The sequence below is a fragment of the Delphinapterus leucas genome, chromosome 5 (assembly GCF_059928025.1).
Source record: "Delphinapterus leucas isolate spDelLeu-1000000601 "Yukka" chromosome 5, BTC_Dleu_Yukka2, whole genome shotgun sequence".
NCBI lineage: Eukaryota > Metazoa > Chordata > Mammalia > Artiodactyla > Monodontidae > Delphinapterus > Delphinapterus leucas.
In genome coordinates this window covers 102,840,024-102,912,112 of record NC_143133.1, presented here as the reverse complement: position 1 = coordinate 102,912,112, position 72,089 = coordinate 102,840,024, and the positions used below count along the sequence as shown (strand labels likewise).

At 37.9% G+C, this 72,089-nt stretch overlaps 1 protein-coding gene across 1 annotated transcript; it reads right to left on the bottom strand.

Moving 5' to 3' along the window:
- Nucleotides 1-17,934: 17,934 nt before the first annotated feature.
- Nucleotides 17,935-54,910, bottom strand: MAP9 (microtubule associated protein 9). Its single transcript, XM_089912295.1, is given in 15 exon segments — nt 17,935-23,654; nt 30,069-30,201; nt 30,379-30,524; nt 30,646-30,807; nt 32,516-32,605; nt 33,461-33,629; nt 34,871-34,941; nt 36,714-36,949; nt 38,675-38,768; nt 45,932-46,161; nt 46,266-46,344; nt 51,123-51,124; nt 52,204-52,512; nt 53,602-53,686; nt 54,426-54,910. Coding segments are annotated over 15 exon segments (2,004 nt in total). The 5' UTR covers nt 54,501-54,910; the 3' UTR covers nt 17,935-23,531.
- Between the last annotated feature and the right edge of the window lie 17,179 nt (nt 54,911-72,089).

Here is a 72,089-nt window from a genome sequence, read left to right as displayed (position 1 = left end):
TTTTATCTTTTTTTTCCCTTCCTTCCCTCCTTCTTTCCTTTCTTCCTTCCTCCCTCCCTCCCTACCTCCCTTCCTCCCTCCCTCCTTTTTTCCTTTCTTTCTACTTCTACTAATTCTTTCTTTCTACTTTTTCTCCCTTTTATTCTGAGTTGTTTGGATGAAAGGCTCTTAGTGCTCCACCCAGGCATCAGGGCTGTGCCTCTGAGGTGAGAGAGCCAACTTCAGGACACTGGTCCACAAGAGACCTCCCAGCTCCACATAATATCAAATGGCAAAAATCTCCCAGAGATCTCCATCTCAACACCAGCACCCAGCTTCATTCAACGACCAGCAAACTACAGTGCTGGACACCCTATGACAAACAACTAGCAGGACAGGAACACAGCCCCACCCATTAGCAGAGAGGCTGCCTAAAATCATAATCAGTCCACAGACACCCCAAAACCCACCACCAGACGTGGACCTGCCCACCAGAAAGACAAGATCCAGCCTCAACCACCAGAACACAGGCACTAGTCCCCTCCACCAGGAAGCCTACACAACCCACTGAACTAACCTTAGCCACTGGGGACAGACACCAAAAACAATGGGAACTACGAACCTGCAGCCTGCAAAAAGGAGACCCCAAACACAGTAAGATAAGCAAAATGAGAAGACAGAAAAACACACAGCAGATGAAGGAGCAAGATAAAAACCCACCAGACCTAACAAATGAAGAGGAAATAGGCAGTCTACATGAAAAAGAATTCAGAATAATGATAGTAAGGATGATCCGAAATCTTGGAAGTAGAATGGACAAAATGCAAGAAACAGTTAACAAGGACCTAGAAGAACTAAAGATGAAACAAACAATGATCAACAACACAATAAATGAAATGAAAAATACTCTAGAAGGGATCAATAGCAGAATAACTGAGGCAGAAGAACGGATAAGTGACCTGCAAGATAAAATAGTGGAAATAACTACTGCAGAGCAGAATAAAGAAAAAAGAATGAAAAGAACTGAGGACAGTCTCAGAGACTTCTGGGACAACATTAAACGCACCAACATTCGAATTATAGGGGCTCCAGAAGAAGAAGAGAAAAAGAAAGGAACTGAGAAAATATTTGAAGAGATTATAGTTGAAAACTTCCCTAATATGGGAAAGGAAAGAGTAAATCAAGTCCAGGAAGCACAGAGAGTCCCATACAGGATAAATCCAAGGAGAAATACGCCAAGACACATATTAATCAAACGGTCAAAAATTAAACACAAAGAAAACAGTAACAGCAGCAAGGGAAAAACAACAAATAACAAACAAGGGAATCCCCATAAGGTTAACAGCTGATGTTTCAGCAGAAACTCTGCAAGCCAGAAGGGGCTGGCAGGACATATTTAAAGTGATGAAGGAGAAAAATCTGCAACCAAGATTACTCTACCTAGCAAGGATCTCATTCATATTTGATGGAGAAATTAAAACCTTTACAGACAAGCAAAAGCTGAGAGAGTTCAGCACCACCAAACCAGCTCTACAACAACTGCTAAAGGAACTTCTCTAGGCAAGAAACACAGGAGAAGAAAAAGACCTACAATAACGAACCCAAAACAATTAAGAAAATGGGAATAGGAACATACATATCGATAATTACCTTAAATGTAAATGGACTAAATGCTCCCACCAAGAGACACACACTGGCTGAATGGATACAAAAACAAGACCCATATATATGCTGTCTACAAGAGACCCACTTCAGACCTAGAGACACATACAGACTGAAAGTAAGGGGATGGAAAAAGATATTTCATGCAAATGGAAACCAAAAGAAAGCTGGAGTAGCAATTCTCATATCACACTAAATAGACTTTAAGATAAAGACTATTAGAAGAGACAAAGAAGGACACTAAATAATGATCAAGGGATCAATCCAAGTAGAAGATATAACAATTGTAAATATTTATGCACCCAACATAGGAAAACCTCAATACATAAGGCAAATACTAAGAGCCATAAAAGGGGAAATCGACACTAACACATTCATAGTAGAGGACTTTAACCCCGCACTTTCACCAATGGACAGATCATCCAAAATGAAAATAAATAAGGAAACACAAGCTTTAAATGATACATTAAACAAGATGGACTTAATTGATATTTATAGGACATTCCATCCAAAAACAACAGAATACACATTTATCTCAAGTGCTCATGGAACATTCTCCAGGATAGATCATATCTTGGGTCACAAATCAAGCCTTGGTAAATTTAAGAAACTTGAAATTGTATCAAGTAACTTTTCCAACCACAACACTATGAGACTAGATGTCAATTACAGGAAAAGATCTGTAAAAAATACAAACACATGGAGGCTAAACAATACACTACTTAATAACGAAGTGATCACTGAAGAAATCAAAGAGGAAATTAAAAAATAAGTAGAAACAAATGACAATGGAGACACGATGACCCAAAATCTATGGGATGCAGCAAAAGCAGTTCTAAGAGGGAAGTTTACAGCAATACAATCCTACCTTAAGAAACAGGAAACATCTCGAATAAACAACCTAACCTTCCACCTAAAGCAATTAGAGAAAGAAGAACAAAAAAACCCCAAAGTTAGCAGAAGGAAAGAAATCATAAAAATCAGATCAGAAATAAATGAAAAAGAAATGAAGGAAATGATAGCAAAGATCAATAAAACTAAAAGCTGGTTCTTTGAGAAGATAAACAAAATTGATAAACCATTAGCCAGGCTCATCAAGAAAAAAAGGGAGAAGATTCAAATCAATAGAATTAAAAATGAAAAAGGAGAAGTAACAACTGACTCTGCAGAAATACAAAAGATCATGAGAGATTACTACAAGCAACTCTATGCCAATAAAATGGACAACATGGAGGAAACGGACAAATTCTTAGAAATGCACAACCTGCCAAGAATGAATCAGGAAGAAATAGAAAATTTGAACAGACCGATCACAAGCACTGAAATTGAAACTGTGACTAAAACTCTTTCAACAAACAAAAGCCCAGGACCAGATGGCTTCACAATCGAATTCTATCAAACGTTTAGAGAAGAGCTAACACCTATCCTTCTCAAACTCTTCCAAAATATAGCAGAGGGAGGAACACTCCCAAACTCATTCTACGAGGCCACCATCACCCTGATACCAAAACCAGACAAGGATGTCACAAAGAAAGAAAACTACAGGCCAATATCACTGATGAATATAGATGCAAAAATCCTCAACAAAATACTAGCAAACAGAATCCAACAGCACATTAAAAGGATCATACACCATGATCAAGTGGGGTTTATTCCAGGAATGCAAGGATTCTTCAATACACACAAATCAATCAATGTGATACACCATATTAACAAACTGAAGGAGAAAAACCATATGATCATCTCAATAGATGCAGAGAAAGCTTTTGACAAAATTCAACACCCATTTATGATAAAAACCCTGCAGAAAGTAGGCACAGAAAGTAGGCATAGAGGGAACTTTCCTCAACATAATAAAGGCCATATATGACAAACCCACAGCCAACATCATCCTCAATGGTGAAAAACTGAAAGCATTTCCACTAAGATCAGGAACAAGGCAAAGTTGCCCACTCTTATTCAACATAGTTTTGAAAGTTTTAGCAACAGCAATCAGAGAAGAAAATGAAATAAAAGGAATCCAAATCAGAAAGAAGAAGTAAAGCTCTCACTGTTTGCAGATGACATGACACTATACATAGAGAATCCTAAAGATGCTACCAGAAAACTACTAGAGCTAATCAATGAATTTGGTAAAGTAGCAGGATACAAAATTAATGCACAGAAATCTCTGGCATTCCTATATACTAATGATGAAAAATCTGAAAGTGAAATCAAGAAAACACTCCCATTTACCACTGCAACAAAAAGAATAAAATATCTAGGAATAAACCTACCTAAGGAGACAAAAGACCTGTATGCAGAAAATTATGACACTGATGAAAGAAATTAAAGATGATACAAATAGATGGAGAGATATACCATGTTCTTGGATGGGAAGAATCAACACTGTGAAAATGACTCTACTACCCAAAGCAATCTACAGATTCAATGCAATCCCTATCAAACTACCACTGGCATTTTTCACAGAACTAGAACAAAAAATTTCACAATTTGTATGGAAACACAAAAGACCCCGAATAACCAAAGCAATCTTGAGAACGAAAAATGGAGCTGGAGGAATCAGGCTCCCTGACTTCAGACTATACTACAAATCTACAGTAATCAAGACAGTATGGTACTGGCACAAAAACAGAAATATAGATCAATGTAACAGGATAGAAAGCCCAGTGATAAACCCACGCACATATGGTCACCTTATCTTTGATATAGGAGGCAGGAATGTACAGTGGAGAAAGGACAGCCTCTTCAATAATTGGTTCTGGGAAAACTGGACAGGTACATGTAAAAGTATGAGAATAGATCACTCCCTAACACCATACACAAAAATAAGCTCAAAATGGATTAAAGACCTAAATGTAAGGACAGAAACTATCAAACTCTTAGAGGAAATCATAGGCAGGACACTCTATGACATAAATCACAGCAAGAGCCTTTTTGACTCACCTCCTAGAGAAATGAAAATAAAAACAAAAATAAACAAATGGGACCTAATGAAACTTCAAAGCTTTTGCACAGCAAAGGAAACCATAAACAAGACCAAAAGACAATCCTCAGAATGGGAGAAAATATTTGCAAATGGAGCAACTGACAAAGGATTAATCTCCAAAATTTATAAGCAGCTCATGCAGCTTAATAACAAAAAAAACAAACAACCCAATCCAAAAATGGGCAGAAGACCTAAATAGACATTTCTCCAAAGAAGGTATACAGACTGCCAACAAACACATGAAAGAATGCTCAACATCACTAATCATTAGAGAAATGCAAATCAAAACTACAATGGGATATCATCTCACACCAGTCAGAATGGCCATCATCAAAAAGTCTAGAAACAATAAATGCTGGAGAGGGTGTGGAGAAAAGGGAACCCTCTTGCACTGTTGGTGGGAATGTAAATTGATACAGCCACTGTGGAGAACAGTATGGAGGTTCCTTAAAAAACTACAAATAGAACTACCATATGACCCAGCAATCCCACTACTGGGCATATACCCTGAGAAAACCATAATTCAAAAAGAGGCATGTACCAAAATATTCATTGCAGCTCTATTTACATTAGCCAGGAGATGGAAACAACCTAAGTGTCCAGTGACAGATGAATGGATAAAGAAGATGTGGCACATATATACAATGGAATATTAGTCAGCCATAAAAAGAAACGAAGTTGAGCTATTTGTAATGAGGTGGATAGACCTAGAGTCTGTCATACAGAGTGAACTAAGTCAGAAAGAGAGAGACAAATACCGTATGCTAACACATATATATGGAATTTAAGAAAAAAAAATGTCATGAAGAACCTAGGTGTAAGACAGGAATAAAGACACAGACTTGCTAGAGAATGGACTTTAGGATATGGGGAGGGGGAAGGGTAAGCTGTGACAAAGCGAGGGAGAGGCATGGACATATATACACTACCAAACGTAAGGTAGATAGCTAGTGGGAAGCAGCCGCATAGCACAGGGAGATCAGCTCGGTGCTTTGTGATCGCCTGGAGGGGTGGGATAGGGAGAGTGGGAGGGAGGGAGACGCAAGAGGGAAGAGATATGGGAACATATGTATATATATAACTGATTCATTTTGTTGTAAAGCAGAAACTAACACACCATTGTAAAGCAATTATACTCCAATAAAGATGTTTAAAAAAAAAAAACCACACCTGGAATTTGATGATGTGGCAGCTCTTTCAACCACTATCATCTTTCTCCTAAAAAGTTGCAATAGCTTCCGAATTCTTCACTCTTGCCTCCTACAGTCTATTGTTCCCCCAACTGTCTAAGGAAATTTTCTGTATCATAAGATCTTGTGAGGTTATGGCAATTAATTCTCCAATTTTATACTATAATACTTAGTATAAAACCAGTCTGTTTTACACTTAGTGATGTCTTGTAAGTCCAAATGCTGTTCCTCCAGGTACTCACATGGTTTCTTATTCACTCCCTTTAGCTTTTTGTTCAGACCTCTTCTCATCAAACAGACCTCTGATAATTGTACATACAGCCTTTATTATTCCTCTTCTCATCAGACAGACCTCTGATAATTGTACATACAGCCTTTATTATTCTATCTCTTTACGCTGCTTGGAGGTTATTGTACTTCAAACTGATGAACATTACATCATATACATACTTGTTCATTTAGTGTTTCTCTTCCCTACTGGAATATACACTACATGAGGGCAGAAATTTTGCTTTATCTGTTCAGGCTTACTGAGTACCTAGACCAGCACTTGGCACATCCAGTCCATTTACTAGGCTTCCACATTATATAGGTTCATTAATAGTGCCAAAATCATTCCTGTAACCCACAGAATTATTTTTCTATTATTTTTCTCTCTGCAATTTTTTATTATGTTTGTCTACTACCCAGGATGATTCATCATCTCCATTTTCTTTCAACAAAAGAAGGCATCATTGAAATTTTTGCCATTCATCTCTATAACTAGCATGGAGAAAATGAGTCAATCTGAACAGATATTCTTTGTTCTGGAAGAGTCACAACTTTGATTATGTATTTCTGAAACAAGAGATATCCAAGAATGAAGAAAGGGTAAAGCTGTGCTTTGAAGATGCTTCAATGGCTTCAGAGAAAACAATGTTATTACTGACTGCATCAGGCTTAGTTAACAAATTTAATAGTATTTTCCTTATATGAAAGTAAAAAAAAAACCCATAAATTGTTAGAAAATAAATTAAATAATAAACTTGTATAAAATTGTCAAAATAAAATATTTTAAAAAACAAATTGAATTTGCTTTTTGTATGTGACTTCTTCAAATTGGGTTTTATATTTGAGATTTCCATATGTAATCTTGATCAGGCCATTTAAAGACAATCTCATCCAACTCTTAATCATCCCTGTAGACAGAACATACTACTAACATAATAGTTAATAAAGCTTTGAAAAGATATTTTGTAACTTACATATTGGTAATTGCTTTTAACAATTTGATTGGTATAAATCAAAACCATACAATTGGAATTATATCTAAAGAACCAAATAGACTTCTTGTTTTTCATGAATAATTATAATGTTAAAATTTCTTGTGACAAAGCAAATGGACTTCAAATCATACTGACTATTTTCATGTCAAATATAGTATACCAAAATAATCATGGAACTCTGTTTTGCAGAATAGCACCTGCATGATGAGAATGGTCAGAGCTGTCACCCTGCAGTTAGCTTGAATGCTACTGAAAACTCACACAAACTATAAAATGCAGCATATACTTGAAGGCAGAACTGTGCCCTCTGGGAGACTCCACCTGGCCTCCAGGCACATCACATTTCCATTGGTCCTACCATAGTTGTGCTTCTTGGACACCCAAGAAAGAAACTCCTCTAGCAGCTCATAGACTTCTGTCCATAAGAAACAGCTGACTAGAGATTGGTTTGAGATGGCAGAGTAGAAGGACGTGTGATCACTCCCTCTTGCGAGAGCACTGGAACTAACTGCTGAATAATCATTGACAGGAAGACACTGGAACTCACCAGAAAAGATATCCCACATCCAAAGACAAAGGAACAGGCACAATGAGATGGTAGGATGGGTGCAGTCACAATAAAATCAAATCCCGTAACTGCTGGGTGGCTGACTCACAAACTGGAGAACAACTATACCACAAAAGTCCACCTACTGCAATGAAGCTTCTAAGCCCCAAGTCAGGCTTCCCAACCTGGGGGTCTGGCAATGAGAGGAGGAATTCCCACAGAATCAGACTTTGAAGACTAGCAGGATTTGATTGCAGGACTTCAACAGGACTGGGGGAAACGGAGACTCCACTCTGGGAGGACACATACAAAGTAGTGTGAGCATCAGAACCCGGGGGAAGGAGAAGTGACCCCATAGGAGACTGAAACTGACCTACCTGCTAGTGTTGGAGGGTCTCCTTCAGAGGCAGTGTTGGCTGTGGGGACAAGGACACTGACAGCAGAAGTTCTGGGAAGTACTCCTTGGCATGAGCCCTCCCAGAGTCTGCCATTAGCTCCACCAAAGAGCCCGTAGCCTCCAGTGATGGGTTGCCTCAGACCAAACAACCAACAGGGAGGGAACTCAGCCCCACCTATTAGCAGACAAGGGGATTAAAGTTTGAGCTCTGCTCACCAGAGCAACACCCAGCTCTACCTACAAGTCCCTCCCATCAGGAAGCTTGCACAAGCCTTTCTGATAGCCTCATCCACCAGAGAGCAGACAGCAGAAGCAAGAAGAACTACAAACTTGCAGCCTGTGGAACGAAAGCCACATTCACAGAACGATAGACAAAATGAAAAGGCAGAGGACTATGTACTAGATGAAGGAACAAGATAAAACCCCAGAAAAACAACTAAACAAAGTGGAGATAGGCAACCTTCCAGAAAAAGAATTCAGAATAATGATAGTGAAGATGATCCAGGACCTTGGAAAAAGAATGGAGGCAAAGATCAAGAAGATGCAAGAAATGGTTAACAAAGACCTAGAAGAATTAAAGAACAAACAACTGGAAGACTTAAAGAACAAACAAACAGAGATGAACAATACAATAACTGAAATGAAAATATACTAGAAGAAATCAATAGCAGAATAACTGAGGCAGAAGAACGGATAAGTGACCTGGAAGACAGAATGGTGGAATTCACGGCTGTGGGACAGAATAAAGTAAAAAGAATGAAAAGAAATGAAGGACAGCCTAAGAGACCACTGGGACAACATTAAACTCACCAACATTCACATTATAGGGGTCCCAGAAGGAGAAGAGAGAGAGAAAGGACCCAAGAAAATATTTGAAGAGATTATAGTCAAAAACTTCCCTAACATGGGAAAGGAAACAGCCACCCAAGTTCAGGAGGCACAGAGAGTCCCAGGAAAAATAAACCCAAGAAGAAACATGCCAAGACACATAGTAATCAAATTGACAAAAAATAAAGACAAAAAAAAAGTATTAAAAGCAACAAGGGGAAAATAACAAGCAACATACAAGGGAACTCCCATAAGGTGAACAGCTGATTTCTCAGCAGAAACTACAAACCAGAAGGGAGTGGCATGATATATTTAAAGTGATGAAATGCAAGAACCTACAATCAAGATGACTCTACCTGGCAAGGATCTCATTCAGATTGGACAGAGAAATCAAAAGCTTTACAGATAAGCAAAAGCTGAGAGAATTCAGCACCACCAAACCAGCTAAAGGAACAAATGCTAAAGGAACTTCTCTAAGTGGGAAACACAATAGAAGAAAAGGACGTGCAAAAAGAAACTCAAAACAATTAAGAAAATGATAATAGGAACATACATATTGATAATTACCTTAAATATGAATGGATTAAATGCTCCAACCAAAAGACACAGGCTTGCTGAATGGATACAAAAACAAAACCCATATATATGCTGTCTACAAGAGACCCACTTCAGACCTAGGGACAGACACATACAGACTGAAAGTGAGGGGATGGAAAAAGATATTCCATGCAAATGGAAATCAAGAAAGCTGGAGTAGCAGTACTCATATCAGATAAAATAGACTTTAAAATAATGTTACAAGAGACAAGGAAGGACACTACATAATGATCAAGGGATCAATCCAAGAAGAAGATATGACAATTATAAATATATATGCACCCAATATTGGGACACCTCAATACACAAGGCAAATGCTAACAGCTATAAAAGAGAAAATCGACAGTAACACAGTAATAGTGGGGGACTTTAACACCTCACTTACACCAATGGACAGATCATCAAATTAATAAGGAAACAGAAGCTTTAAATGACACAATAGAGCAGATAGATTTCATTGATATTTATATGACATTCCATCCAAAAACAGAAGATTACATTTTCTTCTCAAATGCACACAGAACATTACCCAGGATAGATCACATCTTGGGTCACAAATCAAGCCTCAGAAAATTTAAGAAAATCGAAATCATATCAAGCATCTTTTCTGACAGCAACATTATGAGATTGGAAATCAATTACAGGAAAAAAAAAACAGTAAAAAACACAAATACATGGAGACTAAACACTGTACTACTAAATAACCAAGAGATCACTGGAGAAATCAAAGAAGAAATAAAAAAATACCTAGAGACAAATAACAACGAAAATGGACAACCCAAAACCTATGGGATGCAGCAAAAGCAGTTCTAAGAAGGAAGTTTACACCAATTCAATCACACCTGAAGAAACAAGAAAAATCTCAAATAAACAATCTAACCCTACACTTAAAACAGCTAGAGAAAGAAGAACAAAGAAAACCCAAAGTCATTAGAAGGAAAGAAATCATAAAGATAAGAGCAGAAGTAAATGAAATAGAAATGAAGAAAACAATACCAAAGATCAATAAAACTAAAAGCTGGCTCTTTGAGAAGATAAACAAAATTGATAAACCCTTAGACAGACTCATCAAGAAAAAAAGTGAGAGGATGCAAATCAATAAAATTAGAAAAGAAAAAGGAGAAGTTACAACTGACACGGCAGGAATACAAAGGATTATAAGAGACTACTACAAACAACCATATGCCAATAAAATAGACAACCACGAAGAAATGGACAAATTCTTGGAAAGGTACAATTTTCCAAGACTGAACCAGGAAGAATTAGAAAATCTAAACAAACCTAATACAAGTAATGAAATAGAAATGGTAATTTAATATCTTCCAACAAAGAAAAGTCAAGGACCAGATGGCTTCACAGGCGAATTCTATCAAACATTTAGAGAAGAGCTAACACTGATCCTTCTCAAACTCTTCCAAAAAATTGCAAAGAGAGAAACGCTCCCTAATTCATTCTGTGAAGCCACCATCACCCTAATACCAAAACCAGAAAAAGATATCACACACACAAAAAATTACAGGCTAATATCACTGATGAACATAGATACAAAAATCCTGAACAAAATACTAGCAAACAGAATCCAACAGCACATTAAAAGGATCACACAACAGGATCAAGTGGGATTTATCCCAGTGATGCAAGGATTCTTCAATATACACAAAACAAATCAATCAATGTGATACACCACATTAACAAATTAAGGAATAAAAACTATATGATCATCTCGATAGATGCAGAAATGGATTTTGACAGAATTCAACACCAATTTATGATAAAAAGTCTCCAGAAAATAGGCATAGAGGGAACTTACCTCAATATAATAAAGGCCATATATGACAAACCGACAGCAAGCATCATACTCAATGGTGAAAAACCGAAAGCATTTCCAATAAGATCAGGAAAAAGAGAAGGATGTTGACTCTCACCACTCTTATTCAACATAGTTTTGGAAGTCCTAGCCACAGCAATCAGAGAAGAAAAAAAATTAAAGGAATAGAAATTGGAAAAGAAGTAGTAAAACTGTCACTGTTTGCCAATGACATGATGCTATACATAGAAAATTCTAAAGATGCCACCAGAAAACTACTAGAACTAATCAATGAATTTAGTAAGGCTGCAGGATACAAAATTAATGCACAGAAATCTCTGGCATTCCTATATACCAACAATGAAAAATCAGAAAGAGAAATTAAGGAAACACTCACATTTACCATTGCAACAAAAAGAATAAAATACCTAGGAATAAACCTGCCTAAGGAGGTGAAAGACTTGTACTCAGAAAACTATAAAACACTTATGAAAGAAATCAAAGATGACATAAACAGATGGAGAAATATACCATGGTCTTGGATTGGAAGAATCAATATTGTGAAAATGACTATACTACCCAAAGCAATCTACAGGTTCAATGCAATCCCTATCAAATTACCAATAGCATTCTTCACAGAATTAGAACAAAAAATCTTACAATTCGTATGGAGACACAAAAGACCCTGAATAGCCAAAGCAATCTTGAGAAAGAAAAACTGAGTTGGAGGAATCAGGCTCCCTGACTTCAAACTATAGCAGAAAGCTACAGTAATCAAGACAGTATGGTACTGGCACAAAAACAGAAATATAGATGAGTGGCACAGGGTAGAATGCCCCGAGATAACCCCATGCACATATAGGCATCTAATTTATGACAAAGGAGGCAAGAACATACAATGGAGAAAAGAGCCTCTTCAATAAGTGGTGCTGGGAAAACTGGATAGCTACATGTAAAAGAATGAAATTAGAACACTACCCAACACCATATACAAAAATAAACTCCAAATGGATTAAAGACTTAAATGTAAGACCATACATTATAAAACTGTTAGAGGAAAACTTAGGAAAAACACTCTTTGACATAAACCACAGCAAGATCTTGTTTGACCCACCTCCTTGAGTAACAGAAATAAAAACAAAAATAAACAAATGGGACTTAGGTAAACTTAAAAGCTTTTGCACAGCAAAGGAAACCATAAAGAAGACAAAAGACAACCCTCCGGGGCTTCCCTGGTGGCACAGTGGTTGAGAGTCTGCCTGCCGATGCAGGGGACACGGGTTTGTGCCCCAGTCCGGGAAGATCCCACATGCTGCAGAGCAGCTGGGCCTGTGAGCCATGGCCGCTGAGCCTGCGCGTCCGGAGCCTGTGCTCTACAACGGGAGAGGCCACAACAGTGAGAGGCCCGCGTACCAAAAAAAAGAAGAAAAAAAAAAAGAAAACCCTCCGAATGGGAGAAAATATTTGCAAATCAAACAATAGACAAAGGATTAATCTCCAAAATATACAAACAGCTCATGCAGCTAAATCTAAAAAAAAAAAACAAACGATCCAGTTAAAAAATGGGTGGAAAACCTAAACAGACATTTCACCAAGGAAGACATACAGATGGCCAAGAGGCACATGAAAAGACGCTCAACATCACTAATTATTAGAGAAATGCAAATCAAAACTATAATGAGATATCACCTCACCCTGGTCAGAATGGTCATTATGAAAAAAGCTGGAAACAATAAATGCTGGAAAGGGTGTGGTGAAAAGGGAACCCTCCTACACTGTCAGTGGGAATGTAAATTGATACAACCACTATGGAAAATAGTATGGAGCTTCCTTAAAAAACTAAAAGTAGAACTACCATGACCCAGCAATCCCACTACTGGTCATATACCCTGAGAAAACCATAATTCAGAAAGAGACATGCACCACAATGTTCCTTGCAGCACTATTTACAACAGCCAGGACATGGAACCAACCTAAATGTCCACTGACAGATGAATGGATAAAAAAGATGTGGCACATATATACAATGAAATATTACTCAGCCATAAAACGAAATGAAATTGAGTTATTTGTAGTGAGGTGGATGGACCTAGAGTCTGTCATACAGAGTGAAGTCAAGAGAAAAATAAATACCTTATGCAAACGCATATATATGGAATGTAAAAAAAAAAAATGGTACGATGCACCTAGTTTCAGGGCAGGAATAAAGACGTAGACATAGAGAATGGACTTGATGACATGGGGTGGGAGGGTGACGCTGAGGTGAAGTGAGAGTAGCATCGACATATATACACTACTGAATGTAAAACAGTTGGCTGGTGGGAAGCGGCAGCATGGCGCAAGGAGATTGGCTCAGTGCTTTGTGATGACATATGGGGTGGGATAGGGAGGATGGGAGGGAAGCTCAAGAGGGAGAGGATATGGGGATATGTGTATGCATATTGCTGATTTGCTTTGTTGTGCAACAGAAACTAACACGGTATTGTGAAGCAATTATAACTCCAATAAATATCTATTTACAAAATACAAAAAGAAATGGCTCCATGTTTTAAGAAAAATAAGAGCAATTAAGTTTCTTGGTAAAATTTGAAATATTCTTGTGTTCTAAATCAAGTCAGTGTGTATTGAAATACTAGAAATTAAATGTGAGTTGGAGGTAAAGAGGAAAAAGTTGACAGTATATTGTGTAGACCAGTATGGTAACATCTCTCATAGTTAAAATGCACATATGTTTCAATCCAGCAATCCAATTGTCAGCGTTGATGCTACCATTATACTTTTCCACATGTAAAATCACATGTACAGAATTCTTCCCTGCAGTATTTTTGTGAGGAAATCCAATGAGGGAAATGGTGCAGTCCTGGCTTGAATAAGGTAAACTGCTAACCAGAGACACAGAAAATGATTTTCCTGGGACAGCCTTTCAGATATACTTTATTGATTCCAATCTCAAGGTTTTTCAAAGACTCTGTAACCAACTGAAATTGTTTTCTCTAATGATCTATCCAGATGGTCCGAGGCAGAATACCCCAACTGGCCTCTGAGCACTGCCAGGTAGGTAGTCAGCAGCTTACCCAAGGATAGAAAAATACAGGTCACATATACACATTGTCAGCACGTTTTTCTTCTTCCTTTTGCCTTTTTTCTTTCCTCTTATATAATTCCTGTTGGCTTTTTTTTTCTTTCATTTTTAGATGAAATCAATCTATTGCTTGGTTTCCCCTGTATATGAGTAAAATAGCATGTTAATGTTAAAATTACTGTATAGCTGATCTATTACTTGACACTGTAATACCAAAGGATTGGAAAGAAATTGTCTTTCAAAAGGGAACTGTTTGAATACACTATCAAATATCCATGTAATGTAATAGCATGTAGCTACAAATAAGAACAAGGTAATTCTATATGCATTAATCTGGGAAGTTTTCCAAGATATAAGCAATGTGCAGAATAGTACATGTAGTATACTATCATTTGAAGGGGTTAAGAGAACAAATAATTATATACTTTTAACATATGCGACATCTTTGGAAGGACAAACAAAAAACTAGTAATGACAGTTGCTTTCTGGAAAGGGATACCAGGGGCTGAGAACAGTAGAGAGACTTATTTTTTACTGTATACTCTTTTGTAACTGGTTAAGTGGGTTCTGCACTCAGATTCCGATGTGTGGAGGTTTTCCCACACCACCAACAAGCAATTCTGTGACACAAGTTGGGTGTTTACAATTCAACTCCATTCTGACAATATAAGGGCTCAGTTCCTCAAGACTGTGTTGTGTTCACACCCCAGTCCCCCACCCCAGTTCAGATGCTAATCACAAGCCCAGGTTATCACCTGTGCTTCTGACCAATGGGCTGCAGACTGGAGGTTCCCACGACCCCCTTCTTGGGTTGGTTTAATTTGCTAGAGTTTTCACAGAACTCGGATAAACATTTTACTCACTAGATTACTGGTTTATTATAAAAATATATAATTAAGGAACTGCTAGATGCAAGAGATACATAGGGAAAGATATGGGTAAGGGCACAGAGCTTCCATGCCCTCTCCAGGCATGCTACTCTCTCCAAATTTCCATGTGTTCACCAACCCTGAAGCACTCTGAACCCGTCCTTTTGAGGTTTTATGGAGGTTTCATTACATAAACATGATTGATTAAATTATTAGACATAGTCAATTGATTCAACCTCCAACCCCTTTCCCTTCCCCAGAGGTTAGGGGGTAGGACTGAAAGTTCCAATTCTCCAATCACATAGTTGGGTCTCCTGGAAACCAGCCTCCATCCTTAAGTTACCTAAGGGCTTTCCAAAAGTGACCTCATTAACATAACACAAGACATCTATGTTGCTGTCATCACTTATTAGAAAATTCCAAGGGTTTTAGGAGCTCTGTGCCAGAAATGGGGATGAAGACCTATATATACATATATATATATATATAAATGTATATATTATATATATAAATATATACTTACATATGTATGTATTTTTCTTATTATAAATCACAATAAAACACTTGTGAATTCAGTATTTTGTGAATCTATCAGCTGTTAGCTCTGGAGTAGAATATTAAGTTTGTGTTTGTGTTTTGCTTGACAAACATTGATCTTCCCATATATTTATTGATATGCAAAATTAGAAAGTTGCTGGAAAAAGAGTGAAAAAAAAAAGTCACATGGGGCAAGCAACTTCCTGGAAGTAAAAACACAGAGAAATCTCTTTTGTTACCATTACCCCTGGACATGATACACTGAAGTAGCCCCTACTAAATATGGTGGGAGAAGGCAGAAAAGACTCACCAAACAGCAAGGGAAGTGGTCATTGGACTTGTGTGTGATTGGGCTTAATACCAGGCATAGGTTGTCATAAGACATGACTGCATCCTGGTAAAGATCATGGCCCAGGCTTGAAGTGCCCCTTGAATGAAACTGTGTCATGGGGTTTTGTAGGTATACATTAATTAAGGAGCAAGCAGGGTCAGACATATACTCAGGTCAATCAGCATCTCTTTCCCCTAATCTCTTCACTAGGCTCTGAAATGTCTAGGACCAATTCCCTCAAATCTATCACCACCGCTCACACCCCAAAATCTTTCACCTTCATGCTTATCTGAATAAAAGTCATCACCACCCATCCATTGGCTCAGGCTATGATGAAACCCTGAAGTCGTTGGTGACTTTTCTCTATCCTTCATATCTCCTACTCAGTCCATTAGAAAAGTCTATTTTTCTACCACCCAACTGTATCTTAAATCCAACCACTTCTCATTACCTCCACTGCTACAACCCCAGACCAAGTCTCCATCAATCTCTACCAGGACAGGAAAGAAATCTTCCAACAAGCTATCCCCCACACAGGAGCCTGAGGGAACTTTTAAAAGTACATGTCAGATCATTTAGGTCCCAAACTAAAACCTTCCCATTGCACTTGGAATTAAATTCAGACTCCTTAAAATGGCTTCTAATTCTTTGCATACACTAGAGCCTACGTACCTTTCTGGCTTCATTTTCTTACTCTCTGCTCCTTGTTCATCACCAAGCAATGTTGGCTTTTTTCCTCCTCAAAGCCTTCGCACTCAGTGTGCCTTCTGCTTGGACCATTCTTCCAACAGTCATCCTGAGGTTGTCTTCTCATCATTTCAGGTCACAACTCAAATATTGTTTCTTCAGAGATGCCTCCTCTATTCTTATTGCTAAAAAAAATTGCTAAAAATCTTCTAGATCCCAGTCATGCTTTATCACATTAAATTATTTTAACTTCTTCACAGAATTTATCAGAGACTAAAATTATTTTGTTTTTTATTCAGTGATTTCTGTTTGTCTCCTCCCAACTTGCATATAAGTTCCTGTGTCTGTCTATTACTGCCATATCCCAAAAGCTTCATAAAAGAGTCTGGCATATGGCAGCTTGTTCACCACTTGATGAACTAACAGTTTTGATATAGAACAATCAACATCTGGTAGCATTTGTGGAGATCACAATCACAAGGCTTAAAAGTGTAACTCTGAGCTCTAGATCTACTGAGAAACAAGTAGCTACAGAGTGACCACTCCCTCCACTCATCAGGGTCGAGGCACAGCTGCAGGGTCTGGATTCAGCATCCACACTTGGGCATATCTGAATTTCAGCCCTAGTTAAAAAAATAATTCTACTCAGGATTCATTCTTTAAACCAGAGGTCCCCAACTCCTGGGCTGCAGACTGGTATTTGTCAGTGGCCTGTTAGGAACTGGGCCGTACAGCAGGAGGTGACCAGTGAGCGAGCAAAGCTTCATCTGCTGCTCCCCATCGCTCGCATTACCACCTGAACCATCCCCATCTCCGCCCCCAGTCCGTGGAAAAATTGTCTTCCCCAAAACCAGTCCCTGGTGCCAAAAAGGTTGGGGACCACTGCTTTAGACTGAATGAGCCAGTGAGCCCTAGTCTGGCTCCCCTCTTTCCTTTTCTTTCTTCCTCTCTCTCTCTCTTTCCTTTCTTTTTCTTTCCTTTCTTCCCCTTCCTTCCTCTCTTTCTTTCTTTTTTTCTTTTTCATTGTTGTTGCCTAAAAACACCAAGGGCTTCCCTGTGGCGCAGTGGTTGAGAGTCCGCCTGCTGATCCAGGGTACGCGGGTTTGTGCCCCGTTCCGGGAGGATCCCACGTGCCGCGGAGCAGCTGGGCCCGTGGGCCATGGCCGCTGAGCCTGCGTGCCCGGAGCCTGTGCTCCGCAGCGGGAGGGGCCGCAGCGGTGAGCGGCCCACGTAACGAAAAAAAAAAAAAAAGTAAAAAAATAAGAAGTACACCAAGAAAAAAGAAGAGTTTTCTTGATAGGGCTCAATCTATTTAACTGTAAATATTAGAATATACATAAGCTTTCCCAACATAATGCAATCACTTTTTAAGTGTACAGTTACATAATTTTGAGGATATTCACCTGGTTGTGCAAACAATCTCCAGAACTCTTTGTATCTTGCAAAACTGAAATTCTGTACCCATTAAACTCCCATCCATGTCTTATAGTCCTGGCAGTATGAATCTGTTCCTAGCTTTACTTATGAAATTTATTTATCTGTAGCACTGATGTGATCTTACAAAGCAATCCATGACACTTTTCTTAACTTGTACATGCACTGCAGCAAGAAGGCTAATCCTCAGAGTGTGAAACCTCCTGAGTGACTGTCTCAAAGCCTAAGTTCCATAACCCACTGGATGTTTTGACTTTTTTTTTTTTTTTTTTTGCGGTACGCGGGCTTCTCACTGCTGTGGCCTCTCCCGTTGCGGAGCACAGGCTCAGGACGCGCAGGCTCAGCGGCCACAGCTCACGGGCCCAGTCGCTCCGCGGCATGTGGGATCTTCCCAGACCGGGGCATGAACCCGTGTCCCCTGCATCGACAGGCGGACTCTCAACCACTGCGCCACCAGGGAAGCCCTGTTTTGACATTTTAATACTAGATACAGGCGTTTGACTAACTCCTTAAATATTCTGAATTATTTTTTCATTTCACAAATTTAATGAGGTCTACCATCACTAATAACAAGGCTATTGACTACAAGAATGTTGACTGTATTATTACTTATTATAGTCAACATTCTTAAGGAAACAAATTGCTCAAAAATAGGTTAAATAAATTGTAGTTGTATCAAAGATTATTTGAAAGGTGTATAACATGGAAATATGTTCATTATATACTGTTGAGTGGAAAAAATCTGGTTACCAAATATGTAGTTTGATCTCATTTTTAAAGAATAAAAATATGTATGTTTGAATATAGGCATGTATGTGCATGTGTTGTATTTTATATAATACACACACATACCTTTACACACATATGTATACAGACATATAGCAGCATGGTAGAGCAATAGAGACACAGAGAAAATTAGAGGAGAAAAGAGAAGTGAGTGTACCTCTACATTATTGACTCTCAGCTTAATTTCATGTATGGAGGAAAATGAACTAGAAAATAAAAACTGGAAGAAAACAAAATAATTATGATTGTCTTTGGGAAAAGACAATGTGGGTAATTTTTGCTATTTGCATTTTCTAGTTATTAATAATTATATACTTACATTACCTTTGTAATTTGTGTAGTGTTTTAAGTAAAAAAGTTTTATATCCAAATTTTCAGTGATTTTTAATAAGATATATCAACAAAATATGATTATTTCACCTTTAGCCCACAAATATAACTCATGCCATATTTTCTATCATTATGAAATACATTTGGGCACAGTCAATAAATAATATCACCCAATAAAATAAATCTTGTATGGTTCACTTTAATTAAACATTACATAAAAATATGCTACTAAAAAGCAGACATTAAACACATCTCCTAAAATAATTCTTAAAACATCCTAAATCCAATACCAAGGATTTAGTTGACCCAAGTTAACATTATACAACTATATGTAACACATGTTTCAAAATAACCAAATCACAGGAAATTTTAAAGTAAAAAGAATTCAGAGAAGTCTTCAGTTAAATGTTACATAGTATTCATTATTTCTGTCAGCCAATGTACCTAGGAAGCAGGATAATTGATAGTACCTTTGCTTTGTGTAGAATGGAGGCATATGGCTTTAAATACTTTTTAATAGAGCACTATTGAAAGCAGAGTCAAAATTAAATCAGGAAAATGTGTTTTCTGTATTAGTTTATTCTTGGGAGCTATTTTGACAAACATCAATTTCTCCTATTTTGTAAAATTCTTTTTCTCTACTGTATCTTAGCCCATGACTCAGGATTTTAAAAATGTCAGTATTTCCCCACATTTTCAGTGACAGTGTAGGTGCACAAACAGCTCTGATCTGGTGGACAGTTATGGAGAAGGCCGTGAAAGAGCAAGGGCACATCTGAGAGGATAAAAATCAATGACATTAATAATAACCACAGTTACAAGAGTTAGTGCAAAACTTTTATCAGATTATCAAAATTGTGGAATGGTGGACAGTCTACAGCTGGGAAACCTGATACCTGAGTTGTCACTCTAGATTTCTTATAGTCATTTGTGTGAGCCTGAGCAAGTCAGAGGCTTTGGAAATCAGTTTCTTCAATTTAGAAATAAGTCTGGGCCAGGCTTATTAAAATTCCTTTCAGATTCACAGTTATATCACTCTAAGGTACATATACCTTTGGACACCTAACTACTATCAGGTACTGCTTTGGCAACATGAAAAATATCAGTTTCAATACTATATAAAACAATAAATGAACTACTAACATTTTCAAAATGTGGTACAATACAAACCACTGGAATATTGTTATCCCTGAACAGTTCTTATTTTCCTACATTAAGAAAATTTTAACCTCCTACTGATCTAAAATGCCATATTGTTTCTTTTTATTTATGTCACTAATTTTCTTGGTTATTATGAAAGTTCATTTCTGAATAAATATTTTTTAGTATTATTAAGTTTCTAGGGAAATTATTCTCAGTAACGTTTTAAAATATTCATTAAATTCCTTTTACTTTAAATGTCAGCATTCTTTAAGTACTCAATACAGTTTACACAACTAGAAGTTTAATCTGAAAATCTATAGGCTTTTAGTGTCTTTCATTTGAATTAACATTCCCTCATAATAAAAACTTAATGAAAGTTAATGATATTGATATCTGATAATTTCTAAAGAAATATGGGGAAAGCATACACTTTAAATAGACAAATATATTCAGGAGAATATTACCTGGTTTGATTCTCCCCTTTGGATCTCAAAGTAAATAGCACTGTATTTTCATCCAGCTCTGAGAACTCAGCTTTATTTCTGCTATAGGCAAAGAGGTGATTTCATTCAACTAGACAATTCAATCAGCACAGCTTGCTGTAAACAGGAAATAATATATTATTTAGCGTAGCAAGATGAAAATCCCATTTGAGGGAAATGACTTGTTGGGTCTTTGCAAACACCTCAATTTCCCTTTTCACTGACCTCACAAGTAATGCTAAGGAATTAATATTTAGATTTCTTTTTAGAAGGTCCCAAACGCAGGTCACCTCTATATTCTCTTTTGAGTGCTACAACCTAGACAGGTGAGGAAAGCAGAGATTTCTTCTTATATGCCAACCAAGTGAAATGTTAACTCATCATTACCAGCCTCACCCATGTTAACCTCACAAACATGAGGTGGGGAAACAAACGGCTCAAGGTAGGAAGTAAGTGAAAACAATGAACATTTATTAAGCCTTTTCTTATGTGCCATATTCTTTATATTAATTAACTTCAATTCTCACAACTCAGAGGTGATAACAGTTAATCCACTATGCATGATAAATTAGAAGAAAATGTTCAGAATGCTTAAGTCAATATTTAATGTGAAATCTATGACACACACACTTAAGATCTCACATTCATAAAAGTAGCTGTACATTTTTCTATTTTTCCTTTTACTTCCCTGGAATTTGCAAATATCTTTTAAGCCCTGAATAGAATTCAATACAATAAATACTTAATCTTTTCTGTTTGGTACTGTGGGGGACACACAAATGAACTAAGGGAGGCCCTAAATCCCATACTGATACTGCTGGTAATTAGTTCAATTTCATGACAGATTCTCCTAGTTCCAGTAGTATAAAAAGGCTTCCAGTTTTATTTATGAAATTTTTAAATTTATCTGTAGCACTGATGTGATCTTACAAAGTGATCCACGACACCTTTCTTACCTTGCACATCCACTGCAGCAAGAAGGCTAATCCTCAGAGTGTGAAACCTCCCGAGTAACTATCTGAAAGCCTAAGTTCCATAACCCGCTGGGTGCTCTGACATTCTAATACTAGACACGGGCATTTGATTAACTCCATAAATACTATGAATTATTTTTTTCATTTTGAAGATCTAATGATGTTAACTGTTTCTAATAACAAACAGCTATTTCTTAAAGGAAAGATAATCTCTGGGAAACAATACATGATTTTAGGATCTGAGAAGTAAAATGTGTTTTTAAGGTTGATATAATACAGAGGTCTTGACAGAATTTACAGTTCTCTGAGGTCACATGAGAGCATGAACATGAGCATCTGAATTCTAGAGGTAGAGAGACTTCATTAGCTCTAATCCCAGCTCAGTCACATGCTAAATGAGTGGCAAGTTCTTTGATTTCTCTGAGTCTCAGTATTTTTATCTGCAAAATGAAGCTAATAACACGTACTCTGAATAGTTGTTGTAAAGATCAAAAATAATACTGTAAAGATCTAGTAGAGAGGATACAACAGGTACTTCATATATAGTAACTTTTTTCTCATCTACCATTGCATTGCATCATTGGCTGCAGCAGCATTTCAACTCTGAGAGCATATATTTGGTTTGTGATAAACTAGTTGACCAGTTCAAGTATGAGTCCGATTAATGAGGATATGCAGAGATCAAATAAATAGATTCTTTGGACATTTTCTACAAATTACCTTCCCATACAGCTGTCTTCTAAATATAAGGTAGATGACTCTGGATTAGCTAAGAGGACAAAAATTGCCATTATCATCTTTATGGCTTTAGTTTGGAAAATAAAAATAGTGATAATGACCTTGGACTCTTGTGGAATTTCCATAAGTAATGTATATAATTACCATGAAATGGACATCTTTTGATATCAATGAAATAGTAAAGTGAGATAGAATTTAGGAAGACACATTTCAGAGGTCTGCTCATTGTAAAGCGCCTATGACTGTCACTTAAGCAAAAACAGATAAAGTATACTCATATTAAAACATATGGCAACATTCTTAAATAAAATGCCTCAGTGATTGCATGATTCTACTGAACTACTGCCTCAGTTGACCAAAAGTCTAACTTGCACAGTGCAAATGCAACTACTTTGAGCTAAAGATTAGTTTTAGAAGAAATAATATCTGCATACTCCCCAGTGACCATTCATTTTAAAACCCGAATCTAGAGGTGCAATCATTCGCAAACTCAATTATTTCTATGATTATGGTACCTAGATGGTTTTCTTTTTATATTGGAGGATTAACATACTAATAACATGCACAGGTTAGGGAAAGTGATCATGGATCATCAGACTATACAAATGATCAGGACATGATAAAGGGTTATGTATTTCAATGGTAAAAGCAATATGATTATTAGCTCTTCATTTGAAGCACTTTATCTACAGTTCAAACATGCTTTCAATGCTTTCACTGATTAAACTGTAAAGCATCTTTTTCATTGTCAGCAGAAGTGAACGGCATTTAATTAAAATAGACTCTTCTAACTATAAATTGAATTAATAGTTTTAAATTTAGTTTGGCTAAAATTGGTGAATTGATAAATAACTAAATAATGCAAGAATAAGAATTATCAAAACACTTTTGAGAACACAGTTCTGCTTGGAGGGCTCCATGGAGGAAGTGCCTCATTTTCAAGAAAGGGATGATGTTTCTTTTGTTTCTGTTCAATTCTTTCCTTCCTTTCTTTTTTTTCCTAAAGAGAAAATATAAAACTATTTATATATAAATTTATATACAAATATGACCATTATTTTCAAATCAAGTTTCTTGCTGAAGAACAAAATCATCATTATAAGGTATTTAAATGTCATTTGCTAGCTTAATTGGTTATAAAGTAATAACAGCTAGGGAATATTGCTAATTTATGAGCATACTATCAATAGGCGTTAACGCACCACTTAATTTTTTAAATATTAAAAGTGATAATATTTAAAAAGAATTATGTAAAATAGGAAAAAAAGACCTGTAATCCCATAATTCAAAGAGAATAATTATTAGAAGTTAGTGATGACTTTCTGAGAACAGAGTCTCAGAAATAAATTTACTGGGTGCAAAGGTTGAATATGTGATGGCAGCAGAGGATACTTCACAGTGTTTAAAAATATTTGAATATTGAGGTTCATGTTTCTTTGCTTGTTATTGAGCTTGAGTACGTTTTCATTTCTTCAGTGCTTTTGTGAAGTTTTTGCTCTGTTATTTGGCTCTTCTAACTGTATGGTTATTGGTGCTTGTAATTTTTAGCAATTTACATTTTCATATAATAAATATCCTTGCAGCATTTTATCTACGTTATTTTTAGTCATAATTTTTTACCAAAAAATTAATAGTTCAACCATAGACAACTAAACTGTTTAAAGAGTAATATAGTCAAAATTTGTGTACCTACTACCTGCCTTTTGAAATAAAACATGACCAATACTTGTGCAGCCCTTGTACCCACTCCCTCACCACACCTGCTTTCTCTCCACCATCCAGAGATAACCATTACTGAATTTAGTGCTTATAGTTGCAGTGCATCCCTTAATACCTTTATCACACACACGTAGTCATCCCCAAACAACAAATAATTTTGTTTTGCAGGTTTTTTGAGTTTTACAGGTTTTTTGAGTTTATGCTAAAAGGTACCATGCTATATATTCTTTTGCATCTGTCTTTTATTTATGACCATATTTCTAAGATCCATCTATATGGAACTGTAGCTCTAGTTCACTGATGCACAGAATTCCAGTATATCAACATATCACAGTTTACTAATCAATTTTGGTGTTGAAGACATGATGTTCTAATGTTTTTTCCACACAAAAACAATGCTGCTGTAAATATATCCCTGTTTGATTCCTTGTGCTTATAAGCCAAGATTTTCTCTCCAAGTATATGCCTAGGAGTGAAATTGCCAGTTTGTAGGGTATGAATATGTTCGACTTTGCTGGACAATAATGATTTATTCTCCAAAGTTGTAGGAAATTACCCTCCAGCCAGCAAATATACTGATTTTTTATTATTAATATGCTGTACTCTATTGTTTGGCATTTTATATTTAATGTTTAAATTTTCTGAAGTTTGTATTGTAGTAAAGTAATTGTTTGAAGTGATTTTATGTCCAAATGTCACAAATAATCCCAAGTGTTATTGCCTCACATACATTAATTTGTGTTCCTTTATTATATAGTACATCCTTACAGGTAACAGGTTCTGAAGCTATTATTCTACTTGTACTATACTATAATTTGTGCTCATTCATTCAATGTTAAGCACTGAGCTCTTACTCTGGGTCAAGCAGTATACAGGGAGCCATGCATGAAGTGATTATAAAATACAAACACACAGTTTACTGTTCCTGTCCCTTAGGGAACTTTCAAAATAGATGGTTAATAAACAAGTACATAAACAACAGATAATTCCAAATTGTGTGAAATTCTATGAAACATATAAATAAGCTGTTGTGATTGATAAAAAATGAAAGCAAGTACTTACTTTCAAAGAAAAGTGGATTCAGGGAAAGTCACTTTGAGACGTGATGGGTAAGAGGAGCCACTGGTGATGTGCACTGAGGGGAGGGCACCCCACGCAGACAGAAGAGTGTGTGTGAGGACTCTGACAAGTGGGGAAAACTTGGGATGGGAGAGGAAGCCAGAGAGCCAGTGTGAATAAAGCCTGGCGGGAGATGGGAGCGGGGTCCAGATGAGAATGACAAGGTATATGTGTAAGATCAGGCGGGGTCTGGCAGGCCATGGTAACATTTAGAACACAGGTTTGAAAAAAAAAAAAAAAAAAAGAGCTGTCAACAGGTGATTTGGAGAAGAAAGGCAGAATGCTGAGAGGTAAACCGGGGAACATGGCAGCAGAGGAGGAGACAGCTCAAGTGGAAGGGGAAATCGACTGTGCAGAATGCCCAGAGGTCTAGGAAACAGGGCAGAAAAGAATACATACCATAGTCTAGATGCTCTGGCAAAATCGTAGCTCTCAAAGTTTAGTTTAGTTTCAGAAAAGGGATAAGATGGGGGTTTACTGAGGATGAAAAGGATATGAAGAACTAAGGAAGTGTAAACAAACTTTCCAGAAGTTTAGCTATTAAAAAAGATGAGGATCCTAGCTGGAGGGAAATGAAGAATTAAGAGTTTATTTTTATTAAGATTACTTATCCTGAGACTTGATGGGAATAATCCAGGAGGGTAGAAGAATGCAGATTCACAGGAGAGTGAAATGGTAAATTCATATTTCATTGCTTGATTGGTACAGTCCTGCTTCATATTATTTTGAAAATATTATCTTCCATCGTCTCACATTTTTATTATACCAGGTGAATTTTAGAACCATTTCGTTTCCCTGCTATACTCCCTTCCAAGAAATGACTGAGTATCTGAGGATTAATATGAAATCTAAACAATGATCTAGGAATACTTGAAATGTTAATAGCATTTGGCCTTTCATCCTGCAGCTTGGACTGTCTCTCCATTTCTTCAAGTTTCTGCTAAAACTATAAAGTTTAGTGGTTTCCTTGTATTCCAAAGAGCAGTGGTGTCACGGAACACTTGGACAACCCTGCCTCTGCAGGCTGAATGGCTTGGGAAGAGTGGTATTTTGGTAAATTATTAGGTGTCTATGCTTCTTTCATCAGTACATAAATGGAATTGATAATATCACAAGAAGAATATGGTAAGGTTCCATTAACATGCAATTATTCACATACAACAGAAGGATTGAAGAGAGGTGTGAAATTTTCTTTTTGTCTTAACATTTTGCTCTTCGTCATGAGAATGTTTTCATCTTTGTTATTTCTAATAAACAGAGAACCTCCTTTCAGAATCCTGAGAAAATAAAAGCTGTAATTGGACCACGGTCAATCATCTTATTACTTTAGAGAGAGGCAGGCCCTCTAGCTAGGTGAGAGAAAAGCATTGACCATGCTGTGTCCTCAGAAACTGACTGAAAAAACCTCACTGTCCATTCCATTTAACATAGGGAGAGAGAGGAACTGGAAGCAACCTTGAGTTTGCTGGCAGGTGCTAAAAAGTTAGGGCAGAAAATAGGCAATTAATTATCAACCTTAATATCAATTTACATGAATCAATATTATCTTGAGTAATAATTAAAAGAGGTTTCTTAAAAAGTCCTCCTGTCTGTTGTTTGTTGGGGTCTGAATCTTTTGCTTATTTTCTTATTAAAGGTAACTATGAATTAATCTGGGAACCAGCTTGAAGAAGCATCTTACCTGATCTTTGGCTACAATTTTCACTTAAAACAGTGACCCATCAATTGCTCACTCCCCAAACTAGGTTGTACATCAAAATTTTGAGATGTTACTTTACATGAAAATTGAAGTAATTAGCTCTTCTGTATAGGGGTATTTTTCCATTCTCTCTGCAAACAAATTTCAATAAGAAATGGGTAAGATGGGGAACAGAGCTGTAACATGTTGTACATGGATTTTTTTTTTTAGGTAGAGCTCTATTGTAGGGATATATTGTATACCAAAACAAGTTATTTTGTCTTAGGTCTTTGATGAGTTTTTATTTTCCAGAGGATTGATTAGAATGAGAAAGTGACGAACCACTGTAATAAAACATTGTGTACCTAACTATGACTTAGTCACTAAGGAAATTCTATCTCATTTTCGAGACAATGTGAAAATAAAACTGAAAACTGAAACATTTACATTCAGTTACTACTCTAAAAGATACTAGCAGAATTAGCATACGTCTCCTTAATATAAGAAGATGTTTAATTTTTCTTAGAACAAAGCATTATTTAAGAGTTTAATCTAAGGAAATCATCATAGAACACTACTATCCTCATTCAAACGACTGAACCAATTTTGATCGCCTTATTACTGTTTATCTGCATGTATTTAGCATTACAGCAGTACTAAAGTCAACACATAAACAACAATAAATTCTGTTGGTATTTTTATTAGGATTGCATTAAATTTGTAAATTACTTCGGGGAAAACTGACATCTTTATAGCATCATTATAAGATTGTTTCTATACAAGGACAGTTTTGTTCTAATTTCTCAGGTATTCATTTGTGTCCTTCAGAAGTTTTCTCTATATTGGTATTGCACATTTCCTAAGTTTATTCCTAAGTGTTGCATCTTTTTATCCTATCTTTAAATAGCCTGCTTTGGGTCCTGTGTGTGTCTCTAGCTACTACTGATCCTAAAATTTATGTGGAAAAAAAACTCCCAAGAATATTCAGAAATACATTGAATGAAGAGTTATGAAGGGAGATTAACCCAAACATATATGAAAATATATAAAGTCCTGATGATGAAACAGTGCTGTACTGGAGTATGTACAGTGAGATTGACCAATGGAACAGAAAGTTAAGAAATAAACAGACCTGAAGATATGGGAATGATCTAATGTATCATATAATAAAGGCAGTACCTCAAATCAGTGGGTAAAAGATGTGCTGTTTTATGAAAGATGCATTTGGAAAAAATAAAGATGGAATCATATTTCCCATCATACACTAGGATAAATTCTAAGTGGAGCAAATGTTAAAATGTTAAATATAAAATCATAAAGTTATTCGAAGAAAAATGGGAGCTTTGACCCTAAGTTTTGGAGAAAGTCCTTTCAACTACACCTGAAAATCAGAAGCCATAAAAAAAAGACTGATAGATTTGACACCTGAAAATAAAATAAAATTCTTCATGGAATAAAATGATATAAGACTTCCCTGGTGGCACAGTGGTTAAGAATCCACCTGCCAATGCAGAGGACACGAGTTTGAGCCCTGGTCCAGGAAGATCCCACATGCTGCAGAGCAACTAAGCCCATGTGCCACAACTACTGAGCCTGTTCTCTAGAACCCGTGAGCAAGAACTACTGAGCCCGCGTGCCACAACTACTAAAAAGCCCATGCACCCTAGAGCCCATGCTTCACAAGAGAAGCCACTGCTATGAGAAGCCCACACATCACAATGAAGAGTAGCCCCTGCTTGCCGCAACTAGAGAAAGCCTGTGTGCACAGGCGAAGACCCAATACAGCCAAAAATAAATAATAAATAAATTTACTAAAATAATGATATAAGCAAAGTTGAGAGACCAACAATACAATGGGAAAAAATTTGTAACTCATATCAGAAATGGTAGGCTAATTTCCCTAGTACATAAAAAAGCTTCTAGAAATCAGTAAGAAAAAGACCAACGAAAAAATGTTCAGTTTATGAATTGACACTTTACAGGAAAAATAATATAAATTATCCTCACACAAATGAAAGGATACTCAAGCTCAATCCTAACCAGAGAAATGCAAATAAAAAAATACTCTGGATGACATTTTTTTAACTTGCTGATAGACATGAATTCAAAAAAGTTTGATAAGAAACCCTACTGGACCCTAAGCCCTGTGGAGAAATTTTGCACTTTTTGATTGCTGAACATGTGAATGTGTTAACTATTCACATAAAGTACTTATGCATCTGAAATGTATTACTTATTTACTTATTCAAAAATAAATGAATAAAATATATATTTATATTGATATTTTAAAACAGAAAACAGTATTTTGCTTGCCATCACTGAAAAGTAACTATAAACATAAGTACATTGAAACAAAGAATATAAAGTCCTGCTAGATATCATTTCTCCCAACGTTCATACTTGGTTGCTTTCATTAAAAAACCACTTAAATAAGACCGTCTCCTCGAGGTCATCAGAAAGATCAAAAGAAAATAAAAAATGGAATAACTTTCTCATTAAATACAATTTTACTGTGTGTCAGGACCAAGTTCCACCTAAATTAACCTGGTATACCTTCAGTAATACACTTGTCAGTACACTTTTTTATAATTTTAGGTAGGAGAATCATTGCAAAGGACGAATGGGCATGACTGGTAAGTGACTAAATGTGGGGATGTAGGTAAGGAACATTATTATGACTAAAGTTTTAAGCCTGAGTGTTTTAAGGAATAGTAGAATCATTAATAGAAATGAGTAGATCAAATAAATTATGATATATGTAGGAGAGAATGAATTCAACAAGGTAGCTTCCAGGTAGAAATGGTCAGTAGGCATGGGACAAATAGAACTGGAATTAGGGACAGAAAAGTCAGAACAAGTACATTTAAAAGACACAGTGCATTAACAAATAACACCTACCAGCCATTTTTCATATTCATCAAGAGCTTGTTTATCTTTATCTTTTTTCTCAGCTCTTTTCAGTTCTTCTTTTCTTTTCTCATTTATTTTCTTTTTTTCCTTTTCCTTGAAAACAGCTTCCTTTTTTTCATTCCTATGTAGGATAGTCAAAACACTGGCAAGTTAAAGGAGAATATATAATAAAGATTCCCTAATGTGTCTTTGCAATAATGAGACTAAGAGCATTAGTAACATTCAAGTAAATGAATTTTAGAAAAGCCTAAAGTGTTACTAATTTAAGATCTATCAAAACATTTATATTTTGGATTACCATTTTTCAATAGCAGTTACGTTATCTTTCCTTTTCTCAGCAACAGTTTCCTCCTCTTTCTGTTTCTTTGCTCTTTCATATTCTTTCTCTTTTTTATTTTTCTCTTTAAGATATTCCATCTTTTTCTCTTTCCATTTTTCAAAAGACTGAAAAAGTTCAGAGTTACTTTCTTATTTAATGTGAATATAATAAAATAGTAAAACCACAGTTAATCATTAATTTTCAAATATTTTAAAGATAATTAAGATATTCAAAACCATTGCATACTTGCAGTGCTTCTCTTTTTCTCACAGCATTTTCTTCTTCAGTTTTCTTCTTGGTTCTTTCCTCAAGCCTTTTTTTTGCAGCTACCTTCTTTGCTTCCTTTTCTTTCATGGCTTTCCAGGCCTCAAATGATGCTAAGGCTTCTTCTCTCTTAGCAGCTCTTTTCTATTTTGGAAAAATAATAGACAGTAATATGTATATGTATAAATAGACAAATATAGATAGATATAGATATACATACATTCATTTTTTTTAATTCCCTTCATATTCATCAAATTAGGTTTCAAAGCAATCTATTTAAAATAGATTTAGAGAAGCTAATTGATAAAGAATGTTATCTGAATTATTCACTGCATTTTAAAATGTCCTTTCTTAAACATTTATCAGATATTGATCTACTACCATGTATGGGAAGGAATTTTTTTTGAGTATACTGAACAAATGCTATGAAAATAAACTGTAAAAGGCTAACTGGTACTGCAAAGTGCTCATAATGCAATATTGCACTAAAAGAAAAATATCAGGAAAGTTACAGGCCAGACAGATAAAGTTATATACTTTACCTGTCTGGCCTGTAACTTTCCTGATATTTTAACTTTAACTTTACCTTTCTGGCCTGTCAGAGTAAGGTAAATTGGTCAAGTCACACAGTAAACTACAGATCTGTGCTTTAACCCTGAGTTTTGACTGACATCAGAGCATAAAATTCTTACTGCATAAACATATCCCAAGTGTTGAAAACATGTGCCAGATTAGAAAATATGTAGGTGAACATATAGCAAGTATGTTATTACTTTACTTACTTCAATCTAATCCCATAATATATTCTATGTTTGCCTTATAATATTGCTTAGCATTAAATGATATAAAGCTTTATTATAGAGATAACATAATTTAGAAGTAAAAGTATGATTTCCCTCACTGAGTTGTGAAGAGCAAATGAGGTGTCTGGCGCTGACTGTGGCAGATAATGCTGCAAAGGCAGTGCCAGTGTCCAGGCACGTCCCCTGCAGGGCTGCTCCACACAGTGCTGTGCGCTGGGGAAATATGTTTCTATCCATGGTAGTATTAAAAGCACAATGGGGGCTTCCCTGGTGGTGCAGTGTTTGAGAGTCCGCCTGCCGATGCAGGGGACACGGGTTCGTGCCCCGGTCCGGGAAGATCCCACATGCCGCGGAGCGGCTGGGCCCGTGAGCCATGGCTGCTGAGCCTGCGCGTCCGGAGCCTGTGCTCCGCAACGGGAGAGGCCACAACAGTGAGAGGCCCGCATACCGCAAAAAAAAGAAAAGCACAATGAAGGGTTGTTTTTTTTTCTTTTGTTTTTTTCAGGGATTTTACTTTAGAAGATGGGAAAGAACTGGAGCATGTTGTAGGAAGGAGTTAGAGGCAGAAGGTGAAGTACAGGAGAGACTGAAATGAGAGTCCAGCTCCAGTCAGTGGGAAGGATAGGGGCAAATACTCAGGTAGAGGCTGGTCTTGAAGATACATACAAAACTCAAGATAGAAAAGGGGAAAACTGAAGGTTAATGTCTGATGACCCTTTATATTCCTGGCTAAGTTGTAATATCAAAGTCAATTTTTAATAATGAAATAGGTACGTGGTCACAAGAAAAAATAAGTTCATAATCAGTAGTGCCAAAGCTATTGCTCACATATAAATAATAAAAATCTCTGTGTATCCATGTTTTCATGTAAAACAGTTATATCAAACTAAAAATGTATAAAATACCAGAGAAATAAAATCAGAAATCAATTCTTTTATATACAATTTATTTCACCATTTAAAAAACAGTTGATTTAAAAGTATTAAACATTCAGACTATTTTACTGACTTAAAAATCCAGAATATTTTTTACTTCTATATTCAGAATACCTGTTCATTTTGAATCCTTAAGTTTTCACTTTCGATTCTTTTAATTCTGTGCATTTCATGTAAATAAACATTTTTCTTTTCTAACCACTCCTGTGGGAACAAGAAAAAGGCTATATGATATTCAAAGTTTTGCAAATGAATTAGAATTCTTATTTCTGAATATATGATTAAAACTTTAAAAAAGCAAAACATAAAACTTATAGATTTTATATGTACTAGTATCATTCTTTTTCTGATAATATTCTAACATGTAAAGATGAGCAAGAATTAAGAAAATCATGTGTATATGATTTATATATGTGTAATATAATGTGTAATGTAATGACTACATATATTAACATTTTTCTCTGAAATTCACATGAACAATTTTCCAAAGTGTACGATATTCTGTACAATTTTCCAAAGTGTACTATATTCTGTACAACTATATATACTAACATTTTTCTCAGAAATTCACATGGACAATTTTCCAAAGTGTACTATATTCTGTACAACAAATAAGACAAAAAAAAAAAGACTTCTTTATTGGAATTGTGAAAAAATTAGGACAGCTTTCTTCTATGTAAGTTTAACTCAAATACAGAAAGTCTCAGGAAAGAAAAAAAAATTAAAACCTTTTTGTTCATAACTATATAAACTTAAAGGAGAAAAAGTATAGAACATAGGTGTACCTCAACTACATTTTGCTTTTGCTGTATTTTTATCAATTGCCATGGCATATTCTCTTTCTTTAAAAACAACTATGATCAGTTAAACAAAGCCTAAAAGGAGATAATTTAGTATATATATATAAAAAAAAAAGCTTTGGATTGCTCAGGTATTATAAAGGAAATAAATTAAACATTAAATCATCATCTCTGACAGGGTCATTTTACTTCCTGATAAACAAACCTTATGTAAGTGATTAATTCTTCTAATTTTTTAAAAAAATATTTTCCTTTTTACCTGATAAACAGCTGCCCTTATGTTATCTGCTCTGTCAGGTTCTGTGCTCTGTTTCTGTGAGGGCTTTTGGTCCAAGACTCTCAAAGTCCCTAAATAGTGAGAAGTGGGAACTGTCAACGGAGTTCTCCTTAGAGAACCAGGTTTCCTTAAGAACTCAGAGGTCACTAATCTGAAAAGATCCAAATGAATCAAGATAAACTATTACAACTGCACTTGGTAGAAGACAGATTCATTAGATTTTGCAAATACTATATTTGAAAACTACATTATAATTTAATAAATTATAATTATACATTATAATTTAATAATTTAATAAAGTGATGTGTTCTTAGTATACAAAGACCCCTATTCAACCTAATTTAAATTTTATTACTTTAAGTTATATAGCTTCAATGCAATTTTTCTTTTAAGGTTTTGTAATTAAAACATTTTTAACAAACATGGACTCAAGTTACATGGGAAAAGACAGTATTAATAAGTAGGTTTTAATAGTTCCTTATGTTATTTTGCTACATAAACCATCTTAAATATAAAGTTAGACTAGTAACCTCTATTTCAGGGTTGGTGGGAAAATCTGGCCCCCCATCTATTCTAGTATATAAAGTTTATTGCACCCTGGCTTTTTCATTTATTTGCATAATGCCAACAGTGTCTTCCCTGCTACAATAGCAGAACTGGGTAGTTACAACAGAGACCATATGGCCTACAAGACCTGACATATGTACTAACTCACGAATTTACAGAAAATGTTTGCTGACCCCTGTTATATTTGACTAATGATAATTTAAAAAATTCACAAGGTTTTGAATAGCATTTATGAATTCTTATCATTTTAATAAACCAACTTAGTCCATAGAACCTCTAAGTTTAAAGTACAACTTTTCATGTGTTGGACAAAGACATTTAATAGAGAAGGTGAATGCTGGACTTCAGCTTTATTACCACTGTATATCTACTGTCTCAGGAAAAATAGGAGAAAGAAACTATATCCCAGGAGCAATGTAGAACATAGAGGATCCTTAATCAATTCCTTTTTTTTTTTTTTTTTTGCGGTACGTGGGCCTCTCACTGTTGTGGCCTCTCCCGTTGCGGAGCACAGGCTCTGCGGCCATGGCTCATGGGCCCAGCCGCTCCGCGGCATGTGGGATCTTCCCGGACCGGGGCACGAACCCGCGTCCCCTGCATCGGCAGGCAGACTCTCAACCGCTGTGCCACCAGGGAAGCCCATCAATTCCTTTTTATAAATGAATATATTCAACTAGGGGGATTTACCATGAAGTAACTACTTCATTCTTCTCATATGAAGAAAATTAAGTAACACCAAATGAAATTTACTGTACAGAAGTTAAACTAAAACTAGTTTTCTTGGAATGTAAACCCATAACTGAGGAAAAATGATAACTTTATTACCTGCCAGATGCATTGGATGCTCTATTATTTGTTGACTTTTTATTCTTCATATTTCTATCTTGAATTATTTTCTATTAAATAGAAAAAGCCAAAGACGGATTACTCACTGTATCGATCACAGTTAGACTTAGAGGCCAATCTTCAAGTAAATCGATGTTTTTTAAGCATCTACTATGTGTCAAGTATAGCTGGCACCAGGAACAAATAAGGATATTACATTTTAGGGAGGTTGACTGGCAATAAACACGTAAACTAATGTCACTCATGAAGGAGATAAACTAGGGTCCAGTGACAGTGACAGAGTGGAGTTGACGAGCCACAATAATGAATTTGGTCAGGGAAGGCCTCCCTGAAGGCTCGACATCAGAGCTCAGACAAATGATGAATAACAAAGGCCACAAGATGTTCTATGGACAGCTTGATAATTTTGAGAAACCAAAAAAGGTGAAAGATGCTGAGGCACAGTGAATGGCAGGGAAAGCTGAGGAGTATAAGGTCCGGGAAGAATCGTATGAGATCTCCAGTGGTGAGGAGTCTGCTTTTTATTCCATGGGGAGAATCCAACAAAGAGACCTTAGAGGGGAATGATTAATCAGACTTCAGATCACTCAGTAGAGAGTAAGAATAAAGCCAAGGATTCATTCAAAAGAAATATGCTATAATCTTGTTATATATAAATCACCTGTTCTAATTTAGAATTACCTCTGTTAAACATTTCTAAGGCCTGTCTATAAATTCCAGAATACCCTTCTTCCTTTTAAGGAATAACTTTTCTACTTTACATGGACAGATGGGTGCTAACACTAAAGTGAGAGCAGATGTAAACACATCCCTAACTTGGCATTAGAGCTTTTTCCTAAGGAAACTGGTTAAGGACAATATACCTGGAATGCGGCTTAATGAACCTTCTCCATAAAATTTAATAAAAACTTAATACTCTGTTTATAAAAGTCCTGTTCAATCACAAGTTTTCAGCTAACTGTTATCTTCCCTAGTAATAAGTATACATAGCCACCAATTAACTGCAGGAGAAACTGCATAAAGAAAATTTAGGAGAAATAGGGCTTCCCTGGTGGCGCAGTGGTTGAGAGCCCACCTGCCGATGCAGGGGACACGGGTTCGTGTCCTGGTCCGGGAAGATCCCACATGCCACGGAGCGGCTAGGCCCATGAGCCATGGCCACTGAGCCGGCGCGTCCGGAGCCTGTGCTCTGCAACGGGAGAGGCCACAACAGTGAGAGACCCGCATACCACACACACAAAAAAGAAAATTTAGGAGAAATAAAGACTAAAAATGCTCCCCATAAATTTTAACAGTATAGTACTCTGGTGCAACGTAGTGTAGGGACAAGTAATCCTACATATCACAAATCTGGTTCTCAAGGTAATAATAATAATATTCCTGATAATGATCCTGTCCATCCATTTAAATAAGTATGGATGCTGATAAACTTTTCTTAAAGATTTTCATTAAAATTTATAAAATATTTTAAAATGATATCCAAAGGAATATCCTTCACTAACTCAAAACCTTAGAAATTATTCCAGACAGCTGCATTTTTATAACATGAAGACCTACAGAAACATACCCACTTCTGGGGGTATGTTAAAAGTATATTATGATCATATACTTCTGTTAACTTTTAATGAAATGTTGGGTTTTATTATTTTCACTGCAAACCTTCCCTGAAGTTAAAATTCTATTGAATAAGAATCACTTGACAGTATAATACCATTATTTCCACAAATAATTCAGATGTACCTAACATGGAAGATAAAAATATTTAAAAGCTCTATTTTGAATTTTAAGCTGTAGTATAGAAGGTACAATTTTATATAAATACCTTTGCAGACTCAGTGCATAAGATACTCTGAAGTTGAAACAGTGGTGGATCATCAACTGTTAAGTTATCATTCATAATCAGTTCGGCTTTCTCCTTTTCTTCTTCAAGGTCATCAGTAGTCACTTGACTTTCCTTGGGTTTCTCAAGTGTAGTAACAAAGTCTATCAAAACTGAGCTCTCTTCATTTTCAATTGATTTCAAGGAATTATGGTTTTCAGTGCATTCTTCATTCTGATCTATTTTGTGACAGAGTAACAGAACTAAATCTCCCTTCTGAATTAATAAGGTGGATAACAGATTCATTTGCTTTCTGCTAAATGAAAACTGTCTATAATCTCTTTCTTGCAAAATAATAAATGGAGAAAACTATCATATTCAACTTGAATAAACTTTTTTCCCAAGTGAGCTACAAAAGAAAAAACGGCTACTAAATCTACTAAAGCATTTGACACACCTTAGAAAATGGAATAACAACCCTAAACCATAGACATGCCACAAGCCCTTGTTGGTGTATAAACCAAGTAAGTGAAATGGCAATATCTATTCTATTCAAAAGCCTGTGTTTCTTAGCTGGAGCAAGAGGCACAGATTTCTAAGATACTACAGTTACTAGCAATGCACTTATAATATTGTACAGGTGTAGAGAGAACCAAGAATCAATGCAGTTCTAGAAGAGGCCACCACACAGAGAATAAAGCCATCCTTTATAGAGTTTTACTCCCACTAAGATGCAGTGTTGCCTCTGATACCAAAAGGGCAGGAAAGGAAGGCCTAGTATTTACCCTCTCAGTGCTCAAGGGACAGGCTTAAGCTCTGGCATGGAGGATTCAGTTTTGCTTTTACAGAATTGCTTCTATAATTCTGATTCTACCACACTTTAGAATGTTCAACAGAAAATCAGTGCTTTCTGCGTTGATCACCAACTTTCAGTTCTACTAGGATCCACCTACTGGCCAACCTGTATCTTTACTGTCAAAGTCTTAATTACGAGGCTTTCATTCCAGCCATTTCTGGGGAACTCATTTTATATCTAGGTAAGCTAGATATAATATCACTTTATAATTCCAGTTATACATTCATATTTGGAGACTACTCATGATTCAAAGTATCATTAATGGATTCTTTAGAGCTGCTAATCAAAGTACTCAGTGAAAAGAACAAAGACTTTGGAGCAAAAGATTCAAATTATGGCTCCATCACTGACCTCGGGTATGTTTCCCAATATCTTTGCACTTCAGTTTTCCTCATCCGTAATATGACAAAAGTTATACTACATAGTAAGCACTTAATAAATATAAGTTATACATCCCAGTCTTAAAAACAGCTATGCCTTTAGCTCTCATTAAGTTATATGTCATAAGACTAAGGAAAGAAACAATGTTAACTACTCATACTCACTTTAACTACTCATAGCACTTACTACGTGCTAACGATGGTTCTGTTCTACATGCTTTACATGTATTAAAACTAATTTAATTCTCATAACCACCCTACTCTTATTAAGCCCATTTTAAAGAGCAACATACAGGGCCAGAAAGGTTAGTTACTTTCTCATGTAGTTGTACCTAGATTCAAATCCAGCTTAGCCTCACTCTAAAAGTTCACCTAACCATTATGCTGACTATTGCAGCAACGCCTACATAATAATAGCTCACATTTAGTGAATACTCTACTTGTGCCAGGAATTGAGTTAGTGGCTAAAATGCATAGTATCACTTAATTTTCACAATAGCCTTATGAGATTGGTCTTATTATAACTTGGGGGATTGAGGCATTGAGACATGAAGTTCTGCATCTACAATCACATGGTTAATAAATTGTATTTTGGGGATTAAAACTCAGGCAAACACAAACATATATTGTTCCTATAACTGTGTAAAGTATTATTTCTTTTACAAATAGCATTCTAAGCAATACAGAGTTCATAAATAAAATAAGGTAGAATAACTTGATATAATCACCTGTGATGGAGGATCTTTCCCCAGATACTGGTGAAGAGGAATTTCCGAGACTTTCTTTAAGGGATGATGATGATAGACTTGTTAACCATGCATCCTATTTAAAGAAAATGTATTTACTAGTAAGTTTAGTTCTCAAGATTTGTGGGGGGCAATAGGATTATTAAAACTACTTCATAACTCTGAAATCTGCATTATTAGTTTTCTGCTAAACACCAAAAGTAAGTCAAAGGAGGTTATAATATGCTTTACTTTCAAGCCTTTATATCTTGATCATCAATAGGTCACTAAGAGCTATTCCAGTTCTTTAACTGAAACCTCTATGTTTTCAAAACTCCTACTGCTCTAAAATCAAATCTCAGAAATATTTAAGGTAAATATTTGACATGTTTTTCTCTAAGTATATATTTTCCTAGAAAGTATAAAGGAAATAGTAGGTAAAAACCCTTAGTTTCAAACAAATATTACTTGTTGACCAAATGAAAGCAATTTATAAAACCAAGTAGACAGTTACTTCCAAATATTTTAGATAAAAAACTACATAGATTTCATACACTTTAGTTTTCCTCAAAATTCCTATATCTGAATTAAAATAATTATTATATATGAAATGAAGTAATTATATTTGTGTGTATAAATTAAACATCTCTTTATAGAATAATACTCTAGTCTAAAGGTGATGATATTATAATGTAAGAAGTTTGATTTTGTTGCACAGATAATAAATTTTAATTTTCTTTCCCATAATATTTACAAAGAAAATTATATGTCAAAAGCAATAGAGAGAAACCATCTGGGCAGATGGCAGAAGGGCTCAAACACTGGAGTCTACCCTGCGAAGGGAAGATTTACCCAAGGAGACTTACAAGTTAGTAGCCTTTTTCCTGAGGAAATTCCCCCAACTGTGCAGCTTAGTAGAAGGCTGCAGCATTACTAAACTGGCTTGAGGGGTCAGAAGATAAGAGTTTAGGACTAGAAGATCAGGCAATAAATTTGGAGAAGAGCTGCAGAAGGCATGAACCCCAATATCTGCATATAAATCCACCTCAAACACTTGGATCATCTATGCATGGCATGGGAAAGACCTCAGAGGGTCCTGTAAAATCACAGTAGCTAGAAAGTGAAAAATCTAAGCAGAGATTTCAGTCAATGTCCATGGCAAAGGGAGACAGAGCTGGGAATTTGTCTAGCCATAATATCTTTGTGCTAGAGCACATGTTCAGAGGAACATAACAGAATCCAGAATCTCTACAACATATCATTCATAATGTTCAGTAGTCAATCAAAATGTTAATAAAAAAAAATGGTGACACATACTCATGAAAACAAAAACAACAAAAGCAGTCTATAGTAACCAAGCCAGAGATGACCCAGATGTTGCAATTAGCAAACAAGAACTTTAAAGTAGGGATTATAAATATGTTCAAGCACTTAGGAGGAGATATATACATAGTGGCTGAATAGATAGGGTACCTTATTATTAGATACAGAAAATACAAAAAATACCAATGGAAATTCTAGAGTTGAACACTACTAAAATTAAAAAAAAAAATCACTGATAGACTTAACAGCAGATCAGGAATGGTAGAAAAAGGCAGTGAACCTGAAGACAGAACAATACAACTTATTCAATCTAAAAAAACAAAGGGAAAAAAGATTAAAGAAACATGAAAGAAATTTAGAGATCAGTGAGACATATCAAAAATTTCAATGTGCATGTAATTATAAACAAGAGGAAGGAAAATAAAACAGAAAAAAATTTTAACTTCCCATCTGCATGGAAAGTATCAGTTTACAAATCCTGAAATCTTGACAAAACCCAAGCAGGATAAATATAAAGAAAACCACACCTAAGTACCCCATAGTCAAATTGTTGTAATTCAAAGAAAAAAGACTAAACCTTGAAAATAATTCTGAAAGCTGCCAGAAAAAAACAAAACATTGTATAATGAGGATAGCAAAATAAATTTTTGCTGATTTCATAACAGAAATAATAGAGGCCAGGAACAATGGAAACCTATAAAGAGCTGGGGATAGGAGAAGGAAACTGTCAGCCAAGAAGTGTATATTCAACTAAGTCATCCTTCAAAAATGAAGATAAAGTGAATATGTTTTACATAAGAAAAGACTGAGAGAATCGATCACTGGCAAACCAAGAAATGCAAAAATAAGTTTTTAAGATTGAAGGGAAATAACACTAGAAGGTAATCTGGATCTATAGGAAGAAATGAAGATCCATAGAAATGGTATATATATCTAAGAAAACTATAAATGTTTATTCTTTTCTTCTTTTAGTTCTTTAAAAGTCTAAGACAGGGCTTCCCTGGTGGTGCAGCGGTTGAGAATCCACCTGCCAATGCAGGGGACACGGGTTCATGCCCCAGTCCGGGAAGATCCCACATGTCACAGAGCAGTTGGGCCCGTGAAACACGGCCACTTGAGCCTGTGCGTCCGGAGCCTGTGCTCCGCAATGGGAGAGGCCACAACAGTGAGAGGCCCGCGTACCACAAAAAAAAAAAAAAAAAGTCTAAGAAAAATGTTTAAAAGGCTCTTTAAAGAAACGTTATAACTCTGTGTTGTGGAAATTATATCATATGTAGGAGTAATATACATGACATCAACAGCATGATGGATGAGGGAGTATATGGAACTATACTGTTACAAGGTTTCTATTTTAAATGTGAAACAATACAGTGTCAACTGTATTGTGATCATTTATAGATGCATTTTGTAATCCATAAGACAACTACTAAAAATATAACGCAAATAGGTATAGTCAAAAGGCAACAGAGAAAACTAATGGAAAACTAAAACCTATGTGATTAAAATAGGCAAGAAAGAAGTTATAGAGGAACAACTTCAATTTTAAAAAAATAGATAAAATAAATAGAAAACAAACAGTAACAAATTGGCCCTAAGTGTACTTACATTAAATGTATATGGACTGGATTTCCCTGGTGGCGCATTGGTTAAGAATCCACCTGCCAATGCAGGGGACACGGGTTCAAGCCCAGGTCTGGGAAGATCCCACATGCCATGGAGCAACTAAGCCCGTGAGCCACAACTACTGAGCCTGTGCTCTAGAGCCCGTGAGCCACAATTGCTGAGCCTGAGAGCCACAACTACTGAAGCCTGTGCACCTAGAGCCCGTGCTCCACAACAAGAGAAGCCACCATGATGAGAAGCCCGCACACCACAACAAAGGGTAGCCCCCCGCTTGCCATAACTAGAGAAAGCCCATGCAAGCAATGAAGACCCAATGCAGCCAAAAATAAAATAAATAAATTTATTAAAAAAAAGTATATGGACTAAACACTCATAAATGGAATAATGGATTCATAAGTAGATCGCAATTAAAAAGCAGATTGTCAGACTTGATAAAAAAGTAATACCAAACTGCTATTACAAGAGTCATTTAAAGAAAAAGATTGTTTGAAAGGAAAATTATGGAAAAAGTTATACCATGCAAATACTGAAATGTTGAAATGTCAGGCAAAACAAACTGCAAGATATGAAGCATTACCAGAGATACAAAAATTTCGTAAGGCTAAATAGGGTCAAGAACTAATAATGATGAATATGTATGTGTCTAATTACAGAGTCATGGAATGCTGACAGAACAAAAAGGAAGTACAGAGAAATTCACAAACATAATTGGAGATTTTAACACACTCTATTTAGTACATGGTAAATCAACTAGACAAAAATTCAGTAAGAAAGGAGAAGATCTGAATGACACTACCAACCATCTTGACCAAACTGAAATTACAGAACGTTATATCTAACACCTGCAGAACACACATTCTTTGTTAATACAAATGAAACCTTTCACAAGACACACTTAGTCTGGGCCATAAAAAAAAAACGCAACAATTAAAAAAAATGTGAATTCATATAAGATATATTCTTTGATCATAATAAAATTAAATTATAAATTTATGCAAGAATATATCTAGAGAAGATCTAATATGTGGAAATAAAATCATTCACCATAAAATAACCATTTGGCCAAAAAAGAGATCACAAGGAAAATTAGAAAATGTATTTAAAGGAATGATAATGAAAATAAATGGCATCAAAAAAATTGAGTGCTGCTAATCAGTGCATTAGAGGAAAATTTATAGTTTTCAAAGGTTTTGATAGAAAGGATGAAAAGCTTAAAATGGATGGACACATTTTCTAACTTAAAGGTAAGCAAATTAAACCCAAAGAAAATAAAAGAAAGAAATAATAAAGTGAAAATCAATGAAATTGGAAACAAACAACAGAGAAAGCTAACAAAGCCAACACTGGTTCTTTTAACAGAGTTAAAGTTTTAACAGAACTGAGCAATGCCTATCAAAATTTAACAAGAAAGAAAACACAAACTACATATTAGAAATGAAAGATGGAATGTCATGATAATTTTACTGTCATCAAAAGGATAAGGGAATATCACAACCAACTTTATAAATTCAACATCTCAGATAAAGTGGATACATTTCTAAATAGACACAAATTACCAAACTGATGAGAAAATCTGGATACCAAATATTTACGCCCCCCCCCAAAAAATCAAACTTAGTGTCAAAGACCTCTCCACAAAGAAAATTCTAGGCCCAGATAATTTCGCTGGTGAATTCTCTCAATTAAGGGGAAAATGATACTAAACTTTTGGTTTCATACCAAACAAACTTTTAGAAAATAACGGAGGAAGAGACATTCCCCAATTCATATGATACTCACACCTGATAACAACATTATAAGGAAAAAATTATAGTCAACTTCCATAAATATTGATGTAGAAGTCTTAACAAAATATTAAAAAATCAAATCCCACACAAAAATAGTCTACTATGATGGACTAGATTTTATCCCAGGAATAATGAGTTAATTTAACATATAAACATAGATATATATCATCATACAAACACACACACACACACACACACACACGCACACACACAAATGAAAGGTGGGAAGTGAGGTTGTAGCGAGAAAGAAAATGTCATCCTTTCGATACCCAGCTGTGACATTTGCAGGAAGGTAAGGCAATAGGGAGAGAAGTGCAGTGTCATGTGAAAGCTTATACAAAGTTAAAGAGGCTTCAGCATAGTTGAATGTGGATGAAAATAGACTCTTCCGGAGCCAAAGATTATAGACATAGGAGAGAGAAGGGTTGGACAAAAAATAAATGGGAAACCCCTGAAAATGTGGGCTTAAAGAAGATTCAGAGCATGGTCAGGAAAATTTTATAATGAGGAATAAGGAAAATTTAGACTATTAAAAACAGAAGTATCTAATATACCCAACAAAGATAATAGCTCTACAATATGGGCTATGTTATAGTCATTAAGGTGAACATAGTCTCAAGATCACCCAGCAACATGGAAACACGTCATGACCTAATGTTAAGAGATTAAACCAAAAAGCATGATACAACACATTGTGAATGTTAAGATGACAAATATTATAAAAACAAGTATAGAAAAACAGCCCAAAAGTGGAGTAAGAATAATGAATATAGTTGTCATTAGGTGATGGGATTATGGGTAGATATTTTTCAATTAAATTTTCTGTCATAATATAATGTTACTTTAATAAGTTTAGGAATACTTTTTTCTTTAATCAAGGGATATAGAATACATCACAAAGAGCAATTAAAGTTAGGTATCACTACCAGTTTGAATAGTGTTCCCTCAAAATTCATGTCTACCCCGAATCTCCGAACGTGATCTTATTTGAAAATAAGGTGTTTGCAGATGGAATTAGTTAAGATGAGAATCTACTGGAGTAGGGCAGACCCTAAATCAAATGACTGGTGTCTTGTTTTAGAGAAAAGTGAGGGAAGACACAGAGACCCAGGGAAGAAGACCATGGGTTGACGGAGGCAAGGACTGGAGTGATGCCGCTACAAGCCAAAGACAACCAAAGATTTCTGACAACCACCAGAAACTGGAAGAAGCAAAGAAGGATTCTTCCCTAGAGCCTTCAGAGGGAACATGGCCCTGTTCACACCCTGATATTGGATTTCTGACCTCCAGAACTGAGAGAACTTCTGTTGTTTTAAGTCATCTAGTTTGTGGCAATTTGTTACAGCAGCTACAGTGAACTAACACAATATCCACTTGACCAGATGATTTTATTAAACATAAAATAATTGTTTGGTTTTGATAACACCCTCTCTTCACCTGATTTTCAGAACAAATTAGGACATAGCACATTGAAGTCAGGCAGACTTACATCAAATTGCCAGCTTTTCTGGTAAAGCTAACCTACAGGATAAGAGTGGAATCAGAGCCTACTGTGCTCATACTTCTACCTGAATTGGAGAGATTCTTCTGTTTAGTTGTGATACAAAGGACTTCCTCTGTCTGCCTTTGTACCACCTCCCAGGGAGCAGATCTTTTCTCACATCAGTAACACATAGGAGTCAGGAGAAGAAAGAAGCTTAGCCAGTACTGTTTAGTTCCTTTTCTCTGATCTGCTCAAGCAGATTGTGGAGTAGGAATGTTCTTCCCATACTTATCCCTTCTGAAATGTGAGGTGGAACTTCTCTAACCATAGTGAAATGTAAAGACAGGCGGCCAAGTGTTCTTCCCTAATAACAATACACAGTAAACTCCTGATGAAGTCCTGAAGGATCACATCTCAAGCAGACTGTGGAGTAGGAATGTTCTTCCCATACTTATCCCTTCTGAAATGTGAGGTGGAACTTCTCTAACCATAGTGAAATGTAAAGACAGGCGGCCAAGTGTTCTTCCCTAATAACAATACACAGTAAACTCCTGATGAAGTCCTGAAGGATCACATCTACATCCCTTCTGGTATATCCCAAAAAATATAGGACTGTGCCGTGAACATTCAGTATACATTTGTTGAGTGATTAAAACCAAATGAATAAAATGACACTGGCCATAAATTACACAATTCAAAGATATGTAAATAAAAACTCTTGCAATTAAAGTGTTGCATAGATTCAAAAAGGCAAGTTTTTTTCACATTTTACTTTCTCTGAAATTGGATGCATCGTATGTTACAGTTTAGCAGTTTTCTTCTTTCTTAGCAGTATATAAAATAGTGCTGTATTTTTGCTATACCTTACAATTGAGTTTTAGATCCAATAAAATATATTTTTAAAAACTTAAAATTATTTCCTTATCAATTGCTGAAGAAATCATGTAACACACACACACATGCACGCTCACACACAAATATTCTTTCTCTCATAATCAGATGCAAAAACCTGAATTAGAAACACAGTTTAGCAGTAGCGCTAACCTCAGGGTCAAGGTTTTCAGAGAATGCATTTTTCTCAGCTTCTGGTTGTCTGCCATTCAGCCCTAGGAGTAATGAAGGTGCAGAATATGCCTCTAATTCTTCATGGAGGGCAGTGTCTTTGTCTTCTCCTAGCCTGTCTTTCTCCTCCCTGTGGCTGTGCTTTTTCAACATGCTCCTTGGCCGAGGTGAAGGCTTAAAGTGGTTGTCTGCTTCAAGGCTGCTGTTATTTTCTGCAGAAAAATACAATGTTTTAATGCATTAAATACAATTTAATACACTAAAAAATACATTTTTTAAATGACCACGGCTTCTCCTACACCGCAGGTGCCACCACACTTCCCTCCTGTGCCCAAGCACCTTGGCTTTCTATCCTGGAGAGTCTAGAAGAAGCCCACACCCTTCTCTACACAGAACTCCAGAAAGTACAAGTAGGCGATAGTTCATAATCAAATAATTTTTTTTTAATGGCTGCCATCCTGGAAGTAACTAGTATACTTCACTTTTGTGAGTAAACTCATCAACTCTCATAGTACTAAAAAAAATTTTTTTTTTAACAAACAAAACCAAACTGCTTCAGTTTCAGCCTTTATAAAATGAGGCAGTTCATCCATCAAAACCTTTATTGAGTATCTGCTGCCAGGCCCCATACACATCACTCACATTAATGGACCTCAGAATCAAGACACTGGCAATGGCCCTGTCCAAGGATTTTAGAGGTTGGGAAAGGAGACGATTCTAAACAAATAAAATTATAAGACAAAGGTAAGTGCTGTTATAAGCATAAAGATGATGTCAGTACAGGGAGTAGAAGAGCCAAATGTCCCTGGAAGGAGGAACAGACAACTGGATAACTTGTGAGCTGCTGTTCTCTGAGTCCATAAAACCTCTCCAGCAGTTATTAAAATTTCTCAGTTACTATTTCATCACTTCTAAGTTTAAAACAACAATCTAATGCTGGTATACTTCCAGCCCTCAAAACATGATAAGAAACATTTTTCCATGAACTTTTCCCTAAATTTTACCTGTTATACATATCCATCTCTCCATTGTTCTACCAATGTATTCTTCTGATGAAACTTCAAAACTGAACTAATTAATACCTTTATCCTTTTTATCTATAAGTCGAGTTATAAATCCTGCTAAAAGATTCTACAACCATAGGTAATTGGAACCACTATAAATGTTTCATTACCAATTTTAGGTATGTCCTAAACTCTGGTCAAATGTCCAATCCCAAATCCAAGAGTCATCTTAGATTCCTCCCTCAAAATCCAAAGAATCACAATACCCTATCCATTCTACTTGCTAAATTTCTCTCTCATTTATCTCACTTTCTACATCCCCACTCTCAGTTCCTCATCCACTCTTGCCTAGATTACTGCCTCAGTGATATTTATAAAACACAAATCAGATCACATCACTCCTCCCCACAAAATTTTTCAATGGCTCCCCATCAGCCAGTCTTACAGAATGAAAAGCTCATTGCCTCTGAACAATATGTTTCATGGTTTTGTCTCTGGCTACCTGTGCTGCCTCATCACTGACACACCCACTTAGTAATCTGTCCTGAAATGCTGGGCTCACTGTCCTTCTGCAGCTGTGCCACATGCCTCCTGCCACCAGAGCTTGCTACCCAAGCTCTCCCTCTGCCTAGGATGTCCACTTCCTGTTTCTCCTCCTGAAAAATGCTTGCCTGTCTTTAGAACCTCAGTTTAAGCAGAATATTGTATAATGCCTGGTTCTGAGTCATTTTTTTTATTGTGGTAATAACACTTAATAGGAGATCCACCCTCTTAACAAATTTTCAAGTGCATATTACAGTATTATTAACTAAAGGCACAATGCCAAAAGGCAGAGCTCTAAAACTTATTCATCTTGCATAACTGAAACTTTACATCTGTTGACTAGCAACTCCCATTTCTCTCTCCCTCCACCCCCTCATAACCACCATTCTACCCACTCTCTGTATGGGGTTGCCTATTTCAGATATTTCATATTTGAATCTTGTTCTGACACTTATTAGCATTGTAAACTTACACGAATCAGATAACCGTCACACACCCCAGTTTTCCTATAGGTAGAATTAGCTAAGATTTGCTAAAGTTCTCATGGGACTTGAGTAAGATAATACATACAAAGCACACAACACAGTGCCTGACACATGGGAAGTGCTCAATGAATATCAATGATTGTATAGACATTTCCTGTTCTGGTTTGTCCACCACTCCTGTTTTCTTTTTGGGTATCCTCTCCTCCTTTCTATCCATGTGATTCTGTGGGTTAATAAATATCTCCTCCATACCTCAGTGAGGATGATGGGCATGTGATGTAGCCCTCTCCTTCCTGTGCAGCTTATCACAGAAACTTCATTTCCCCTGACCACAGCAGGCAGTCAGGAGGTCAGGATTTTTCTACTTGGAGTTGGTGGATATGCCTTTAAGGCCACAGAGCTGGAAGGATGTGATTTAGAGACCACTAGTGGCATTCTCTGCTGCCAAGTGAAGGGCTGTCTGAGACAAAGAAACCAAATGACAGAAAAATGGACCAAGGGATGGAATTAATGGGGCAGTGACAGTGCAGGAGGAGAGAATGAGAGGGTCAGGGAGGGAGGACAAAAGTAAAAAGAGAGAATCCTGATGATATAGCAATACCGATTCTCTACACTTAATCACACCTAAAGCAAGGACTTCTGACATCCATGCTCAACACAGGGATAAACTCTTTCCACTGATGTTTGAATTGGGTCATTTGCATCTGAGAGTCCTGACTACAGGTATTATTATTTGTCAGTTATAGCTATTGACACCAGCTCCTCTAGGAAGCCTTCCCTGATGCCCTCCGGTAAATTTAGATGCCCACTTTCCTGTGTTCTTACTATACCTTTTATACACCTTCCCACCAAATTGTAAAGTCTTTGCTATGGTCTGAATGTTTGTGTCTCCACCCAATTCTTATGTTGAAATCTTAACCCCAAAAGTGACGTATTAGGAGGTGAGGCCTTTGGAAGGTGATTAAGTCATGAGGGTAAAATCTTCATGAATGGGATTAATGCCCTTAAAATAATGCTCTACAAAGTTCCTTTGCCCTTTGTACCACATAAAGATACAATGAGAAGCCTACAACCCGGAAGAGGGCCCTATCCAACCATGTGAGCCCTGTGATTTCAGACTTCCAGCCTCCAGAACTGTAAGAAATAGGTTTCTGTTGGTGATAATCTACCCAGTCTGTGGTATTCAGTTACAGCAGCCCGAACGGACTAAGACAGTATTGGAGGATTGGTACTAGGTCTTTGTAATGCCACAGTGATAGCTACTATCACAGTGCTTGTAACAGTGAAACATATTGTACCCACAATAAATATGTGGGATAAGTAAAATGATCTGCTTATGAACAAATGCTGAATAATAAAATGAATAGTAAAAGCATTTATAGAGTACTTAATTTATGCCAAGATTGCTCTAAGCACTTCAAATACATGAACTCAATTTAATTGCCTCAAACCCCTAGTGGTGGTTCAAATATTGTCTCCATTTTACAGGTAAATAAAATGAGGAACAAAGAGGTCATGTGCCCATAGTCATAAACTCTAGTTTGTGGGATTAAAGCAGGAGCACCCAGACTCCAATGCTAATGTAGTCAAGGTTCTCCTGCTTTAAAGTTAAAATAAAAACAGCATAACCTGTAAAAATTACTTTCTACAATCACTACCAATGTGACCACTACCTGATAAAAGTGAAAGAGTCTGATTATTGTACTAGTTACAGCAGACAAGCAAGAACAAAGGAAACTTTCAGGTTCTAATATTTTTATAAAGCATTAAGTGATACTCAGCAATATCTCACCACATTAAAAATATTAAGTTCTAAACTCTGTAAGAAAAACAAGTCTAAAAATTTAGAGAAGAATAAAGCTAAGCTCATTAACCACTTTCCTTCTTTAATGAATGAATTATTCATTTAAACATTCAAATACTTAACAAATTCTACATGCCAGGCACTAACCAGCAGCCTCAAGTTTTTTCTTCAACTTGAATAACCTAGGAATAATGATTTTAATATATTTTATATCAAAATTCCACTTCCAGAAGCATCATCAAGTTTTCAGAAAGAAAAAAAAATACATCTATACATTATCAAAATGTTTTATTTTACAATCAAATGTAAATGATTACTTGTTTTGGTAATTTTTTTATCCTACATATACTGAATTGCAAATGGTTAATGATTGTTTAAAACTACAGTATTCCACATTTAGAATCCTGAGCTATCTTGTGGTCAAAATACAGTATTTCTCTAGTTATTTTAATTTGTCACAGGTTTTAAAAAAGATATTAAATGGGTGGATTATTGCTGATTATCTACCATAAAGTTCTAATTATATACTTCTATCTATATCAGACTAATTTTTAGCTTCTATAATATGCTCACATTTTCTTATTAACCTAATGAAAAGCTTTTTAGAATCAGGACAAATAGGATAAACGTAATCCATAAAACTAGGTTTTTAAACTCAACTAAGACTAGGAAACACTGCATATTCTTTCCTGAAGATTCACCGTGCATATGTCTTTATTAACAGTTCCAAGAAGTTCATAAAGAAATTGGTTTAAAATTCCTATAACTCTGTTTTCCCCTCAATACAAACTGTGGAACATACTTTGGGAAATGGTGATGTAATGGATTATTCACTCTTTGATTACATTTCCCTTCTCTCCATTTTTGATTTTACTCAGTACACTGGGAAGGTACATTTTAACAAGTTAATTGTGTTTCATTAGGCCTTGTGCTTACACTTTTGTAGAAGTTTATAGTTTGAGACATACTTCAGTAGATTCTTAAAACAATTCTGTAGGAAAGGAGAGCAGGTTTCCTCCCCCTCCTCATGAAGACAGTGAGGCTTACCCTACGGCTGAGGTCACACATAATTAACTTGCAGTAGCTTTTCCCCTAGTATCCCTGCTTGCTTTTATCTTCTCCTCATTTGAAAGTGGATGGAATTGTGGGGGTGGAAAAAGGAGTGTCTGAAATATAGCTTTGCCTAAGGTTACCAGTGCTATTATGTAAAGTATGAAATACTTACCAGTACCATATTTAATGATGATATGAAGGAAAGAGGTTTTTGTGAAGGTTAGCATCAACTACTATTTTTTCTATAGAACATAAAAAGACTGGAAGATTCCAAATCCTTAAACTTCTATGCCCTTGTTTCTGCGTGACAGCCCAGGGGATGTCACAGCAGTTGGTGCCTGCTTCACTCCATCTCTGCTGCACTATGCACAGAGCTCAGTAGAACTGTGAAGAAACTACTGTAATCACACCAGAAACATCCCCACAGAAAATTGAGTTTTAGTGGATTTTCCTGAGGAACAGAGAAACCAAATGGAGATTCTCTTTTCTTAAGGAAAATCTGGAGGCTTAAACAATGACAGCAACAACACCTACCCCCACCACCCCCTTCAAATATACAAATGCCAAACAAATATTCTGGCAAATGGCTGTATGGAAATGATTATTGTTTTAAGGACTAGCCTCAATGCTGCTATAACCCTGATGTCTGGAGTGTGAAATGGATTAGAAAGGATTCCATTGTAGTTCCACTGCTAAAAACAAAATTGGAGCTCACAGGCCTAGGCAAGGTTGGACCCAGGAGCTTTGGAGCCACAGCTGTGGATGACTGAAGGTACTTTGGCCAGCTATCAGGCACTAGCAGAGATATAAAACTGAACGTACAACTGGACATCAGAATTATGGTTTTTCTCTATGGTTCTATTATTTTTATTTATATCTGTAAAATTGAAAGGTTAAGTCTGATTTTTTTTTCTTAAATATCAACTAGCCACCATATGCAGTGGTTAAGAATCCGCCTGCCAATGTGGGGGACACGGGTTCGATCCCTGGTCTGGGAAGATCCCACATGCCACGGAGCAACTAAGCCCATGCACCACAACTACTACTGAGCCTGTGCTCTAAAGCCCGTGAGCCACAGCTACTGAACCCATGCAGCACAACTACTGAAGCCCGCACGCCTAGAGCCCATGCTCCAAAACAAGAGAAGCCACTGCAATGAGAAGCCTGTGCACTGCAACGAAGAGTAGCCCCTGCTCTCCACAACTAGAGAAAGCCTGTGAGCAGCAACGAAGACCCAATGCAGCCAAATATAAATAATAAATAAATAAATAATTTAAAAAATCTATTAGCTACCATATAAAGTATTTTGTGATTATCTTAAAATAAATTTTCAAGAAATGCAATTACAGTAACCTAACAAATTACCTGAAGATGTGCTTTTGATTGGAAGAATTCTAGGTTTCGTTTCCATTTTAATTTTCTCTTTTTCAACTTCTTGTTGTTTATTTTGAGATTCAGATAAGGGATTTACAATCATGCCTTTACCACCATCAGGTGCCATCTCATCATTTTTGATAGAGACTACTGGCTCATCTTTCCTCACATCATTGATTGATTTCTTGGTTTTCAAAAAAGACAGTTTTGGAGAATTCTTTTCTTCATCATCTGATATATGAAAATCATTAATCTTTTTCTTAACTGAATTTTCATCTACTGAGGTGTCAGAAAAATCACCTAAGGAAACTGAAAAATAGAAGAGAAAAAATATTTTCAATAGTGTACTTTAAAGTTTTAAAGATTACATCAATCAAAAAGATTACCTTAAAGACTGGAAATGAATTTACAACTGTGAATAGATTTGCAGCCCTAAAAAACAGCGAACTTTGGCAGGTTTTATTGGCATTAGTAAAATAAAAATTTCAGTTTCATTAATTTATTCAAAACATACTTATCGAGTATGAATAGTTTGTCAAGCCAAGCACTGTGCTTGCTCTGAGAAAACTCCTTCAAAATTTCTTCAAAGTAATAATCAGCCAGGGACATTTAAATTAGATTTTGGACTGTAAAGCTTTTCTTTTGTTTTTCAAAAACTTCATAAAATCAACAATATTTGTAAATGGAAGAATTTGCTAATAATGTTTTTTCATAAAAATTTTGGAAATGCAATTCCATCCATATCACAGTATTAGATTTTACTATGAGAAGAATAATAAAGAATGCTTAACCAAACTATAAAGCAATGATTTAACTATTGTTCTGATTACTTTTACAGAGAACATTGAGAGTTATTCACTGAAAGTATAAAACACTGAATTTCAAGTTTAGAATTTTGTATGTTTATCCTGAAATGTAAAATATTAATATTTTACATAATCAAAAGAAACCAAATTAACCATACAGTACTGATATACTGGGTTTTTTAAACTGATTCCCTTTCATAGCCAAAAAACCCTTGATTTATAAAAAGCATTATAAAAGTGATCCTAACGTGCACAAAGTTTAGTTCTATGGGCCCTAGTTATTACCTCATAGGGTTGACCTTAAAGGTGAACTCGTTATCTCCAATATGGTTTACCACAAACAAGCAAATCTGCTGTCAGTTAAATTTTATTTTCATACACACATTCAGAAAAAAACCAAGGACAATCATACAACTTCTTTAAAATTAAGAGTGGCTTTTTATTCATTAAAAAGTTGGATATCTAAAACCTGTGAATTCATAGGTATTATTTTAACATAGTGATTTTTTTGCAGGGTTGGGCTAAACCTAACTAAAGAAGCAAAAATAAGAGAAGTGGTTTACTTTCCCATGTTCTCACATACCAATCTCATCACTGTCAAAGTCATCTGAGTATTCACAACTTCTTTGTCTGGCTGAGCGAGCTGTAATTGCTTTTATTAGTTCATCCTGAAATGAGATAATTGAAATCAATTTCTACCCAAATGTGGAGGTCTCATATATTGAATTAATTCTTTAAACAAATAATGCTTGATTAATAACTGCCTTAAAACTTAGGTTTCATTCATTTAACAGATATTCACTGAAAGCCTACCTTATGCCATGCACCCAACCCTTAAGACTCAATGCAGAACAACACAGACAATTCCTTTCCTCATGGAGCTTTGGGTTAAATTAAAGAAGACAGACAACACCAAGCAAATGAATTGAAGGACTCAACTTAGGGTTCATTATAAATTGGCATTATGGAAGAAACTGGTATTCTTTATGATCTTTTGTTTCAGCATATTGCTGTTAACAGATGTAATCAATACTGCAAATTTAGAGGCTGAGTTCAAAATTGTAGTGACTGGACAGAGAAAGCCTGAATGTTATAATGTTACACCAGGGGGGAAAAACATTTTTTACATGAAAATGGCAATTAGAAGCTGCTATTAAACTTTTAAAAGCTAATTTAACTTTTAATATACTAAGAACGTAGTATTGAGTTTAGTTTGGTAGTCTTAAAGCCACACAGAAGAGTTGGTAATACTGGAGCCCAAATACAATCATCTGAAAAATTTCAAAAGAAACATAGATTTACTCCAGCTTTACATAGGACTGTTGTATTGAATAGAAGCACTTTCAAGTCCAATATTCCCAATACAGTGTTTACCTTTTAAAATTATTCAAAATAAAAATACTTTACCTGGAAAGTAGTTCTTTTGGTGACTTTTGGACTCTTTGTATATGCCAAAATTGTGCTAAAAACTTCATCAGACATAGTGTTTATTTTAATTCTCTAATTTTATAAAATGGCTAACAAATGATAGGGATAATTCAACCTCTGATGGTGGCTGAAATATATAAAAAACAAATCAGACTTTTTTGCATGCTTGAGAATTTCCATTACTACACTTAGTACTCCCTCCCTGCCCCCAAAGCCAAACCAAAACCAGAAAAGCATCATATGAACATTGAGCTATATCTTCACTTTTAAGTAGCAGAGTAATAAACAGAGTTTTTGTAAAGAAAAAGCAAATTCTACTATCAAACTTGTTTTCAGAAAAATAAAATTCAAACTGAAGTTATCCAAAAATATTTCTACAATTACGTTATTATCCTAAATAAGTTTTACAATTATTGCACTCATTTAAATAATGAGTGCAATAGGTTGTTGCCAATTAAAATAGAAACTTTTTCACCTCTCTTCCATTCAAGAAGTATAATATAGCCTACAAAACAGCCATACTTATTTAAAAGGCTACCAAGAAGACGATTCCCCAACCTTTTTGGCACCAGGGACCAGTTTCGTGGAAGACAATTTTTCCACAGATGGTGGGTGGGGGAAATTGTTCAGGCGGTAATGCAAGCAATGGGGAGTGATGGGGGGCGGCAGATGAAGCTTCGCTCACTCGCCCACCGTTCACCCACTGCTGTGCGGTCCGGTTCCTGGTTCCTAACAGGGGTCTGCGGCCTGGGGTTGGGGACCCCTGAAGTACAGAAGTCCCCTACATACCAATGAGTTCCATTCCGAGATTGTGTTTGTAAGTCCAATTTGTTCATAAGTCCAACAAATTTAGCCTAAGTACCCAACAGTAGTACAGTACAACAACTAGCATATAGGCGCCGGCATCAGGTGAACAGGCAAGAAGAGTTACTGACTGGAGGAGGGAGAGGAGGTGGGAGATGGAAGAGTTGAAGGATTGTCAGCAATAGGAGACGGAGGGCAAGCTGCAATTTCACTCATGCCTGATGTTGATGGCACATATTCTGCTTCCTGGCTGCATTCAATTCTATCTACCCTCTTGCTTCCGGGCATCCTGGGCTTGAAATAAAGATACTGAACTACTGTGCCCTATACAGTACTGTAAAGTACACAAAAGTACAACCACTTGTAGAGGACGCACACACGTGACAGTGTACACCATACACGTGAACTAACGTACGTGATTGGACGTGAGAACGCAGGTTCGCATCTTTTAAAGTTCGCAACTTGAAGGTTCATAAGTAGGGGAATTAGTGTACATAACTAAGAACATCACCATTTTTTAAAAAAAGTTTACATACAGTGCTGGGAAAGAAAAAGATCATAAATAGTGATATTTTTCCAGCCACTCTTCCCTCTCACAAGTGTTGAAACACTATTAGATAAAACAAAAAGAAGGGCTTCCCTGGTGGCGCAGTGGTTGAGAGTCCGCCTGCCGATGCAGGGGACACGGGTTCGTGCCCCGGTCCGGAAAGATCCCACATGCCGCGGAGCAGCTGGGCCCGTGAGCCATGGCTGCTGAGCCTGCGCGTCCGGAGCCTGTACTCCACAACGGGAGAGGCCACAACAGTGAGAGGCCCGCGTACCGAGAAAAAAAAAGGAAGCTTCTACGATGGACTGCATTAAAATCTCTGTTAAATGGTTCTGTGGACGTTTCCAGTGTTCCAGGCGGAGGCTGCTCACCCTCCCCGCCGCCCTCAGCAGCGCGGGGCGGGGGACTGCTCCGGCCCGGCCAGGTGGCGCCCCGTCCCTGCCCGCTCTGCCCCGTGTCGCCGACCAAGCACCCGCCGCTAGCAAGGTCGGTGCACAGCCGAGCGCCGCCTCCGCCCCGATTCTCCACAACCCCCAAGTCCCGCGGTCTGTACTCACTCTGCATTCCTGCGGATGTCTCCCCGCGACCGAAGGAACCAGCTGTTGGCCCCTCTCCTGGGCCTGCACCTGGCTGCTCTCTGAGACCAACTCTGCAGCAAGCGAGGAGGCGGTACTAAGAACGCAGGTGGGAAGCGGTTGCTAGGAAACAGCGTCTCCGGGAGGAAGTGACATACCGCGCCGCAGGTCTCTCGGGTACCTAACACCGCCCTACAGCCCGCCGTGTCACTGGTGCGACCGCCCAGACGAAGGAAATGACATCAGCCCTGTGGGTCTGGGGAGAAGGGTGCTTTATAGGCCGCCTGTGCTTCAGTCATTACCTAGGAGACAGGACCTGTCCAGCTCCCACCTGCGAGCTGAGAGCTGGCGCTTGTCAGTGGCGTTAGGATCTTCAGCCGCACAAAGCACATCCATCGTTCGTTTTGCCACAGTTGTTACAGACATGAAGTTCTGTGAATCGTAGTAGTGTACTAACGGACTAGTGCACTGACAGATGGGACAGAATAGCAAGACAGAGACGTTTGCAGGCTTAGGAGTCAAACTGCGCGTTTGAATCCTGGTGCACCTCCCTCTGTCCGTGTGACATCGTGCAAGTTAACGTCTGTACACCCCAGTTCCCTCTTCTGTAAAATAAATAAATAAAGATAATAATATTAATAGCCACCTTAATAGCGTTGCTGTCAGTACTGAATGAAATCATGCAGATGGAATACTTGGAAGAGTGCCTGGGATTGCATTCTGTCAATGTTAGATACTCTCTTTGTGCAACTCAGCCACAAAGGGCCTGGATAGAAGTCATCCCTTGTCGACACAGCTGAAAACCCATTCCGAGTGTTTCTTTAATGTAAAGTTCCCCGCTTTGTATATGTACTCAGTGGATAATCTGGCTAAAATCAAACCAGTCCACAAAATTATCTAATAGGCAGAGGACTGTGTGCTGATAAGGTAACCAAAATCAACACCACTTAATTAGCATAGGTAATCCTTAAACAAATACTTTTCTTTAAAGACTTTAAAATAACAAGGATTTCTACTTTTTTTTAATTTAAAAGAAGCTCAATCCTAAATTGTCTGAATGCAGTTATTATTCACTGACAAGTAATTAAACTTGTTGCCGGTATTTTTCCCGACTCTGAAATTTATTTTCACTTGTTCAACAATTATTTATAAACAAATCACATTGAGATATAAGTTTAATAAATCAATGTGTTGAAAAACCAAATGTGCATAACAAGAAATATGAAATTTAGTGTAAAAAAACAGCCTATGCTTTTAACAAAATGTGCAGTGCAATTTTTTAAATACTACGTTCAGTTTATGCGCAACTTGTCCTTGTTTGGAAAACTCAGTTTGATCAACATTTGCTTAACTTTGATGTTTTCAAACATTTTTGGATGTCTGCATCAAAGATTTTTCATTCACCACTTACTGTTAACTTTCTGACCCATATAAGTTATTAATCAACAAATATGATTCCATCATAGTACCTGTGTCCACAAGGAAAGGACAATGTCCACATTTTCCTTATATGTGAAGTACTAATTTGCTTATGTTGAAATAGTTATATTCATTCAAAATGCTCTGTTCATTTTTTTCATCCATTTGGCTAATATAGTTTTCACTTAGATATGGCTTAAGAAAATAAAATTCAAAAAGATATTAATAAAAAGAGCCTTTAAGGAAAGAGTCTATCTTTTTTTACAGAACCCACTAGATTTTATTTTTAACTTAATTCAAAATAATTAATACAGGATATAAAAGCTATGCCATACGTAGCTATAGTAGATAAGACAGTTAACCTGAACTAGTTAATTTCTCACAAGCCCTAAGGCACAATGTCTTTCCACTATTATGTTAAGCAGCAGAATATTATGCACTTTATTAATATTTTCAGGTAGCTTCAGTATAATATGTTAATAACATTATATAAACCTGAATTAATAGCATGTTTTCTGATGTATAGTTTGCAATAAATAACTGTTGAATGAATGAATGAAATCAAGAATAAACAAATAGCATTTAAAGCTGAAAAATAATTTTTGAAACATTCCTATAAAAGCTCATGGATACTCAAGAAAATGAAAACACTCCAACACACAAAATTTCAGTAGCTTATGTAACATGTTCTCTATATTTCACTTTTCTAATATGTATTTGACCACAGAAGTATTTGCCTAGCAAACTTTTTTGAGTTTACTACTCTTTTCATTTCCAAACTTTGCCTTCATTCATTCATTCAATAAGTAAGTATACCCATAACATTTTGGGTCAGATTTGGTGAGTTCCAAGGGTAAAGCAGACTACGTCCCTGCCTGGGGATCCTGTAGACTAGAGAGAGCTAGAAGGCTGGGTAAACACATAATGACTGTACACTGTGAGAATTTCTCTATAGGAATACAAAGTAAGAAGCTCTGAAGAGAGAAAAATTCTTCCTGGAGGTTCTAAAGAGTTTTCACAGAGAAAGTGAATTCAAGTTGATTAATGAATTTAGGAGATAAGGAGGGATTTTAAGCACAGGAAATGGTCTATGAATATGGAGGCTAACACTGTTCTATCTGAGGGGCAAGGAGGGGAGTGAGAAGCTCCACTTCCAGATCAAGAAGCAAATGAAAAGTGACTCTTCTTCAAAATTTCCCTGCCTTCACAAGAACAGGCAAATTGTTAAGTCTTCTGACTGGCAGTTAGAGAAAATTGATCTTGTACTCACAGGCAGCGCTGGTTGAAAACATACAGCACGTGTCTAACATCTTGAGAAGTATGCTACAAAAGCAAATCCCTCTGGGTGTCAATTGATAAAGATTATATTTGCATTAAACATTGAATGCCTATGTTGGCAGAGGATAGGAGAAAGAGTCCAGATTCAAGTGCACTTACCAATCAATACCAGGGCCGATTTGTGGGAGAAGAACAGCAAGAAGCTTATAGAAGGTGAATATCAGAATCTTGAAGAAAGACAAACATGACGAACTACACTGGCCATCTTTAGTCAAATATAGCAGTATGTATTTTGGGGCTGTTAAGCAGACATACATGAATACAGCAAGAGAAGCATGATTCCTCATAATTCGAACTCAGAAGCTGTAATTCAAACAAGTACCTACAGTGCGATTTTTCCCCCCATGTTAGTTTACAACTGCATTCAGCTAAGAGGTGCAAAGGTGACTTGGAGAGAAAGCACTTCCACTGCCTAAACAGGCCTGTGTTCTGTGCAGTAACCCTATGTGTCTTCTGAAAGCGAGAGGAAAGGAATTTCAGGCATGATGTACTTTTTCTGTAAATAAACAAAACAAAACAAATCATTCCCAAAGGAAGTAGGACTTCGTGAATTGTTCCTGAGCTCGGCAATATTCTTGCATCTCCAGCTAAATGAAGAGACGGACTTAGGTTAATTTCCTAGGGTGACTAGAAATGAATGCCTTTAAGACTGTTGCAAGGCTTGCATCCTACTGGGTAAAACATACGGATTTTTGCAAGCTACTAGGAGGAACGGGAGAACATACCAAAGACTGGGAGACTGACCTTAGGCCAGTGACCAAGAGATGAAAGCATTGGGGAAGGACTGGTCTTTTCGAGACCTATATGGGCCACAGTTGAAATGCTTCTCCATAAGGTGTTTGACCAAGAATGGTTAAGACACAAGTTTTCACCCCTCCTAGCAGAAACAGATTCCTCTCCTATGTACAAGGCCTTTCTTCACACCCATGTGTACCAAGGCCAGGCACGGACGTTTCAGTGAAGAGTAGTATTAGGAAGGATGGAATACCCAGTGCAATTAGAGGTCTGGTGATCTTCAGCTGAGCACTGCCAAGGGTGGTATGAAATGGCAAGTGAAACCGTTTGTGAAAACAATTCGTAGGAAGAGGCTTTGGGTTACCGGGTTAGACCTGTTTCTCTTCCACGGAGAGTAGGGCTTACTGTCTATAGCAGAGAAAGTCTAGGTGCAGAGACCTCTCCTTAGGTGGATGATCAAATGGAAGTCAAGTGCATGGGGAGCCCTGTTAAAGGGACAGCCAAGCAAGATAAGAGAAGTCACTTGAAAAATGCACTCGTCTTAGGGTAGCTGGTACAAGCAACCACTGTGTGAAATCTGTATCCTGCGAGCCATGGGTAGTCGGATGCATGATAGATATCTGAAATTTCACACATTGTATTGATTCACCACGTGAAACTCTTCAGTCACACCGGAAACAGGCTACTATTCGTCTGACAGCCTGCACTACAACAGTTTCCTCAGCTTAGTTTATAGCTGCCTTCAGGTAAGATGTAAGCCTGAGTTGGCTAGAAAGCATTTCCACTATTAAAAGGCCCGTATTCCAACCAGTAAATATTTTTGTCCTCTCAAACTGAGACGAAAGAAATTTCATTAATGGTGTACTGTCTCTGTCAAAGAGTCACCACCAGAGGAAGCAGGGTGTGAAAATGGTTGCAGAGTTCTGAAATACTCTTCGTCTTCAGCCGAATGACGAGAAGGGCTCAGCTTAGTTTCCTAGTGTGACTAGAGGCAAATGCCTTTAAGTTTGTATGAAAGGCTGATGTCCTACTGGTAAAACATATGTGAGTATACATAGCCACAAAGAGGATGGCTGAGAAGACACTGACCTCTGTGGAGACGCACTTTCGCACTTGGATAACGAGAGAAGAGCTGTAGGTGTAAGACATGTATCTGCTGCTTCTATGGCCTAAACTGAACACCCTCCTCCCTGTGGTATTTAACTGAGAATGAGAGGGAAAAGCGTACAACCAGCCAAAGAGAAGTAGCTTCCTTTCTGAAGCAGAAAGCCTTTCTGCAATGCTATGTGAAGGGCCTTGTGTTCCAGGTGGGTGAGAAAAAGGTAATGTTACAGAAGGAAAAAATTGCAGTGTGCATGGAGACCGAGCAGTGCCCAGGGGAGTTTTACCAACGGCAGCTTTCATTGCGACAGTTGACAGTTTAGTGGAAGTATTTGAAAGGCCGAATCCTTAGTGTTACTTGGTTAGACCTGTCTCTCTTACACAGAGAGAAGGGCTTGCTTACTGGGTACTGCAGGAAAGACTAGGTGCAGATACCTCTCCTTAGGTGGATGATCAAAAGAAAGTCAAGTGCATGGGGAGCCCTGTTAAAGGGACAACCGGGCAAATTAAGAAGAGGCACTTTAAAAATGCATTCATCTCAGCGTACACGATAGAATCGTCTAGAGTGAAGGCTGTGTGAAATGTGTATCCTATGAGCTGTTCTCCAAAGGCCACGGGTGAGTCTGATGCATGCTAGATCTCAGAAACTTCACACATTGTATTCATTCACCTTTTGAAACTCTTCGCTCACTTCCAAATAAGGCTACAACCCCTCTGGCAGGCCTACACAATGACGGTTTCCTCACGTTAGTTTATATCTGTAAGAGGGGCAAGGGTGAGTTGGCTAGAAAGCGTTTCCACTGCCTTAAAAGATCTGTATTCCAACCAGAAAACATTTTTGTCTTTTCAAATTGAGAAGAAGGGAAATATAGACACTGTGTGCTGTCTCTGTCAAAGAGTCATCCATAGAAGGAGCAGTGTGTGAGAATGGTTGTAGAGTTCTGCAATACTCTTCATTTCAGCCGAATGACAAAATGCACTCAGCTTAGTTTCCGAGGGTAACTACAGGCAAATGCATTTTACTTTTTTTGAAAGGCTGGTGTCCTACTGGTAAAATACATGCGCGTTTTCAAGCCAAAATAAGGATGGTTGAGAAGACACCAACCTCTGTGGAGATGGACTATCATGCTTAGATCACGCGAGGAAAGCTGCAGGCATAGGGCTTTGGTCGCTGCTGCTTCTAGGGCCTAACCTGAAGACCCTCCTCCCGGTGGTATTTAACTGAGAATGGTAGGGAAAAACCTTCAACCTGCCACAAAGAAGTACCTTCCTTTCTGAAGCAGAAACCCTTTCTTCAACGCTATATGAAGGGCCTTCTCTTCCAGATGGCTGAGAAAAAGATAATATTACAAAAGGAGAAATTCACACTGTTCGTGGAATCCTGGTGATGCTCAGAGGAGTTTTGCCGAGGGTAGATTTCATTGTGAATGTTGACCGTTTGGTGGAAGCATTTGCAAGGCCAAGTTTAATGTTGCCTGGTTAGACCTGTCTCGTACACGGAGAGTAGGACTTGCTTACTGGATACTGCAGGGAAAGTCTAGGGGCAGAGCCATCGCCTTAGGTGGAGGATCAAGTGCAAGGGGAGCACTGTTAAAGGGACAACGAGGCAAGATAAGAAGAAGCACTCGTCTCAGCGTAAAAGGTAGAAGCATCTAGAGTGAAGACTGTGAAATGAGTATCCTACGAACTGCACTCTGGAGGCCAAGGGTGAGTCTGATGCAAGCGAGATTTCAGGAATTTCACACATTGTATCGATTTGGCTTTTGAAACTCTTGGGTCACTTTGGAATAAGGCTACAATTCCGGCTTGCATACACTCTATTGCAGAGAAAGTCTAGGGAGCAGCACTCTGTCCTTTGGGGGATGAACATGTGGAAGTCAAGTACCTGGGGAGCTCTGTTAACTCGACAGTCCAAGCAAGATGTGAAGAGCCACTTGGAAAATGCACTCATCTCTGCGTACCCAGTAGAAGCAACCACTCTGTGAAATTTGTATCCTGCGAGCTGCTCTCCTTAGGTCATGGGTGATTCGGAGGCGTGCTCGCTTTTAGAAATTTCACACACTGTATTGATTCGGCATCTGAGACTCCTCAGTCACAACGGAACAGGCTACTATTCGCCCAGCAAGCCGGCACTACAACGGTCTCCTCTCGTTAGTTTATAGCTGCCTTCAGGTAGGAGGTGCAAGCCTGAGTTGGCTAGACAGTGTTTCCTCTACGTAAAAAGGCCCGTTTCCGGAGCAGTAAACATTGTTGTCCTGTCACATGGAGACGAACAGGATTTCGCTCACGGTGTACTGTCTCTATCATGGAGTCCCCACCAGAGGAAGCTGGGTGGGTGGGTGAAAAGTTGCAGAGCTCTGAAATACACTTCGCCTTCAGCCGAAAGACGAGAAGCGCTCAGTTTACTTTCCTAGGGTGAGTAGAGGCGAATTCCTTTAGTTTGCATGAAAGGCTGGTATCCAACTGGTAAAATATATGTGAGATTTCCTAGCCAGAAGGAGGATGGTTGAGAAGACAATGACCTCAGTGGAGAGGGACTTCGTGCTTGGCCTCAAGCAAGGAGAGCTTCAGGTATAGGGCTTTGGTCGCTGCTGGTTTTATAGCTTAAGCTGAACACCCTCCTCCCTGTGGAATTTAACTGAGGACAGGAAAAAGCATTCCAGCTGCCAAGGAGAAGGACTTTTCTTCCTGAGGCAGAAAGCCTGTTTGCAATGCCATGGGAGGGGCCTTGCTTCCTGGCGGGTGAGAAAAAGGTAATGTTACAGAAGGAGAAATTGCCACTCTCTGTGGAGCCCTGGCGTTGCTCAGAGGAGTTTTGCTGAGGGCAGCTTTCATTGGGAACGGTGACCACTGGTGGAATCATTTGAAAGGCCGAGTCTTTAGTGTTACCTGGGGAGACCTGTCTCTCCTACACAGAGAGTAGGGCTTGCTTCCTGGGGACTGCAGGGAATTCTACGTGCCGAGCCCTCTCCTTAGATGGATGATCTAATGGAAATCAAGTGCGCCGGGCACCCTTAAGGGCACAACCAGGCATATTAACAAGAGGCACTTGAAACCTGCACTCACCTCAGTGAGCATGGTAGCATCGCCAACAGTGAAGGATGTGTAAAATGTGTGTCCTACGAGCTGCTCTCCGAAGGCCATGGGGGAGTCTGATGCATGCTACGTCTCAGAATCTTCACACATTAGGTTGAATCGGCTTTGGAAACTCTTCGGTCTCTTTGAATAAGGCTAAAATTCCACTGGCAATGCTACATTACAACGGTTTCCTCACGTTACTTTACACCTAGGACAGATGGTGAAAGCAAAGCTATACAGACAAAATCTCACACAGGAGCATACACATACACACTCACAAAAAGAGGAAAAGGGAAAAAAATAATCTATCTTGCTCCCAAAGTCCACCTCCTCAATTTGGGATGATTCGTTGTCTATTCAGGTATTCCACAGATGCAGGGTACATCAAGTTGATTGTGGAGCTTTAATCTGCTGCTTCTGAGGCTGCTGCGAGAAATTTACCTTTCTCTTCTTTGTTCACACAGCTCCCAGGGCTCAGCTTTGGATTTGGTCCCGCCTCTGTGTGTAGATCGCCTGAGGGCATCTGTTCTTCACTCAGACAGGACAGGATTAATGGAGCTGCTGATTCGGGGGATCTGGCTCACTCAAGCCGCAGGGAAAGAGGGGTATGGATGCGGGGCGAGCCTGCGGTGGCAGAGGCCACCATGACGTTGCACCAGCCGGAGACGCGTCGTGTGTTCTCCAGGGGAAATTGTCCCTGGATCACGGGACCATGGCTGTGGCGGGCTGCAGAAGCTCCCGGGAGGGAAGGTGGGGATAGTGACCTGTGCCTGCACACGGGCTTCTTGGTGGCTGCAGCAGAAGCTTTAGCGTCTAATGCCCGTCTCTGGGGTCCGCGCTGATAGCCGCGGCTTGCGCCCGTCTCTGGAGCTCCTCTAAGCGGTGCTCTTAATCCCCTCTTGTAGCGCACCAGGAAACAAAGAGGCAAGGATAAGTCTCTTGTCTCTTCGGCTGCTGCAGACTTTTCCCGGACTCCCTCCCGGCTAGCCTTGGTGCACTAATCCCTTCAGGCTGTGTTCACGCCGCCAACCCCAGTGCTCTCCCTGGGGTGTAAGCTCCGAAGCCCAAGCCTCAGCTACTAGCCCACGCCAGTCCTGGCAGGTGAGCAGACAAGCCTATCAGGCTGGTGAGTGCTGGTCGGCACCTATCCTCTGTGCGGGAATCTCTCCGCTTTGCCCTCCACACCCCTGTTGCTGTGCTCTCCTCCGTGGCTCTGAAGCTTCCCCCCTCCGCCACCTGCAGTCTCTGCCCTCGAAGGGGCTACTAGCGTGTGGAAACCTTTCCTCCTTCACAGCTCCCTCCGACTGGTGCAGGTCCTGTCCTTATTCTTTTGTCTCTGTTTTTGCTTTTTTCTTTTGCCCTACCCAGGTACCTGGGGGAGTTTCCTGCCTTTTGGGAGGTCTGAGGTCTTATGCCAGCATTCAGTGGGTGTTCTATAGGAGCAGTTCCACGTGTAGATGTATTTCTGATGTATCCGTGGGGAGGAAGGTGATCTCCACGTCCTACTCTTCCACGATCTTCTCCTGTCTCTAATTTCTAAATTCTGGAAGGAGCAGATATCTGCCATCAGCAAATGGCATACATACACTGTTAGTAATCTTCACAAACATTTGAGCTGGCTAAACTGAGTCAGCAAGGTCAGAATTATTGAATGAATGAATGAATGAGTAAAAAGATCACTAGCTTTAATGATATCTGGGAAAGTCACAGTCTATCCAAGTTTCAATCCACAAGCATATATTTACAATTCTGAAAACTTCCACATAATTACAAATGGGACAATAGTACTCAATTACTATTTGGATAAAGAACAGATAAAAGTTAGGACAACCTAGTTTACAAACGTACAATTAGACGGAAGAAAATAAGCTCACTTCTATATAGTTATTTCTATCTTTGTTTATTTCACATTGGTCTCCTAACCTGACTGTAAACTCCCAGAAGGCAGGGACCACATCAATTTTGCCTACTGCTGTATTGCCAGCTCCAAGCATTTTTTGCATTCATGGTACAAGTAACTGACTATTTCTTTATTTCTAGTATAGTCATCCCCAAACATTTACATACTGAGATACATATTACTGTCTTATAAATTACGTTATTCTTTACTTAGAGTTAGGGCATTCCATTGTTTTTTTTTTTATTAATTAAGTAGAAAAGTAGGTTGTACTTATCTATGAATTCCATTTCTGGATAGAAAAAGAGATAGTAAAAAGTATTTGCTTATAAAAAAGGAAAATGGAGTACGATGGGGTTGAGAGCCAGGGCTCTATATGGTGAATTCAGATTTCTCGAAGAATACGGTATTAAGTTTCGTTCATCTTTTTTAAAGGAATTTTGACAGCAATGAAACGGGTCCCAGGCATCCGCTGTCCAACTGGGAGATAGTCTTTCCACCTGTTAATATATTTTTTGTTAGGCAAATTTTATGTTAGGCTGTCTCCCTGCATAGGATGAATGGGCCTTGAAAAGGGAAATCATATCACTCTATGGTAGGTCCCTCTTCTTTCTGCTTTGCATTTTGCTGCTCCACTTATTCAACCCCACCTAGTAATAACCTATACTTCCCATGTTCCTGTTCTCCCATCTTGAAAACAGATAAAAGGCAACAAAACAATGCAACGGTCTCAACAAATCAGGGAAATCTAAAACCAGAGATGGCCAGAACTTCTGTATCCCTGATAGAACCTAGCCCACTGTTGACTACTAAGGTATCATATCATTAATACATGCGTGTTGACAGAAATAGTTTACACTCAATTCTTCCACTTCATAATTTACTTTTAGTCCTTATACAAAACCTGATAATAAAATTCCTTAATGCTAGGAATCACAGTGAAAAATAATATCTGAACTGACTTCTGTAAGATGAGTTAGAACTAAGGTTAATTCAGTGGATCTGAAGCATAGAAAGTGAGGGCGACAGTGGCACAAGATGGGGCTAGAGAAGCAGAGAGGACTCTAGACCATGCAGAGCATTAAAGGCCAACAGTTTCTTTTCTATTCTCAAAACAATGTTTTTGAGCGATGTCTATGAGCAATGTTCCAACTTGCTTTTAAGGTTTCTAGTGTGCAGGATGGATTGGAAGGAAACAAGAAATATGGACACTACTTAGGACCTAATTGCAACACACAGGCAAGTTCAGTATTAGGATGTTGAGGAAGAGTTGACAGCTTCGGGAGAAATTCAGGAGATAAACTGAAGCGCGATTAATGGGGTATGAGATGGAGGAAAGGAAGGTCTTAGGGAATTAAAGGGTTTACTACACACATGTGCAAAGCCTCAAAATTAATCATTTGAACGTACAGAGGTAGATCTCTCAAATGACACCGGGTAGGAAGCAAAAGTACGCCCTTTATCATTCCAAGAGACAACACAAATCAACTGTCTCTATGGAAAATTCGGCGCTACCGGTGCGTTTTTTCACTCAAACTTAGTTCCAGTAACTAGTACGCACATTTTCTGTGCCTAAACAACACAGCTTGCGGAACTGAAGGGGATTTCATGTTGGCAATTAAGGAGTGTCCCCAACACTGACAGTCCCATCTTAAAAAGCAGTCCCTCTGCATTTTACCCGAAGAGCCATGGCCAGAGCCTCCCTTTTAAAACGACGGAGAGAAATCAGAACATCACACACTGTCCCTTTCAGCTACTGTGAACTGAGCCGCGAGACGACCAATACCCCCTAGCACAGTGCGGACGAGCCAGCGCATAGGGGCAACTGTGACAGGCGACAGCACAAGAGACGAAGCCCAGGCCCAGGGGCTCTGAGCTCCACCGGCAACGCCCAGGGGCCAAGGCGTACTACCTTTCCGGGACGTGCTTTACGCCCTTCCTCGTGCCGACGAACCTCCGGAAAAGCCGCGACACTGACCCCAGCGCCCGCAGGCATGATGCCACTGGCTCACGTCACCCCCAAGATACCGCCCACCGAACGCCAGGAGTGACAAAAGTCGCCAACCCGCTGCCCCTGGTGCCAGCACAAGGCCACGAACCACAGGCGCCTAGGCACAAGCCCAAAGCTCGCGGCTCACCTTCTACTGCGCATGCGTCACCGCGTGTCGAGATGACGTCATCACGCAGGCGGATTAACGCGCTTGATTAGTAAAGAGGATTCTGATGCCTGCAATTTCCCTCCTTAGCCGGAGGCTGGTAGCACACGTCCATTAGTTCGTGTGTGTACCCTTCAGAATTCCAATCATATGGGACATGGACAGTTGTCCCACTCTCCCAGTTTCTTGTGTGCTTCTTTCAGATATTTCCCAAGTGCTTACATTCACACTTGTATCTTGTTTGTAAGTATCTGTACCTAACAGATATCCTGTGTTTTATAGAAGAGCAGGCATACTATATACTACATACCATATACATAGTCTACAATGTGTCTTGGATAGTGACGCTGTTATCTTTCTAAAATATAAACTTGGCTGGATTGCTCTGTTGCTTAAACATCTTCACTTAGCACAGAATAAAGCCCAAGTTTTTAGCATAGCACTGAGAACTCTTCATAAACAAATATCAGTCTGTCTCTCCAACTGAATTGTAAGTTCAAACTATGACTTACAAGGACCTACATCATCCACCTCCCTCCTTTGCCCTGCCAGCCTAGCCTCCCTGATCCCATCCTCTACTGCCCTGCCCTCACTCACTTTCCCCTGTCCAGCCCCACTGGCTTCCTTACTATTCCTCAAACATGCCAAGCACAATCGTGCCTCAGGGACTTTGCACGTACTATTCCTTCTGCTTCAGAACACACCCTCCCACCCCATCTCCACTCTCCCAGAACACACACCCTCCCACCCCATCTCCACTCTCCCACATATCCAATGGCTTGTTTCTCACTTCAAGGCTCTGCTCAATCGACATCTTAACAGAGGGGACTTCCCTGATCACCTACCACATTCCCTCACCTCTTCATCTTCTTTTGTTATTCTCCAAAGCATTTACCACCACTTGACACTCCATATATTGACTTATTTATTCATCTCTCTCCCCCACGAGAATGTAAAGTACGTAAGGGCAAGAACTTTGTTCTCTTGCTACTTCCTACAACAGTGCCTTCAACTTAGCAGGTGTTATACAAATATTTGCTGAAAATCAAGGTATGAATTCTTTGCCCTTTCACACTACCCTCTAGTCACACCAGAGGCTGCCCCTCCAGAGCACAAGTTCAAGCCCTGTGCCTTTTGTACCTGTTCCCAATACCTGGGCTGTCCTTTCCTCATTCCGGCAAAATCCTCTTCCTCCAAGCCCAGCTCAAACGCTGTCTCCTCAGTCAGGCCCTTCCTCAATTTCTCCTCTATATTCCTGCTGCACTTGACTCTTTTATCATAATTAACCCACTTATAGTCACTACATGTTTATCTTCCTAGATAACTGTAAGTTGCTACTGAACAAAGACTTCTACTCACCTCTGTATCCCCGTGCCCTAACAACAAACCTATGAGGCTCTCGGTGTTCACTGGAACGATTTATTTTCTGAGTCTCTACCAATTCTAGGGAGTGGACAGTATAGTCTCCTCCTCATTATCAGTGAGCCTGGCATCTGTGGGAGGGGCTTATAGCACAGGAAGTCACCAATGGATCATAACTAAGGTCCTGAGACTGCCATGGCAGAGAGCATGGTGAAGTTAGCCCACGGCATGCAGACGACCCTCAGAGGAGTCAGCATATGCAGTGGACTAGACTTGGTATAACATGTGAACAATCAAGGTTTACAAACGTGTGTTTACAAACGTGTTCTCACGCACTTGTAAGGATCTTCTAGCCCAGGCGGAACAGACAGAACACACACAAAGGAGCCTGGAGGAAGTGAGTAGGCCGGCAGCTGCACCCTAACATCTTAAGAGGTAACATTTCTGTGACTACACTTTACACAAATCAGATCATTTGCCTCCTTTCTAGACACCCTGGTGATCACAGGACAGGCCAAGCCTCTCAAGGTTTAAAGCTAAAGTACAGGGAAGATCTGTGAATAGGGCTTAAGATATTTAAGAGCTAGTACCTGCGTTAAGCAACCAGGTTATAGAATGAAAAGTTATCTTGAACTTCCAGTCTCTCCCTCTCTCTCTCACCTCCTATCCCCTATCTTCCCACCTCCATCTCTATTCCTTCTCCCCTACTCCCTGTTTTAGGTATATACGTGCATCATTTTATATATACACGGAATATTTACTGTCTGTTAGATTTACTTAATAAAGTGCACACTCCTCAGGCTACGTTTAGAAAGAGGACAAAATGAACACTTTCTCATGGGGGTCAGTGGTGTTCCAAAGACAAAAGATTCCTCAGTCTTAAAACATGGCAAACACCATGTTCCTTCTGATAGTTAGATGCTACAGAAAGGCAAGTGGATCCTTAAAATTCACACGCCATTAAGACCTACTATCAACAGAGTAGATCTTAAAGTGGAAACAAGAAAACACCAGCCTTTTAAGTTCTTCCTGTCTGAAGATGAGAATAAGAGGTGGTAGCGTTCTTCCTCACGTGCACCCAAAGTGTAAAAGCAGCAAAAATATCTTAAACACATATGATGAGGAAGCCACTCTTCTGGTCCACTCGGTTTTGTTTTGCCTCTAGGGATGTGTCTCACTCCGAACCTTTGCTTTTTGTTTTCTCTTTTATATACGCTAAGAACCTGAGAGTCTTAACCTTTTCTTCCACCTCTCAACCAATAAATAGGACAAAAGAACAGTTTTATGTTTTTATGTATTTTCCATTCAAATATTTAAAAAAGAGATAAGTAAGCTAGTTCAGTTCATATTTCTCACAAAAATCACTTTCCAAACTAAACTAAATTCTTTGTGGCCATAAACAGGAAAAACCCCATACTCTATCAGAACCAGCTGACATTTCCACCTTCATGTTACCAAACACAACAGGCCTAATGTCAGAACTATTAAAAATGTTAAAAATCCCCAACCCCACTCAAAAGGCATACCAAAGTTCAGGTAAAGGAAAAAAAAAACAAACAAACACGAAAACAACTCACCATTTTCTTTACTTTCTGTCAGAAACCCATTAACAGCACACTGGAAGTTAAAACTAGTGTCGTCATCTGGCACCTGATGCCCAATTGTACAAATTTTTAAATAAGGAATAGTTTCTGCGAAGTCCTATAAGGCAAAACCATGAAAATATGCATTATTTCCTTTTTAGGGAAAGAATAAACAATTAATTAGAGGAGGCAGAATATAAACCAGGAGAGTACATTAAACTTAGTATGTCAGTCATTCTGATAAGAGCCATTTTTTCCAAAGCTGCTTTAACCAGTAATTATCACTACACTTTCATTAAAACTGCAGAATGGACAGTTACTAGCATGCGAAAGGAAAAGCAAATCTATGTGAATGAATGCACATGTAACTCAAAATGATATAAACAGTTCTACCTACATTTATGTTCTATCTTACATTTCAAGGGCCATAAAGCGGCTGTGATTTAAGTAGAGTAGAGTCAGAAGAACTTGGATTCGAATTAGGAAATAGAGCCAATTTCAGGCATTGTTGAAAACTGGTATTCTTGGGGTGGGACAAAGTAGACTATCCATAGAAGACAGAAAAGGATAAGTGAAAATTCTCTAGTTCTGAATTTAAATGGAAAGTAGCAGTATGAACCTATGACATATTTTTAAAATATTTAAAACAAACATACATATTTCCTACCTCTGACCACTGAAAAAGTCTAGAAACAACTGATGTCATGTCAAAAGGACTCAGGAGTCCCTGGGAAGCTCCAACTGGCCAAAGATAGGGCCTCAGTTAGAATGATAACTGTAACGGAGTCCACGGTGGTATGAATAAATAAATTTTACAAAACTGGTCACCACTGGAAGATATTTGTGAATCAACTCATTATTTTGAAAAGTGTTAAATAAAAGAAGAGAATCATGCCTCTACAACTGGGCAACCAAACAGCTGATGAGGGGAGTCTTCTCCTCATAGAAAGATATGCAGCTAATAAGTGAAGAAAAGAACAACAGAATTCACCATTTTTTGAAGCCTCAACTGAATTAATGGATGTAGGTATGAATCATCAGTGACTGC